At 44.3% G+C, this 71,832-nt stretch overlaps 2 protein-coding genes across 3 annotated transcripts in view; both read right to left on the reverse strand.

Moving 5' to 3' along the window:
- Positions 1-9,368: 9,368 nt before the first annotated feature.
- DGUOK (deoxyguanosine kinase) lies at positions 9,369-45,593 on the reverse strand. Of its 2 annotated transcripts, XM_036334098.1 has the most exons (7): positions 45,395-45,593; positions 33,646-33,758; positions 25,033-25,220; positions 20,694-20,841; positions 13,306-13,421; positions 10,273-10,372; positions 9,369-9,607 (listed from the first exon to the last, which is right to left on the reverse strand). In XM_036334098.1, the coding sequence occupies exons 1-7, from the start codon at positions 45,534-45,536 to the stop codon at positions 9,581-9,583; spliced, it is 834 nt and encodes a 277-aa protein (XP_036189991.1). In that variant the 5' UTR covers positions 45,537-45,593; the 3' UTR covers positions 9,369-9,580. The 2 variants fall into 2 exon arrangements, with proteins under 2 accessions (XP_036189991.1, XP_036189992.1); XM_036334099.1 differs by lacking the exon at positions 33,646-33,758 and having other exon boundaries at positions 45,395-45,526.
- A 6,505-nt stretch (positions 45,594-52,098) lies between these two features.
- ACTG2 (actin gamma 2, smooth muscle) overlaps positions 52,099-71,832 on the reverse strand; it is a 25,672-nt gene continuing 5,938 nt past the window's right edge. Inside the window, exons 2-9 of the mRNA XM_036334100.1 lie at positions 67,026-67,187; positions 65,451-65,579; positions 60,286-60,396; positions 59,942-60,026; positions 57,704-57,865; positions 56,717-56,908; positions 54,751-54,932; positions 52,099-52,318 (exon numbers count right to left, since the gene is read on the reverse strand). Of these exons, the coding sequence (XP_036189993.1) occupies positions 52,175-52,318; positions 54,751-54,932; positions 56,717-56,908; positions 57,704-57,865; positions 59,942-60,026; positions 60,286-60,396; positions 65,451-65,579; positions 67,026-67,151 (1,131 nt within the window). The 5' untranslated portion in view covers positions 67,152-67,187 and the 3' untranslated portion in view covers positions 52,099-52,174. The remainder of the gene's footprint in view (positions 52,319-54,750; positions 54,933-56,716; positions 56,909-57,703; positions 57,866-59,941; positions 60,027-60,285; positions 60,397-65,450; positions 65,580-67,025; positions 67,188-71,832) is intronic.

The following is a 71,832-nucleotide window of genomic DNA, read 5'->3' on the forward strand; positions in this document are numbered from 1 at the left end:
AGCATTAGGAAGGTTGAGAACCACTGGTCTGTGGTGTTACTCCAAAGCCACTTTCATCCCAACTTTTGCTTTGAAAATCCTATCATTTAATGCCCAGCTCAAAAGCCACCAGATCCATGGTTCCCTTAGCTGGAAGCAGTCCCTGTTGCAATCCGTCTTGTGCCACACTTAGGGACATGTTGTCTCTCCCCATTTGGGACCACATTGTACCCACTCTTCATCATGTCATGTGTATTCCTTCCTTTGCCCGTGCTGCCCACCTGTCTGGCATGCCCGACCATTCTGCCTACCAGCATGTTCCTCACCTCATCCTTCAAGTCTCCGCTCAGCTAGACTCTTGCCAATCTTTCCAACCACATAGACCTGCCAGTTCCACTTACTGAGTGGCTACTTTGTACCCAGATGTTTATCGGTAGTATTTCTAACCCCTGCAAAGTTGGTGCAAAGTTAGTTTCACTTTAAGGTTTAAAGAAAACAAGCTCAGAGAGGTTAAGTAACCTGTCCAAGTTGCACTGTAGGTTAGTGGCCCAGTCAGGATTGGAACCTAGGTGTGTCTGGTACCTTAACCTAAGCTCTCCATCTATTCCATGCTACTTTTTCATTCATAAGGTGAATATTTTGAGCATGAGACTATAAGGACCTTGAAGATCATCTTTTTTGTTTTCAAAGCAAGGAACCTAGAGAGGCCTGATGACTTGCCCAAGGAGATGCAGCTTCTCCCTACACCCTTTCCTGGTTCCTGCCATGTGCCAGCACTGGGAGCCCAGGAACCGTTCATCCACTGCAGGGGGTCCCTGGTACTAGGTAACATTCCCTGGGGCCCCCAGTTTCAAGCCATCTGACACACAGCTGCCCTGCAAACAGGGCCCCAAACTAGGCAAAAGAATGTTGCAACAAGCTCAGAGCCACCACTGTATCTCTCTATATAAAAGGCTAATATGTTGTGTCCAACCAGCCGACCAGTTGCTATGACGTGCACTGACCACCAGGGGGCAGATGCTGAATGCAGGAGCTGCCAAGCTGCAGTGACTTGGCAGTGGAGATTCTTGGGTGACATACCCTGAAACCAGAGAGGAGGGAGCCTGATTCCTCGTGGGGCCGCATGATTCCACCGTGGTTTGGCCGTGGTTTATGTTGTTGCTGGGGCACTGTCCGCCCCAAATCTGGTTCAGTGCACACTTACATTTGCATTCCACACCCTGTACAACAGCAACTTTATAGAGCGCCCTCTCGCACTCCAGGACCCCTTGGGGGATGTCAGAGAGCTGGTTTCAGTCCGATCTCTGCAGGCCAGACCGAGAGACTCCACCTGACGGAGGGACCCTGCTCACTCTGAAGACCCCTTTGAGCCACGGTGCCACCCCAGGTGCGGCAGCCGGGGAGGGACTGCGGGAGGTTGGCTCCAGGGGGTGTCCAGCTCATCTTGCCCAGTCCTGCCCCGCCAGCCACCTTCTAATTAATTTCCTTTCAATGTGCACAAATCTGTACACCGGGTCACTAGTATAAGATAAAATCCCAGACAGAGTTTATAGCTTTCTCTTATAAAAGAAGTCAGAGGCAGGCAGTCCAGGGCTGAGGTTGCCATTTTAGCAAGTCAGGGCCTGGGGCTTCTTATGACTTGGGCAATTCCCTCCTCATGAGGCACTTCATGGTCCACAGTGGCCCCCACCCCCTGGGGATGTTCTGGGAATAGACTCTACCACTGACTCTAAGGATCCTACAATCAGTCTAGTGCAGAGGCTGCTCAAAACCTAGCTGGGGGTCGACCTGCAACTCGGAAGTATGTAGCTGGAAGCATAAAGGGGAAAGGGTATGGGGGACATTTCATTGTTTAGTCCAAGAGGACCCTCTCAAGCTCAGCCTACTTCTCCTTTTCTTCTTACTTTCCATTTGCCTAATATTTATTGAGTTACTCCTACGTGTCAGACACTGGGGAGATTCAAAGAGGGCTAGACACATTCTGAGCTCTGACCAAAAAAAAAAGATCATTTTAATGCTATGTGGTGAGTGCACAATAAGACAGATGCAAAAGGCACTCCACAGGAGCACAAATTCGGGGCACCAGACCCAGCAGGGGAGGGGGCCAGCGAAGGCCTCCTGAAGTGCTTGCTGATGAGACAGATCTGAGAAATGTTAGGGGAAGTGGCGAGCCCTCGATGATTGCTTCCCCAGGGTTGCCACTTTCCATTGCTCTCCCAAAGCTGTGCCCACGGCCCGTTTCACTTTAAGGGTTTTAGCTTAAGTGAGATGAAGTCCCCATGACCCTGGCCTCACGAATCAAATACAGAAGCATAGTCTGTACCGTGCAACCTCCAAGCAACCAAGCTGGAGTTTCGCGAAGGGTCCCTAGAGGAAGCTGTGGCTCTAGAAAGTCCACCTGCAGTGAACATCTGCCACTTTGTGGTGAGCCAGCGAATGAATCCCCTGCCCGTGTTTGGGTACTTACCCACCTCTCCCACGATGAAGGTGGAAAATCAGATACTATGCTTCTCAGACTCCCTTGCAGCCACTTGGCGGGTGAGGGGCACGTGGCCCCGGCTGCAAGTCAGATATCCCCACCAGAGTCCGGGGTTCATGGGGAACTTTCTGTGACAGCAGCCATGGTGGGCACCCCAGGGCCTTGCAAATGATGGGCCCTGATGCTTAGGTTTCATCAGGTTCACAGTAACCCATGTCTGGTTTGCAATTCAGGACTGATTCCTTGGCAGTTTATCAGTCCAGCAGGGTATGTGGCTACGGCAAATGCAGGGACGAGGAGAGCACAACTTCATCAGAGGACAGCGGGTAAAACCATGTAGCTAGTGCAGAGGCCCTTTTACGGGGGGCCGGGGGGAATGAGGTTAGAGGACCCCAAAGCTCAGTGAAGGAGCCTGATCATCATCTTGTAAGAGGCACCAACGTTTTCTTAAAACGAACTTGTTTTGGAATAACTTTAGATTTACAGAAAAGTTGCAAAGATGGTACAGAGTTTCTCTGTGCCCCTCGTGCAGCTCCCACCTTATCCCATCTGGTGCATTTGTCAAAACTAAGATGTGGTCGTCAGAACACTACTATTCACTAAACTCCACACCTGAACTAGTTTTGGCACTGACGCCCTCTTTCCAGTCCAAGAATCAACCCAGGATACCACTTGGCATTTAGATGCCAATAGTAACATGAATCAGGGTGTTTTAGGAGAATTGTTTGGTAACAACGTGCAGGTTGGGCCCAGAAGTGGGGTAGGAAGGCATTCCAGAACCTTCACCAGACCTCCAAATGCACCCAACGCCCAGTACCTGAGGGGGCTCGCCACCTTGAAGGTGCAGGTGCCAGGAGAGGAAACCTGGTCCTCTGGGAGCAGCTCTGGGCCCGCTCAGGGTCCCAGTAAGACCAGGGCATCCTTAGGGTGCACCTGGGGGCCCCAAGCAGCAGTGCTGGTGAGTTCGACAGTTTTCCTGTCCAGGCAACCAAAGCGGACTAACCCACCTGGAGAGGCAGCTGGAGAAATGCACGCTTGCCTTCTTTCCTGAAAGCCTAGTCTTGTCTCCCTCAGCAGGCAGCTGGGTGCTGTGGAAAGAGAACAGGTCCTGGAGTAAGAATGCACTGGGGCCGAGCCCTGGCACCACCACTTACCCTGCGACCCTGGGAGAGTAGCTGAACTCTGAGCTTTAGTTTCCTCGCTGGTAAAAACTGGGATCTTCAACGCCCTTCGTGGGGCTATTGAGAGGATTGATTGACATTGTTACAGTGTTCAGTAGAGCATCTGGCACAACGGTTCTCAGCTTGTGGGTCGCGACCCCTTTGGGGGTCGAACGACCCTTTCACAGGGGTCGCCTAAGACCATCGGAAAACACGTATATAATTACATATTGTTTTTGTGGTTAATCACTATGCTTTAATTATGTTCAATTTGTAACAATGAAAATACATCCTGCATATCAGATATTTACATTATGATTCATGACAGTAACAAAATTACAGTTATGAAGTAGCAACAAAAATAATTTTATGGTTGGGGGTCACCACAACATGAGGAACTGTATTAAAGGGTCGCGGCATGAGGAAGGTTGAGAACCAAGGATCTAGCACACAGCAGGCATTCAGTAATCCTCAGTTCCCTTGAAGGTGGGGTCTGGGCCGGCCATTTTCTTGAATATCCTCACAGTGCTTAACACAGAAAATACTTCCTAAATTGATTGTAATATGAAGCTCACAAACCCAATGACCTCAGAAAGGGCAGATCATGCCTCCGGTTACAGCGTGCATTTATTTAACAAGTCTGTGTCAGGCACTCACTAAATAGCAACGCATAGTAAACGCCGAAGTACCTGAGGGGCTGGCCACTGTGCAGAGTTACCAAGACACGGTCTGTGTCAAGACTGGCAAAGCCTCGGAGGGGAGAGGCTCTGCAGGCAACCTCCATTCAGGTCTGACACATAGTCTGACCGAGTCTAATGAAGCAGCGTGCCCAGGAGCAGAGAGAGGAGTGGTAGGCTTGGGACTGACAGAATGAGCCGTTCTTCCAGGATAAAAGGGTGGGGCAGCCTGGCCCGTGCGGCTCAGTGGTTGAGCATCAACCTATGAACCTGGAGGTCACGGTTTGATTCCTGGTCAGGGCACATGCCCAGGTTGCAGGCTCCAACCCCAGTGAGGGTCGTGCAGGAGGCAGCCGATCAATAATTCTCTCTCATCACTGAAGTTTCTCTCTCCCTCTCTCTCTCTCTCTCTCTCTCTCTCTCTCTCTCTCTCTCTCTCTCCCCCTCTCCTTTCCTCTCTGAAATCAATAAAACTATATTTAAAAAAAGATAAGTAAAAGGGTGGGGCAAAGGTGAGATGGGGAGAGAGAAGCATCCCAGCATGTGGGAAACACAAGCTATATTCCAGAACCCTAGGGAGCCTTGTAAGTTTTCTGGAATGAGTGTTGGGAGACGAGGTTATAAAAACATGGCAGCTCTACCAGGAAGGGCTGAGGGGCAGCTATCTGGGAGCAGGGACGGGGCGGGAGGCCTCGACACTGTGCTTTTGCATAGCAACCTCAGGTCTTTTTTGTGCAGGGTTGAGTTTGGGGTGACTTGGGAAAGAGATGAGGACTGGTGGCGGTCCTGGGAGGCTGTGGGAAAGGTGGGCATTGGGCACCTTCAACTAGAGAAACGGAGATGAGGAGCGGGGATTTGAGAGACTGCAGAGATGAACAGGCAGAATTTGGTGAGAAGGGGAGTGAGAAGAGAGTTCGAGGGGCAACGATGACTCCGAGGCTTCCGATGTGAGCAAGTGGAGAAGCAGGAGAAGCAGCTTTGTTGGCTGAGGTGGAGGTGGGATGAGACTGTTCCGTACGCAGTGAGCATGAGGGATGGCCAGGTAATGACATCCACAGGTCCACATGCTCTAGCTTTAAGTCACTTTCTGTCTGGGATTTGCTTAAAGATAATCTGAGAACAGTGGGTAGGCGATAGGTGAGACAAAATCGGCTATGAGTAGATCACCAGCATGGGTGAGAAAGCAAAATTAGCTCAGACTAGGAAAAAACAGGCTGACATTCATGGGGCTGGGAGGACAGACATAGGTACAAAGTTACCATGAAACAATATTCTCCCCCAGGGCAGCTGCAGCTAACGTGTCAGAACCACCCCCTTCCCTGCGTGACTACTGCTTCCTGACTCACTGAGAAATTCTGTTCTCTAACGTGACAGACCATCAGAAACTTGGCTGTTTGAAATTTTATCAGTGAAGGTGAAACACCCCCCTGCCGCCAGGAGGATCTAAGTCACGTTGATACAGAGATGGGGTCTTGATTTGCAACCCGGGGTCAGATCCCCAGGCAGGGGCATCTGAACACAATATTCCACGTGTCGTAACTTAGCACTTTCGAAGGAGGTGACCCGGGTCTGTTCTGCAGGTCAGCCCGATGTTGTCTCCTGCTGTGTTCTGAGGCCAGGAAAACACTGCTGTGTTTCAATTTTACCTACACTCCGTCCTTCCCCCAAATCCTGTAACTTGCTCTTTGCCTGTTTGGTGAGACACCACCCTCCCCAGTCCCTTTGTGTGTGGTCTCCTTTGTTGCGATGAGTTAATAAGTCTGATTTCGTCAGACTGCAGGTTTGTTCCTCCGGTCTTAGGCTGCCTGGGCCAGGACATGGGTAATGGGGATACAGGAGGTCTCTGTACTATTCCCTCAGCTATTGCAAATGATTCATTTTCCATGACATTTCCAAGTTTTACAGAAGTCCTCGCCCCACGACAATAGCACCAGCAATGTCAGTGTTTGAGATCTGTGGAAGGCAGAACAGTGGCCCCCAAAGACATCCACCTCCTAATTCCTGGTGCCCGTGGATGTTCCTTACTAGCAAAAGGGACTTTGCAGGTGTAGGAAGGCTAAAGACCTTGAGGAGTATCGCGGATTATCCAGGTGAGTTCCGTGTCATCACGCGGACCCTTAAAAGCAGAGAACCTTTCCTGGCTGTGGTCAGAGAGGTGCGACCGTGGAAGAAGAGTCAGAGGTGCAACGTTGCTGGCTTTGAAGATGGAGGGAGGGGTCTCGAGCCAAGGCATGTGGGCAGCCTTCTGGAGATGGAAACGGTAAGGAAGCATTCCCCTCCGGAGCCTCCAGAAAGGAACGCAGCCCTGCTGATAACTGGATTTTAGCCCAGTGAGAACCAGTGAGGTGCTGACCCACGGAACTGCAAGGTGATCAGTCTGTGCTGCGTTAAGCCACGTTGGTGGCCATTTGATACGGCAGCAGCAGATGAAGTCAAGATCGCCCAGAGGAGTGAGGAAAAAATGAGTCAAGGGTGCCTGGGGGCCACTGATATTTGGAGAATGAGTCAGCAAGGAGACAGAAAGGGACATCAAGCAGCCAGACAGCTGGAGACCAACAAGGAGCGAGCTGCAAAGAGGAATGGTCCTGAGATTTAAGCCACCTCCTCTTCAAAGGGAGGGCTGAAGGAGTGAAACGGGCTTTGAAATTTAAAGCACATGTTATTTCTTGCTTCCTTTTCCCTGTGAGTCTAGTATTTGCATATGATAGCCTCTTCACCTGAAACAATCACTTTCCCCTTCATGTTGAAAGCCTAAGAGGTTGAGAACTTTCACAACCTCAGTTCATGTTACAAACCCATCAAGGTAGTAGTCTGGTTCCAGAATGGCAGGTTTTAGCACATCGTAAGCCAGAAAGAGACCGAGCTATTTTTATCTGTTAATTCAAGTTATTTGACTCTGGAGGACCGCCCCCAAGCTGGCCTGACAGTGTAGTCCTGGTCACCGTTTCAACACTCCTCCCACACCCATCCTTCCCTGAGACTCACGGTGCTCCTCACGAAAAGATTTACTCTCTTCCCAGACCATCTCAGCTACTGGTTTGGAAAATGGCAAATCGTTTCACCCAGGTGAGACTGTTGATGGCTTGGACTATCTGAGAGAACATTTATGTTCACAAATGGAAATAAACGCTGGATTTGTGTATTTTCAGGCTTGAAGACTAAGTGAAGAATGTGGAGAGGAGTATGTTCTTATTAAACTCACGAACCTCATCTGGTTCTGGCTGTCTGGGCCGAACGTCTCATTCTCACAGGAAGACTCAGGCCCGTGATTTTTTCTCTGCCTGAAGACTCTACCCCATTCATTCTTCAGAATTCAGCACCGTCATCAGGGGGCTGTCCCAGGTTCCACTGGCCCTTCCTGTTATAGGCCCCTGTACACCTGTTTTTCCTTATGAAGCACTCACCACACCTGCAATTATTTGTTCAGTGTCTATCACCTTCTCCATTAGACGACAAGTTCTGTGAGGTGAAGACAAGGTCTCCCTCTGTGGTGTCCACTGCTCTCTCCTTGGTCTCTAGCACATGAGATACCCAAACCTGTTGATGATTGAATAAATGAATGGAGGCTGAGGGCTGAGTGCTCTTCCTCTGGGTTGACAGGTGATTTCTACATTATTGGTTCCTAGAAGCATAACTAGGAATTAAACATTAAAGCCAAGGATCCTTAAAGCTAAAGGACCAAAACCAATGAGTTTCCAAAACACACGTAACACCCTGTATTAATTCCTGGTCTTGTCCAAAGCCTGAAGCAGAAAACAAACACAAGAACAAGTGGGACAGACTTCTGACACGGTGCCAAGACAACTCAATGGGAGAAAGATTAATTTTCCTAAAAATGGTGTTGGGACAACCAGACTTGCACATGCAGAAGAATGAACTTGAATTCCTTCCTTACACCAAACACAAAAATTAATACACTACAACGTGGATCAACCTTGAAAATGAAAGAAGCCGGTCACAAAAGGCCCCTATTACGTGATTCCATTGATACAAAATGTCACGAACAGGTACATCTACTGGGACAAAAAGATTGGTGGTTGCCCGGGGCAGGACTGGGCTGACTGGGAGTTGTCGGGGGTGGGAGATGGGGAGTGACTAATTGTCATGACACTTCTTTTGGGGCTGATGAAACACTTCGGAATTGATTGTGGTGATGGTTGCACAACCCTATGACTACACTAAAAACCACTGACTATTCACTTTAAATGGGTGCCTTATATATCGTATGGGAATTATATCTCAATAAAGCTGTTAACATTTTTAAGTTGAATTAAGAAATACTGTGTTGCTTTTTCAACACATCCCATTTGTTGGGACCCGCTCCCACAGCATTTCCCAAGCATGAAGGAGAACGGGTTTCTGGCTCCGGGACGGCCCGAGTCCCGATGCTCTCGTTTCCTGCGTGTGTGCCTGCACGGCTGTCAGGGGCTCGGGGCAGGAATGCTGCCCTCGGTGACTCAGGGGCCTGCAGGCTTCCTGCAATGGATCACTTCGATTTTATCGCGCCACGTACTTTTCTCTCTCAACAACAACTTGTCCTTGAAGCTGGAAGTGCAACGTAAAACATTTTCTTTCTTTCCAGCAGACGGATCCCTCCATTAGGGTCACCTGGAGTTCACTGGGTAAGGTGTTCGGAGCAGGATGACCAAACCCTCAATATCAGATGCTGAGCTTTTGGGCTCCTGATTTGTTCTCTCCCTGCCTCCCTCTTTTTCTTTCGTCATGTTCTTCAACTCCAGGACAAAGGTCTGAATCTCCACCCCATTCTCCACACCGAGTGCTGGATGGGAAGAGAGAAAGGGGCTTCCTGGAGTTCGGGCTCCACTTCCTGGCTCTGGGGCCTCACACCTGAGCCCCCACCCATTCCTGAGCCACTTACTTCCCTTCATCATGCCCATGGCAGGGCCTGGTTAGGGTCCTGGGAGCAATTCCTGCCTGGCATGTCTGGTTGGTGAAGGATTCAAGAAAAAAAGCTAAGACCTTTCCCAGGTGAAAATGGCTAGTTTGGAGGGGAGTTTAGAGCAGGCACCAATAGACACACGCTGAAATAAATGAACAATGGGATTGGCAAAATAAACAAAACTTAAAATAAACTTTATTTAGAAGACTTTGAGATACAAAAGAAGACCATGGCATAATCTTAGGTAACAGACACCACAGTGGAGTGTCAGAGCCCTAGAGCAAAAGGCCATGGGGGTGGGGATGGAAAGGTGGTTGGCTCCGTGTTTTTCTAGCTTCAGAAAGTCCTAGAAGCCCCGATCACAGCCACAACATCCTAGTATTGGTTACAAAGTATCTACGAAGGTGTTTACCTGTGGGAAAGAGGAAGCCCAAAGTTCAATTTCACATTTTCAGCAGACTATCCAATAGTCCACCCACAGGAGGACGTGGCTAAGCCCGTGAGCTTCTGTGAAGAAGGGAAGACAGGCACGGAGAGGAAATGTGACTTGCCCAAGGCCACACGGTATCGAGTGGCGGAGCCGGGAACAGAATTGAGAAGTCTCAGTTCCCTAGTTCTACAACACCCTAGAGGAGGAAGTTAGCTGGGAAGCATGTATTGCAAGTCAATTATTTAACAATTATCAGCCCAAAACACTTTAGAAAATCAGGATTATATTTGTAACTTGTATAAGGCTCCACAGACTTTGGAATGTGCAATGCAATTCGAGGCATAAAGCACAAGACCCATTATATTAAGGTCTGAAGTAGAGAGAAAAGTGCAATAAAGGGACCTGGCTGGTGTGACTCAGTGGCTGAGCATCGACCCATGCACCAAAGGTCGCTGGTTCCATTCCCAGTCAGAGCACATGCCCTGGTTGCGGGCTCGATCCCCAGTAGGGGCATGCATGAGGTAGTCAACCAATGATGTTTCTCTCTCATTGATGTTTCTATTTCTCTATCCCTCTCCCTTCCTCTCTCTCTAAAAATCAATAAACATACTAAAAAAAAGGAAAACCATTAGAAAGCAGTTCCCCACCTTTTCCATGAATTCTTCTTCTTTGGTTACATCTTCACAAAAATCATCACTGACATCCAACACCAGCACTGGAATGTTCAGCAGAGTCTCGAAGTGCAGCCTGTGCGAAGCGTGAGCATTTAGGGAACAGAAAAGAGGAAGCTGAGCCAAGCTTCACACCCTCTTAATAATTCAGAGAACAGATCCAAAGTCACATGGCTCCTCAATGAAATGGCATGTAAACAGCATTTGAAAAACAATTCACGTGGAGGCATGGAATATACCTCAATGTGGGGTTAGGGGGACAAGAAGAGATAAACCAAAGAACTTATATACCTACTAGAGGCCCGGTGCACAAGTGGGAACCCTCGGCCTGGCCGGCGATCAGGGCCATCTTGCCCAGTCCCGATCGGGGCGATTGGGGCCGGCCAGCCAGGGGAGGAACTGCGGGAGGTTGTCTGTGGGAGCAAATTGATCACCAGGGGGCAGCTCCTGCATTGAGCATTTTCCCCCTGGTGGTCAGTGCATGTCATAGCGACTGGTCAACCGGTTGAGCAGTGGACTGGTCATAACAGTCACATAGGCTTTTATATAGATAGATAGATAGATAGATAGATAGATAGATAGATAGATAGATAGATATAGATATGCATAGCCCATGGACACAGGCAATAGGGTGGTGAAGACCTGGGGGGGGGGGCTGGATAGAGGCTGGGAGGAGGGGGTTAAGGCAGGAGGGTTGGAGATATCTGTAATACTATCAACAATAAAAATATATTTTTAAAAAAACAATTCATATGGGGCTGGGTGAAATATGTGAAGGGATTAAGCAAAACAAATGAACAAACAAATAAATAGAAACCTCAGACACAGACAACAGTGTGGTGATTACCAGAGGGAAAGAGGGGTTAGGGAAGGTAGAAGAGGATATAGGCAGGATAAAAGGTGATGGAAGGAGACTTGACTTAGGGTGGTGAACACACAATATGATATACAGATGATGTATTATAGAATTGTATACCTGAAACATATATATACACACACACACACACACACACACACACACACACACACACACACACACCAGAATGCCATAATGACCAGTTGCTATGATGCCTACTGTGGCCAGCAAACCAGCCTGATTGGGTAGGGGCAGACTGGCCAACCTCCCCATGGCTCCTTCCCCCAGTTGGCCCCGCCCCCACCCCCGATGGGCCCCTACTACCCCTATCGGCCCACGGCCCCTTCCCCCAGACAGCTCTGCCCCCGATCGGCCCCCCCCCCACTCTGATCAGGGGCAGGACTGGCCAGCCAACCACCCATGGCCCCTCCCACAGGCCGCTGGCCCCTGATCAGCCCTCCCACCCCATTCAGGGGTGGGGCCGACTGCCCCACCACCCACAGCTCCTCCCCACGGCTGGCCCTGCCCCCAATCGGATCCCCACCCCAAGTGGGGGCGGGGCCCACCAGCCAATCGCCCATGGCCCCTCCCCACAGCTGGCTCAGCCCTGATCCTTTCCTCCTCCGAACAGGCCTGGCCCCAATCCACCAATTGGAGCCAGGCCAGCTGGCTGGACCCCACCCATGCATGAATTCATGTACTGGGCCTCAAGTATAATGATATTAACTAATGTCAACCCAATAAATTCAATAAAAAGTAAAATAAATAAATAAACCAATTATAATGTTTTAAATTGTTACAAAGATGCAAAGAAATTCTGTCACCTAAGGAAACATCATTTAGCCCTGGCCAGTGTGGCTCAGCTGGTTGAGCACTGTCCCATGCTCCAGAAGGTCTCTGGTACGATTCCCAGTCGGGGCACATGCCTGAATTGTGGGCTCGATCCCCAGTAGGGGACATACAGGAAGCAGCTGACTGATGTTTCTCTCACACATTGATGTCTCCCTCCCTCCCTCTCTCTCTTTCCTTCCCTCCCTCCCTCCATCCTTCCTTCCCTCCCTCCCTCCTCCCTCTATCCCTTCATCTCCCTTTTTCTCTAAAAACGTTGATAAAGCCCTAACTGGTTTGGCCCAGTGGATGGAGCGTCGGCCTGCGGACTCAAGGGTCTCAGGTTTGGTTCCGGTCAGGGGCATGTGCCTTGGTTGCAGGCACATCCCCAGTGGGGAGTGTGCAGGAGGCAGCTGATCGATGTTTCTCTCTCATTGATGTTTCTGGCTCTCTGTCCCTCTCCCTTCCTCTCTGTGGAAAATCAATAAAATATATTTAAAAATAAATAAATAAAATAAAAACGTTGATAAAAACATATATATAGATAGATATCTATCTATATCTATATCTATATCTATATCTATATCTATATCTATATCTATATCTATATCTATATCTATATCTATATATATAGATATATAAATAAATAAAATTTAGCCCTTGCCAGGTGCCTCAGTTGGTTGGAGCATCATCTCGTATACCAAAAGGTTGCTAGTTCAATTCTTGGTCAGGGCACATACCTACGTTGTGGGTTTGATCTCTGGTCAGAGTGTATAGGGAGACAACTAATCAATGTTTCTCTCTCACATTAATGTTTCTCTCCCTTCCTCACTCTCTAAAATCAATAAACATACCATTGGGTGAGGATAAAAAAGAAAAGAAATATCATTTAGTCATTAAAAAATTCAGTAAAATTAGCTGGAAAGACAAGCCTGAAATTTCTCTTTATTCTTGAGAGCCCCAAACATTTTAAGTGATAGCATACCACACTTGAAGGGAGGAAAGGCCAAAACTAGAAATGTCAACTTAATTTCTCTAAAATTTTTTAGCCCTTCACCCTGAGCCAACTATATCATCATCACCAATCACCATGTTCAGCCCAGTGGAACTTTAAAAAAACAGAAAGCTGGGACAATAGACTCTAATAAGGTCTCTTGGAATATACAGATCACACCCACTATTAATTTCTGAGTTGGATAACGCCAGACATTTCCAACCACTTCCAGCACATTCTGAACCTCCCTCTGCGGCTGCGTGTTGAACTGTACTTGAAGGGCTGGCCGTGGAGAGGCAGGCCTCTGTCTGCTGCTCTCTACTCCACTTACTTGGTGGTCTTGTGAACAAGCCAGGCCTCGTGTTGCCCATGAAGCTGCTCAAGATATTCCAGCTCAATTCCTCTCTCTTCTTCCCTGCCCCTCCGGTGTAGTCTCGTCAAACAAACCTAAAAGAGAATAATCCCGGGGCCCCGTTGAGTTCATTTGTTTTCTTGGCTGTTACAATGCAGTCTTGGGGGACTCTCAGACCCACGCAAGCTTTCTATCATGGGCACTACAAGCCAAGACTTTCCTCCTGTGGTCCTGTTTTCTCATTCAATCACAGGTTAAGGGCAAACATTATCCACCTGTGAATCTGGAATCACCTTTCTTTTTCCTCCTCCCAACCACACCCAGGAAGTCACTGCATGTTCTTTAATCTCTCTCCAGTTCATTCTCTCCTTGTCTCTCTCTTCTCTACCCCAGTCATGTCCTTATCACCTCTCACCTGAACTACAGCAAGAGCCTTCTGGCTCTCTGCCTCCTAGCGACGGTGATGTGCATGGGGAGGGCCCAGGCCTAATGTCAGAAAGTCCAGGATAAAGTTCCTGTCTCCACCATGCACTAGCAGTGCAATCTTCATGGGCTTCCATTTCCTCACCTGCACTCTCCCACAAGCTGCTGTGAGGATTCACCCAGGTAAGCATGCCACATTCCTAGTCACAGCTGTTCTTTCCTCCCAGTCTGCCGCTCAGCCCTCTCTTCCATAGGACTCCAAAACAATGGCCTTCCTCTCCTTGCCCAGAACACTTCACAGGCTCATTGCATACCGACAGCCACCACCCCTGGGCTGGAGCAGATATGAGTAGCATTATATTTACGAAAGAATAAGTAATCGGAAACATCGCTTTCAAACAGCACTCACTGCAGCAGAATGCAAAATCTGCACAGGTCAGATAAAAAGCAAAAAAAAAAAGGGGGGGGGAGCGGTTTGGGACTAACTCTCCTTCCCTCCCTCCTTCCAGAGTGTGCTATTTCCATTCTGCTCTCACATGGTAGAAAAGTTTGAAGCACAATGGCTCAGAGAATGTCACCTTTACCTGTCACAAGGCTATTCCTGGAGTCTGGGCACCTCTCCTATGTCTCCACTCTCAACTTCCTTAGCTCCTCTCCTGGACTCACTGCTTCAGCCAGAGCTGAACTCCTGCCTGCAGGCAGGCCAGCTTTCACCCCTCCACGCTTCTACTCCAAATGTCTGCTTTGCCTGACCTGCCTTCCTTCCTCTCTGCCTGGCAAACATTTCATCACTCAATGTCATCTGTCCTGGAAGGACAGGTGGATTAACCCACTGATTCAGGACTACCCTCTTCCAAACATTTAAAAAACCTATCCCCAAATGTAAACTTTATCCCCAAATACAGTGCACAATATTCCCAAAGACGTAGTCTTTGCTGTTTCCCTCTTGTCCTATCATCTCTCTAAGGCAGCGGTTCTCAACCTGTGGGTCGCGACCCCTTTGGGGGTGGAATGACCCTTTCACAGGGGTCACCTAAGACCATCGGAAAACACATATATAATTACATATTGTTTTTGTGATTAATCACTATGCTTTAATTATGTTCAATTTGTAACAATGATATTGGGGGTCACCACAACATGAGGAACTGTATTAAAGGGTCGCGACATTAGGAAGGTTGAGAACCACTGCTCTAAGGCAAACATGTCAAGCTCGTGGCCCATGGGCCACATGAGGCCCACAATGAATATTTTTGCGGTCCAGCCAATATAACGGTATGTAAGAAACGTTTTAATAACAATTTCATAACTTAATTTTTACAATATCCTGTTATACATAATCTTATGTAATAAAAGGCAAATATGCAAATAGACCGAATGGCAGAACAACTGAACAACTGGCTACTATGACATGCGCTGACCACAGGGGGTGTGTGTGGAGCATGGCAAGTGCTGGCCATGCTGGGATGGGGGAGCAGGTGAGTGGGGGCGCCAGACCAAGGCAGGGCGCCAGTCGCTGTCATCAGGGTGAGCCTCTGCTGGTTACTGAAAGCTCTTTGCTCCCACGCGCCACGGTCCTGCCAGTGCTCACACCTGCTGCCAGCGCCAGCTCTGCTCGCACCCGCAGCCGGTGCCGTAGCTGCTGCTCGTACCCACTGATGGTGCTTGGCGCCATCAGCCGATACCAGTGGAGGCTGCCAGCCCTGATTGCCCCTGAGGGCTTTTCCACCTCCCCCTGCTCCTGAGGGGCGATCGGGGCAGCAGCCACCACTTGCACCTGCTGATGGTGCTGGCCCCAATCGCTCCGTGCCGTCACTGGGTGCGAGTGGGGCCAGCGCCGTCAGCAAGTGGGAGCAGTGGCAGGAGCAGGGCAGCCAGCAGACAGGGGGCTGGGGGCCGCGGCAGGAGGGGCCGAGCGGATGGGCTGAAACCCGCCCCTGTGCCTACTGCAGCCTTGCAGCCCACAGTTCTTTTCAAGGTGCACAAATTCGTGCACTGGGCCCCTAGTTATTAATAACAAACTACAACATTCGCTAATGACTGATTACTATAATCGTGTTGCATTCATTTCCCTTACGCGCCTTATGCACAGGTGCACCATTTCTCTCCACTAATACTAGCAGCGAATATTTTAGCAGCCGAATGCCACGTCATTAGTCTTGGACTGACTGGTTTGGTGTGCGCAACAGGAAATATTTTGCTTTTGGAGAACAAGGAAAATAGGTTTACTTGTGTTACAATTATTCATTTGTGCAGTTATTCAGTGTCTGGTAAGTTAATGTTCAAGTAAAAATATTAATTTTTATTAAAATTTTCTATTATTTTATGTTAACGATTACTCATTTATTTCAGCCCTCTGTATTCAGCATGCGTCTATCGAAATAAACCTACGTTTCTATGAAAATTGAAGCTTTTGTTTTTTTGCGGCCCACATAAACTTAAACCTTGTTTATTTGGCCCGTGTTAGCCTTTGAGTTTGATGTGCTTGCTCTAAGGAGATAAAGTCACATACACAGATCTCATTCACGATCTTATGTCCAACTTTTCCAATTGATTAACAGAGACAGAACTAACATGTTAATACTCTTAGGACTTATGCCTTCTGGTCTCTCCCACTTCCTGAATCAATAATTGTCCCAAACTCAGATGAAGTCCTTGTACCAGGAATTCTATAATGTAGTTATATAATAAGGAAAACAATATGCAAAATAGGGACTCAAGTGTCAAACTGTGAGGTTAGGATTGAAGTGCAGCAGTCAGATAAGGGAGAGAGCAGTTGGGCCCCAACAGTCCGACAGGTGTTTCCTGGAAGGAGCAGGAGCTCCCCCTTTATCTCTGGTACCAGCTCACTGAGCACCACTCTGAGAGCCGGCTGCTGTGCGAGGCCCTGGGCAAACACAGTGGCATTTTGGCTGTATCGGGTGACAGAGGGAGGTCTGCACAAGGTGCTCCAACGGCACAGTGACGGGGGGGGGGGGGGGGGGGCAGGGGCAGGGCGCGGAGATGGGGAACCTAGGAGGCAGGCCAGAGTCCATCCTGTTCAGGGCTGAGCCCTGGGCCTGGCAGAGTAGGAGGTCAATAAGTATTTGCTGCAGGTATTCATTTAATGTTTTAATATCTGACGTAGTCTCCCTCCGTCCATTTACCTTTTCCTCCTACTTTTATCTTTTTCATTTCTACTTTCCTTCACTCTGAACCTGCCTCTTTTGCTTTCCTTTTACCTTTCTGCCCTTTCATCCCCACCCTACAGCCAATAGCTCAAGACATTTCCCCTTATTCTCCTCCCTCCCCAATCACACAGCTTCACACCCGACTTGCAGCTACGCAGTTCTCTACCCCACTGACAACCAACCAATGTTACTGACTTTTTTTATACTTTCAGAAATATTGTACACATATGTATTCTTACCCCCATATTTACATACACATATCTACATATATCTTTTTTAAAAAAATATATACGTAAAAAGTGTCCTACTATATATTCTGTTCACTTCGATTGTTTCCATTAACTTGCTTTTACAAACAATGCTGCCTTGAATATGAGACATTTTGCCCACGTGGGCGTACATTCATGGAGTAAGTTCCAAGGAGCATAATTAATAGGTCAAAAGGCATGTGTACTTGCTGGTATACACTGCCAAACTGACTCCTTAGAGGCGAACCACTCTAAATGCCCGCCAGCAAGGTAAGCTTCAGGATTTCTAAACATAGCAAAGCTCCCTAAGTTTCCTCTCTGAGAGAAAAATGTTATCAGAATTCATGAAAATGCATGTTTTTAAAAAATGTGGCTTTATGTTTTTAATTATACACAAGGGAAGAGCAATTTTTATAAAAGCTTTATTTACTCATTCATTGCTGGCAGGCCAACACTGATGCTAAGGTCTCTCCTATTAAAAGGCTAACATTTCCTTTTTGACTATTTATTTGCTTAACAGAGCAAACTCTATCCTGCAGAAGTCTAGGTAAACTATTCTGAGCATTTGGCATAATTCTTGCTTTACTGACACGGTTGCAAAAATTATTAAAAAGAAAACCCCGCACAAACAGTGCTTCAGTCTGGTCCCTCTTCACCTCAGTCCCATGGGGAGGACACACCTGAATGTAAATGGGAAAGATAGTGTGTATTCAAATGAGCTTGGGGTGGGACCCTTCTGCCCATCTGCCCCGTCCCCTCACCCTCCACCCTCAGGAAAAGCTGCTGCTTACACTGCTTGGAGGCAGAGGCAGACACTGATGGTGACTGCTAGTGGGCCAGCCCACTGCTTCCCAAACGCAGGTGCCCGTTCCCAGCCTTGCCACGCGGTCTCCCTGTGAACAGTGCCCGGCAGGGCCGGCTCTTTGCGGCACGCTGGCCGGCTGCACTCTTCCTGAGTCCCTGGGGTTGGGTGGGGACACTGAGGCCCAGCCATTTCTCTTCTAATGTGTGGGGTTATTTTATTTTATTTTATTATTTTATTTTATTTTATTTATTTTATTTTATTTTATTTATTTTATTTTATTTATTTTATTTTATTTTATTTATTTATTTTATTTTATTATTTTATTTTATTTTATTTTATTGTTGGCTTGCTTGCTTTTTGGCATTTAGGGGAGAAGGTGGAAAGGAGCAAAAGGCCCTACTTAGATCCATCTCCCGTGCTCTGAGCTCATGTTTACAGGGCTCTGCACTGGAACACTGATCACTGTGCAGCTCTTTACCTGGATGTTTTAGCCTCTGTTCTGCTCTTCTCTTGGATATAGTTACTTCTTAATCTCCTAGGAGAGGTCAGGGTGACTTCAGGGAAAGGCCATCAGAATTCCTGGGTCCCTGACTCCAATGCCATCAAATCAGCACCAGCCAGTCTCTAAACAAACTATTTTTCTTTTTCTAGCATTAGGTTGCAATAATCTTTCAACTCCCCTCATTCTTCCCAGCTGAAATATCTCCATTAGTCTCTCCATTAGTCACGCCACCACCATAACAGTGGTCGCCACCACCATAAGAGTGGTCACCACCACCGTCCACATCAATGCCCCTTCCCACAGTCATCGGGGTACAACAGAAGGGAGCAAGCCTCTCTTGCTTTCCCTGCTGGGTCCCAGTTCAACCTCAACTCCCGGAAACAAAGCCTCTGCAGCTAGCCACGCGCCCTGGTTCACTCTCGGAAGTGAGTCCACCCGCTTCCCTGTCATCAATACTGACTTCATGGCACTGAGCTGATTACGTGGAAGTTGTTTCTCTTGGAAAAGGTTAGGTCAGCAAATCCTGCTCATGCTCAGCCCCCCAGCCCACTGCTTCTTGTAGCCGGCCATCTCATTACTCCTACTAGAAACCCGTCACCCCTTCAAACTCCAACCACAATCCTCACTCAGTCCCAAGTCCACAGCCTCTCACTCCTCCTTGGCCCTGGCCATGAGCCCTCGTGGGACCAGGACTTTCCTGCCACTGTGAACCCATTCTCGGCTACTTGAAGCCATCCTCTTTGGCAAGGTCTCTTTCCCCTAATCACCGACACCAATGCCCCAGCCTGCCACCCAAGTGTAATCACTTTCATAACACACCTCTTCTATTAATACTCGCAGGCAATGAGGACTGAGAGAAGTCACATAATTGTGACCCGGCCAGTCAACTTGCAAGGAGTGCATCTAATTTCAGCTTGCTTCTTATCCCTGAAGGTTCTAGCTCTGTGGCCTCACTGAATCTTTAGTGCAGTTTCACTTTAAACCGTAGACCCTATTATTTCTGTGGAATCTCTTTATTTTCTTCTATGATCTAGTTTCTGCCTCACAATCTCCAGAAACTCCTGACACAAAGGCCCCAGTATCTGGTCCCATCACACTCCTAGCCTCTTTCCTGGCTGCCACTTCACAAGGTGAGTCCTTTCCTTCTTCCCAATCCTCTCCTCTCTGGCTCCGACGAGCCTGTGCAATGGGGCTCTCCCACCTGTTTTCAGACCCTACTCAGCCTGTTCTCAGGCTTCCTCCTGTCCACACGGCTCAGTCCTGTCTCTAAGAAGCAAGGCCTCCAGCCTGAAGAGAGCTTTCCCTCCTAAGACTATGTGGGCTATCTGGAACTGGACTATACATTACAAAAATGTCTCCAAGGCTGAGAGCAACACATCTCAAAAATATCTCCTGCCTCAATAACTCTCTCATCATAGGTGTTTCTTTTGCTCTTTCCCTGCCTCTCTGAAATCAATGCAAATATATTTTTAAAAAGCAAACCTCCTGTCTGATTCAGAATCCCACTCCAGAAAAGCCCTTAGAGATTGCTGGTCTGAGCCACTGGATTTAAGAGACAAGAACCTCCAGGGAAAGGTTTCCAGGGGCTGCCCAAGGTCACTGCCAGTCAGCAGAGGCCAAGATCACTGCCGTCTGCAGAGACTCTGGTGCTCCCTCTCTGATGTTACCCTGTTCTGTGCTGGGCTGGCACCATGGTCCAAGTCAGAGAGTCATGGAAAGCAACTTCTGTACTCCATCCTGCCTTACCGGCAGTATCCTCAAGGCTCAAGATGGGGCTATAGCTCAGGGCAGTACCAGGATGAGGTGAGGAAACCGTCCTCTTCCTCCCCACTACCCATTCAGAAAACCACCAAGACCAGCACAGAGGGAGGGAAAAGTGGAGGCAATTGGCTATAGGTTACCTAGTCAGAGGGTTCAACCTGTAAACCCTGAGTGATAAAGATAACACTCCCCCCGCCCCTTGCTCTATGACTACGTTGTTGTTACATCAAGAGAGACCCTTTCTATGCAATTAATTGCTTCAGCCCTCTGCTGCAGAAAACCTGCGGGAAATGGGGCGCTGAATGTTAGAATGGGAGGGGGTTTACCTACCGCTCTCCGTGCTCCAGATAATACCCACAGTCTAATTTCTCCAACCAGGAAATAATCAGGGGCTTAGGGGACGTCTCCTCTTAAGTTTCATATGGCCTTTAAGTCAAAGGCTATGGGTTCTGCATTACCTGGGGAGTAGCCTGAAGGTAGATGAAGCCGTGTAATTGGAGCCGGCTGGCAAACTCCTGCAGGAGAAAAGAATGCCAGTCCTGGTAGATATGCCACTCCATGTCATTGAGGGAGCCATTTTCAAACAGATTCTTTGCAAAGATATACCTGGTTGGAAATGTAAGCGGGGTTGTGGGAGGGGAGAAGAATGGGAAATGGAATGGGCAAAAGAGAGAAAGAAGCAGAAAAATCAATAACCAACTTGCTCCACGTCTGTTCAAACCAATGAACCCTTTTCAATTTTGAAGAAATCTGAATTTTTAACATATATCCCCCTCCTGCTCAACACTAAGATGGAAAATAGCATTTAGACTTTAGAAGCCCAAATCACAACTCTTCAGACGAATCCACGGGAGGAAAGAGGGCCCTGGAAGAGTGTATTTATCATTGGTCGCTAACCACTTTTCCTGCTGGAAACCAGTCAGAACATACAGCAAATGGTGCATGTATACTCAAACGTTTGAGACTTCCTTATTATTACTGTAGCAGCCCTCAAACAAAAGCCAACCTAGCATAAAGCACCCACCACAAGTCATTTAAAGACTGAGGGCTTCTGCGTCTCCAGGCTGCTGAGTCAGCCTGCTGTTTAGCTGAGAAATGGAGAAGGGGCTGGATCTCCATAGGTGGCATCACCCATGAAGCAGGAGATGCATTTCCTACTAACTGCGGGATTACCAAGGAAGCAGACTTTCCTTCAAAGTACACGAGCTCTTTCCTTGCTTCATTTGCTGCTGAGCCTCCTAGATATAGGAAAGCTAAAGCTAAAAATCGACTAGCTTTGCCCCTTGCTTACTTACTAAAGGAGCATCTGGTGAATAGGAAAACAGAGCCAACCAGAAACCATGGCTTCAGAAGGGTCAATTCTGCTTTCAATCTCACGCATCTTGACACAAAACACAACTTACATCCTAAACAATGAATTGCAGTTTCTAAGGCAACGCTCAGCAACTGGCCACTTGTGAGAAAATGAAATTTGGAATTCTTGTGTACGAATGGCTCAGGGAAGCATACACTGCATGGTTGTGTGTTGTGATTAAGAGAATGGGCTGCAGAATCTCATTCCTGAGTCTGATCTTAGCTCCAGATATTCATTAGCTGTGTCACTGTGGGCACATCATCAAACTCTCTCAGCCTGTTTCTTCCTTTGTTTAAAGAGAGAACTGTAGAGGCCTGGCTGGTGTAGATCAGTGGTTGAGAGTCACTCCGTGAACCAGGAGGTCACGGTTTGATTCCTGGTCAGGGTACATGACTAGGTTGTGGGCTTGATCCCCAGTAGGAGGTGTGCAGGGGACAGCTGATGGATGATTCTCTCTCATCATTGATGTTTCTCTCCCTCTCCCTTCCTCTCTCTGAAACCAAATATGATTTTTAAAATCATATTTTAAAAAGGAGAGAACAGTAGGAACTAACTCACAGAGTTGTGAGGACTGTACATAACTCACAAGTACTTAGAGGAGTGAATGGCACCTAGTATTCAAGGCGTCTTAACCGTATTGTAACTACTTCTTTGCACATTACTTCTTCTATGAAGAAACCAATTTGAGAGCTCCAGAGGTCAACTCTTTCAAGCTGGAATTTTAGATAGAGCCGAGCTAAAGGTAAAAAGAGGTGACTTCTGTAACTCAATTTCTGAAAAATCTTTTCCGCTTCTTCACAGGTAACATGGAAATTAAGATCTATATAGAGAAACTGACTTTCGGTTAATAAGCCCTATAAAAGGGCCCTCCCCATTCCTGAGGAAGAGCACTTCATTTTTCCAAAGCGAGGGGTGATGGGGGGTGAGGAGAAGGGCCTGGTGCTAAGTGCTAAGGGGGGAGAGAGTACCACAGCTGTCTCAGTGCAGGGGCTGCCAAGAATCAACTTAAGAACCTGCTCTAGCCAAAGCCGGTTTGTCTCAGCGGATAGAGCGTCGGCCTGCGGACTGAAAGGTCCCAGGTTCGATTCCGGTCAAGGGCATGTACCTGGGTTGCAGGCACTTCCCCAGTGGGGGATGTGCAGGAGGCAGCTGATCGATGTTTCTCTCTCATCGATGTTTCTAACTCTCTATCTCTCTCCCTTCCTCTCTGTAAAAAATCAATAAAATATATTTAAAAAAAAAAAAAAAAAAAAAAAGAACCTGCTCTAAAAACACATGCTATTGTTTCTCATAACTCGAACAGAAAAGATTTCAATTTCTTCCTCCCCGTCAACCACTCTCCCAAACAACCCGTGTTCCTCCTTTGAAACACACGTAACATGCGATCACACGTGCAGTCTCAGAGCTCCCTGCTGGACTAAGGTCACTGTGAAGGCAGGGAGGGGTTGTGTTTTGCTTCCTGTTGCAGCCCCCAGGCCTGGCCTGGCGTCTGCACCCAGGCAACACTTGATGTATCTGTGCTGAGTGAATGCACACATGAATGAATGTTTAAGCGTGAAAAGGCTCTAAATTACCATCAGGACTAGAATGTGTAATTAGTTATCCTTTCTGTCTCAAAAATGCTCCTTGTGAAGAAAACATCTTCTAAGATGTGGTAGCTGCCTATAGTGCAATCAATTCTCATCTCTTCCCAGTAAATGGTAAGATCTTGTAGCTTCTGAACAAAATATTTCTTTCTCTTTTTTAGGATGTTTATTTTTAAAAATCTTTATTGTTGAAAGTATTACAAGTCTCCCCCCCCCCCCCCCGGCCCCCCATCGACTACTTATTGCCCGCCCCTTCCCCCCACCCCCAGGCCTCCACCACCCTATTGTCTATGGCCATGGGTTATGCATATGTGCATACAAGTTTTTTGGTTGATCTTTTCCTACCCACCCACCCACCCACTCCTGCCTTCCCTCTGAGATTCCACGGTCTGTTCCATGCTTCTGTGTTTCTGGATCTATTTTAAACAAAGTATTTCTATTTCTGAGGGGTCTCTCACATGCCTATCTCACTAAAGGGCTAGAAATGATGGTGAGTACATTTCCAAGTAACCTAGGTGGTTCTATGCAATTCATCTTCCTAGTCCAGGAGGCATAGCTTGAGAGAGGGGAGAGGAAAACAGGAAGCAGTACACTCAACAGGTGAAAAAAACAACACAAAAATCTAGGGCCCAACCATTTGTAATTCACAAATTTAGCTTTTATGAAGAGTGGGCTCTCCCTTGCAGTACACAGCAAGGGAGTGCATAGCCCACAGGGTTTGTTTTACATATCTTGTGTGATTTTAAGTAACATTAAAACAAATCACATCATATTAACAAACATACCCTTATTTTTCCCTCCAGGAGGCTTTACGGAGCTCTAAAAAGTAGAACAAGTTTGTCTAACTTGGAATTAAAGGGTAACCAACAGTGTCTTCAGAAGTGACTGCACAATGACAATGCAGCATTTTCCATTTTGATAACTCAAAGGGGCTTAAGATAGAACATGATGCTTTAAAGTTTAAACCACCATTGCACACCGACACAGGTCATTCAGAGCCTCAGGTCAAAACAAAACAAAGCAAAACAGCAGTATCCAGATCAAGGCACCCTCGCTTGTCTCCAAATGGCTTAAGTCGCAGCCTGGCCTCGCGGCACAGCCAGGAATGCTGGAGCCTGGATGGACTGCCTCCTCTGGAACAGATGAGCTGAGTCCCCAAGTTCGCTGCTGGCCTTCATTAAAAGTGACTCCTCACCTCACTCCCTCAGGTGGTCAGGACAATGCCCTTCCCGTGACCTGACATAGGCAGTGTATGTCCACTATAGACTCGGGCCAGCACTATAAGCCCTGTCACATAACAAGGGGTCAAAGAAGGATAAATCTAAAACAGACGTCAATTTCACAGTTGTGCTATTTCTTCTTAGAAATCCTTCCTTGAAGAATAAAAAAAGGATGAATATGTCTCTGCCGTCATTTTAGAAACACACATTTTTAATTCTGCTTGCTGTCTTCTTCAAAGTAAAAACCAACCACTGATTCACTTGGTTTCCTAGAACACACACTGCTTCCTTTTTTTGTTTCTCACACTGCTTCTTAATTGTCTGTTCTGTGCCTTTTAACATGTAATGTTTTTATTAGGTATCTACCAGGTAGGCCTCTGTGCCAGAAAAAAATAGGAAAAATAATCAGTGGCAATGTGGGAAATTTAGTGCATGTAGTTTACGAAAAATATAATTTCGTCTCTTGATATATATGACAGCCCTGTGGAACTGTAAGTCTGAACAAATCTATAAAGTGTTGTCTTTAAAAAAGGCAACGATTTTTTAAAGTTTAATGTTCAATGACCACAGTGGTGCAGAGTCTGAGCAAGAAGAGAAAACATGCAGTGCTGAGCGAGGGGCGGTTTCAGGGTCTTACCTGTCACTGTACACAGACCTCTCAAAGATCTGTACCCCTTTCTTGGCCTGTAGGACTCTCTCGGGGAAGGGCTCCAGCTGTATTTTTAGGCGGCTCATAAAAGAAAATGTCTGGAATGTGTAGGACCATCGTGCTGGCTCCCGGTACATCAAATCCAGCAAGTTTCCGGGATTTAGAGTACTGAAGGCCTGGAGGGAAATTACAAAAAAAGAGAGAATTTCCTAGAAGCCATGTTTACTTCCTGGTGTTTACCTTCTCCCACCCCCGCAGCAGGTTTGATAATCAATGCGAGAAGCAATTACAAAGGTTTCCTTTAGTCAATGCTACATAATTAAAGAAGAGATTTTCCTACTTTATTAGACAAGAATCTGACAGAGGGAGATGACATGTCACGTTCAACATACTAGAGAAGAGCAGAGGAAGGACCACACATAGAATTAGAGCCGTACTTACTGATTGGTGGATTTGTGGAGTCTGTGAGTTAATAGTTAATAAGCATCTAAAACTCTACTTGGAAACAATGTTTTCTATTTTAACACTTTATTACCTCCCTTTGGAGCTCCCTTTGTCACTATTTGTTTATAAAACTTCAACCCAGAGAGGAAAGCAAGTGATGGCTTGATGTGAAAATATGACCAACCAAACAGAATCCCCCCCCCCGCCACACGGGCTACAAGTTTTTAACAAATAAAACCCTCCTTCCTCCTCCATTCTACAGACTTTATGAAGGACCCACTTACTCAGTATGTGCAGGTGGCACGTGTGGGACACTCAGGAGCCCTGGATTCTTTCCTGAGCTCTGGCATGACTCAGGGCAAAAGTGAGTTTTGCACAAAGCACTCTGGACCCAAATTCACTCAGTCACCATTAAATGAAGGCCTATGTGAATGAGGCATTACATGAGCTAGGTGCTACAAGGGATATAGAAAACATAACTAAGATTTATTTCCATGTTCACTATGCTATGTTATCTCATTTAATCTTCAGAACAGCTTCATGAGGTAGGTATACTATTAAGTCCGTTTTCCTGTGGAGAAAATCCACCTGTCCAAGGTCTCATGGTGAGTAAGTACTGAAAGAGGTAACAAACCTGGCTTCCTCTAACTTCTTCATTCTAATATTTCTCTATATAGGAGCAAGCAAGACATGATTCCCAAGTTCAAGGAGCTCAGAATGCAAAAGGAAAGAGGATGACAAGGACATAAAGAGCTAGAATATAAGGCAGAACATGTGATGAAGGGCTGCTCACTTATGGTGGAAGGAATCTGAGCAAGTTTCTGGGGGGAAAAAGTGGCATTAAGTTATGTGGAATGATATGTGAATTTTCATAGATGGAAATGGGGATTAAGAAAAGCATTTCAGGTAGAGACAATGATACAAGAGGGGAGAAAAGGCTGGATAACCACAGTGGTCTAGTTTGGCTTGTTATCATCCCTACATTCCAGAAAGGGTCCCAGACCTTCAGAAGGCTTCAGCAGGAGCAATACATGTAGGGCAGAGTGAGTCACAAAATGATCTCCCCTCTTTCCAGTCCCCCCAAACCACAACACACACCAGCCTGACAAGCAGTCCCTGGCTAAGAGCTGGAGGTAGAAGCAGGGGAACAAATCTGAATCAACTGGTGTCTGATGTCACTAGCCTGTGGTGTGGCACAGATCTGGGCCGGCATGGAAGCCCACTGAATGAGTGGGGCGCTGTGCTGACAGATGTATTAGGTTGACGGGGAGGGGGCTATTCCACCCGCGGGCTTTGGGCCACCAAAGGGAGACTGTTCCAGAACAAAAAACTGCACAGAGGCCTATATAATTTCTGAAAGAAACATTTCAGCTACAGGACAAATGCAAACATCATTTCTAACATATAAACAAATAGAGGAATAATCATTGGATATAAAAATATTCAGCAATTCAAAAGGAGAGGATCAATCAGTGTGCTCAAGACAAGCAGCCTCTTAGGAGACAGCTGTTGCCAAGAACAGGAAAAAACAGAAGAATCTCATTGAGATTCAAGAGATGGCCACATTGATAAAAACAGGCTGTCATAAAAAAGGGAGCAATGTGAAAAGAACATTCTTAGACTTAGAGGAGAAAAATACAATTTCCAAAACAAAACACCCAGTGAAGACTGCAGTAAACCTGATGACTGAATGTCATACAGAGTATCAGCTCAAGAAATTCTCCCTAAAATAAGCATGAAGGTCAGAAGGACATCTAGTGTATATTGCAAATCGTGGGAGGGTTGGTTTTTCTTGTTCTTTCTTTACTCTGAAAAGATGCATCAACATGTAATGCCACCTGTGCTTCATCTCAAGCAATTAATTAAATTGCGAATCATACAACTTTTCAAACAGGGGCTAAAATGATCTGCAAATCCACAGTACCTGTAGATCAGACAAAGCTACCCAAGCAAGGAAACAATTTTTCTTCTCATGTGACAAGGGCCCAATACAGAGAGATGAAATGCAACCCTCAATAACAACAACAAGAGAGTCACCTACAGAAAAGACCACTCCTCATGAGGCGTGTGTCTCCACATCAAACGTCACCATCACTGAGAATCACTGTCTAATAGAAACCCTTTGTATCTCTAGGTATGTAAGAACAGAAATAAAGTTTAAAATCATGGTACAACTCGGAGTTATAGTCAGAAGTAACTGATCAGATGAAAAAACCTGATCAGTTACCCTAAAAAATTTCTTTAAAAAAACTAAAGAATTGTTTAAATTCTTAAAAAAATTTTAAAGAAATTTTTTGACACAAGATTTTTCCACCAGAGAAATCCACTGAGTACCAGAAAAGATTTTACATATATGGGGTGTCCAAAGAAATTGTATATACACTTTGAATAATTAATTCCAATGGGTTAGATCTGAAAAGAGAGAAACATCAATGGAGCTATCAGCTATTAAGTGTGTACACATTTTTTGGGGGCACCTTATAAATATACTAGAGGCCCGGTGCACGGATTCAATGGCATCTTAGAATTTACAAAATATGTCACATCAAACTCCACACCTTACAGATAATACACATTCTTCTTACAAGCTCATGGCACATTTATGAAAATTGCTCACACATAAAAACTGATCATACATAAACCATAAAGAAAATCTCAGTAATTCCCTCAGTTAGAAACTATATAAGCCACATTTTCTAACCATAACAAAATTAGAATAGCAAAAGAATGCTCACACAAAATCTACTCAGAAAATGTAAAATGTTTTAAAAATAATTCTTGGACAAAAAATAAGTCAAAACTACAATTATAAACTTTAGAAATTTCAGTTTAAATCTTGTATGTCAAAATCTAGAAGATAGGGCCAAAGTTCATCCCATGAAAATATTTTCAGTTGCAACTGCTTTTATTATTAAAGCAGAAAAAAAAGGAAAAATACACAAACTAATCATTCAAATCAAAGAACTTTAAAAATGCAGGAAATTCTGAGAAAGAAACAAATAAATTGGGGTAAAAACAATACTACAAGCTCCTATAGAATTAAAAAATAAAACCATTAATTAGGTCTTTATAAAACAAGGCAAATAGACAAAATCTATCAAATCTATCCCTCCCAAAAATATTCAAATAAACATTAGACAAAAGTAATTCTAGATTCAGAAGTTTAAAGTATAAAAGAATACATGTGCTAATTTTACTGTATTAAATTTGAAAATCTCAATACAAGACAATAGCATGGTGGTTACCAGTATGTTGATTCTTCTAATCCAGGGGTGCGCAACCCCAGGCACGTGTGCCAAACATGGCACGCCAGTAACTTTTGCTGGCACGCAAAACCCTCTCTTATAATCTTCCATTTACAATTTTTTTCTTAATATCGACTTTTTTATTTTTCAGATAAATTCAGTGTAGGTGCATCTTAGATAAATAAATAACCTTACATAACAAGTTATCTTAAAGACCACAGACATGGATTGACGAGAGAGGGGAAGAGCAATTTCTATGCCTCTGCCTTAACTCTCCCTGCCTTTCTAGATCCGACCAGTGTTTTGGTTTCATCCACATACGCTTGTGAATCTTTGTTCTCAGTGATGAATTTTGTTAAGTCTCGTAATAGTAGCCTGACGGATGAAAGTAGTAGCTCGTGCATATCTCTGAAGGTCACGAAATATAAACCTGATGTAAAATCTCTGTCATCAGTGATGCAGCAGCAAAAGTCCCACTGATAATATCAAACGGAGTCATAAAGTTTTCTGTTGGACTATCAGTGTATATGTATACATTAAAAAATAAATGTATTTTTCATCATCATATACTGTGTTTTTGTTGCTCGAATGAATTTTATTATTTCTTCAAGGTTCTTCACATACGTACACCTTAAGAGATATCAAGTAGGTGTAACATGTTCTCAAAAAATTGGGGTTGGCACGCAGAAGAATTTTGAGTCAGAGATTTTGCTGGTTTTGGCACGCACTCACAAAAAGGTTGCCCACCCCTGTTCTAATAAATGAACATGGAATATCTTTCTATTTCATTGTGTCTTTTTCAATCTCTTTTAATATTGCTTAGTAGTTTTCAATATACTATAGGTCCTTCACATTTTTTTGTTAATTTTATTCCTGGGCATTTTATTCTTTTTGTTGCAATTGCAAAAGGAATTGTTGTTTTCATTTCTTTTCTGAAATTTCATTGTTAGTATATAGGAATGCAGCAGAAATAAAACCACATGTATATGGGCAAATAATTTTTGACAAAGAAGCCATTACAAAAATGTGAAGATCTTGATAAGGAAAAAAAACCCAAGAGGTTTGAATAGGGAATTCCTACAGAATACTAATAAATGGCCAATAAACATAAAAAGATGTTTAGTTTATTGGTGCAAATTGTTATAAAGGAGAAAAGAAAGCCTCGTTAATAAATGGTACTGGAAAAATGGGAAAGCCACATGCAAAAGAATGAATATAGACTACAGTTTGTCCCCATGTACAAAAATTAATTCAAAATTCATAAAAGACCTACATATAAGATCTGAAACAATAAATTACATAGAAGAAAACACAGGTACTAAACTTATGGACCTTGGTCTTAGAGGAGATTTTTTGAATTTGACCCCAAATGCAAGGGAAGTAAAGGCAAAAATAAATGAATGGGACTGTATCAAACTATTTCAAAACATTTATTTGCAAAGATATATGCACCTCATTGAAGCATTATTCATGGTGGCCAAGACATGGAAACAACCGGGTGTCCTTCAATAGATGATTGGATAAAGATATGGTGCATGTATACAATGGAATACTACTCAGCCGTAAGATGAAATACTGCCATTTTCAAAAACATGGATGGACCTTGAGAATATTATGCTAAGTGAAATAAATCAGTCAGAAAAAGCTAAGAGGCATATGATTTTATGCATATGTGGAATATAAAACTCACACAGACAATAGTATGGTGGTTACCAGAGGGAAGGGGGTGGGGGAGTAGTGGGAAGGAAGCCAAATATGTGGTGGTGAAGATTATCTTACTTTGGGTGGTGGGCACACAATGCAATACATAGATCATGTATCACAGAAATGTACACTTGAAACCTGTATGATCTTATTAACCAATGTAACCCCAATAAATTTAATTAAAATAATAAATATAAAAGCAATAGGTTAAAAAAGATGATGGGAAAACAGATCACAGTCACAATAACAACAAAATGTATAACCACGTAGGCATAAACTAAACAAGGATACTATTGGGACAAGTAAATTCCATTTGGAGAAAATTAGATTCCTATAACTTGTTTTTGTTTTTTGAAGATCTAATTGGCTTTATTAGCAATCATGAATCAGGCAGCATCCCATGTAGCAAGTAGAAGGGCACTCCCTAGATTCTTATAACTTTAAAAATAAACATAAAGAGGAAAACCAAAAAAGCAAGAGTAAGAAATATAGGTGCATTTGTTATAATATTGGTCTGTGAGAGTTCTTTCTAAACTTTAACATCAAAGGCAGCAACTATGAAGAAAAAGACAGATTTGAGTACACAAAAACTTATAAGTATTATACTGCAAAACACATCATATATAAAGATTTAAAAAATGTCAAACTAGGGAAAGTAGCAGTATATAACAATTAAGATACTTAACATATAAGTTCTTAGGAAAGCCATTACAAAACTGTAAAGATCTTGATAAGGAAAAAAAACAACCCAAAGAGGCTTGAATAGGGAATTCACTAAAGAATAGCTGATAAACATAAAAAGATATTTAGCTCATTTGTAATCAAAGAAATGTAAAATAAAACAACGCACCGTTTTATTGCCACGCTCATTAGCGAAAATGAAAAAGAATAATATCCAGTGTTGCAGAAAGCATGAGGAAATTGATACAACTTTTCTGAAGAAAAATTTTGGAAATTGTAACAAAAGTGTCAACAAGATGCATAATTTTTGTATATCAAAATGAAATTGGTACTTTTCTGACTGGAAATTATAACAAAAGTATCAACAAAACGCATAATTTTTGTATATCAAAATTCCAGTTCTAGATTATCCTAAGAAAATACAAGGAGGCACAAAATTTAGCTATTAAAAAGAATAAAGATGTAGCTACAAGGCTATTCATCTCTGTAACACTTATAATAGGGAGAAATCAGAAAACTAAATATTTAAAAAAGACCAGATAAGTAAATAATAGAATATATTATGCAGTATATGCCACCATTAAAATGACATGACCATGAAAGGAAGACCTTGTATATAGTGATGTACAGGTGACAATCACAATTTTTGTTTAAAAAGAATAAATGCATATGTTTTATATATTTATGTAAGTATATGTAAATATATGCATTTTCTCTGTAGAAAAAAAATCTAAAAGAACAAAATGTTAATTTTACCTCTGGATAATGGCATTATATGGGAGTATTAGTTATTTATTGCTGCATAACAAATTATGCCAAAATTTAGTGGTTTAAACAAAAACATTCATTATCTCAGTTTCTGTGGGCAAGGAATCTGGGACCCAGCTCAGCTGGGTAGTTCTGCCTCAGGGTTTCTCATGAGGTTTAGAATGGATGCTGGCCGAGGCTATAGTCATCTAAGACCTGACTAGGGCTGAAGGATCTACTTCCAAGAAGGTTCACTCAATAAAGCTGTTGTCAGGATTCAATTCCTTGCTTTGTGGGCCTCTTCACAAGAGGGTATGTGTCATGACATGGTAGCTGGCTGGATGCATCCCCAGAGCCAAAAGTGATTAAGAGAGAACAAGACTAAAGAGACAATGTCTCTTATGGCCTACTGCAGAAATCATACTCTGTTATTCATGCTACATTCTAGTCATTAGAAACAAGTTATTAAGTCTAGTCCACACTAAAGGAGGGAGGTAAGATTCATGTCTTGAAGGGAAGGGTATCAAACAATGTGTGGACATAGTTTTAAATCCCACAATAGGTGACCTGTGGCATACTCAGAAAAAGACACATAATTTATTTTCTAAGTGGAAGTTAATTTCACAAACACAAATACACAACACAAAAAGACAATTTAAAAAACAAATATTCTCATTAAGCACGATGTGCCTGCCAAAAAAAAAGGTAACACAATCCTTGAGTTGGAATAATGGCACCCAGAACAAGTTCTATGATATTGTAGACCATTTAGGTTATATCCAGAATATCCTGTTCAGCTCTGAGTACCACTCTTAGTAAATTCTCGGTGGAAAACTAACAAACTAGCTCATCACCTAGACAAAGTTACTTCAGAATGAGGAATAGTCTGGAAGAAAATGGTGTTTGGCTTGAAAGAGACAAGAATTGAAGGGGAGAAAGAGCAGGCAAATCATTGCCTTCAACTATATGAAGGGTTGCCACGTAGAAAAGTTAAAAGGACTTAAGAGGCAGAACTTGAACCAATGACTCAGAGTCACAGGTATGCAAAGTGGTTCATATAAGAACTTTCTAACAGTTGTTAAAAACCAGAATGAGCCACTCAGTGGATGTTCCCATTGGCTGCAGGGGTCTGTGGCAACTGAGCATGGTGCTGCCACGCCCTCGCTACCTCTAAGGTTCGTGTCCAAACGTCTATTTCCTTACTCACACTGAGTGAGGTGTGAAACCAACGTTACAGCTTTTCCGAAAGCAGTAGACCTAATACAAAGGCCTAAGCCACGAGGCATCAATGAAATGTACAGTGCTTGGCCTAACATAATGGAGCGCCTGGTACACAGTATGTGATTTATACATGTTAGTTATATCTGCATTCATTCAAAATGTGACAAGGTGCTCTCTAAGGTCCTTTCCAATTCTTAAGACTTCATAATTAAGTTAAAATCACTACAATTAACTATTAATCCTGATGGTCAGCTTCAGTAATATATTTAAGGGTAGGAATGACAAAATTAATCTTCAAAGCCAGAACAGCTGGACATGCTTTGGGAACCCACACAGAACAGAAGCAGTCACTTATGCAGACATGTAAAAACCACAAAAATCAAAGCTTAACATATTCAAACAAGTCATATCCTCTCTGGTATACATGGTCTGCTTTCTGGAAGGAAGATGTTTTAAATAGGAGACTCAAACTGGGCTACTTCACCTACACAGAGCAAATTAGATTATTACGATTAGTTACTCACCCATGCCTGCCACCTATGCACAACTGAAAACTTACTTTTTGCGGGCCAGCTGCCTGGACATTCTGCCATGATGCTACAGGTTCTGTAGCTACGTGCCACTCTGGGTACCTTTTCGTGAGTAACTTCACAAAGCTGGACTTTCCCACAGCTGCAATGCAAACAGCATGTATTGGGACACTTCCCAAACCAGGGCTGAAGGAAAAGGCGGCTATTAAATTCTGCCCAATTTAAGGGAACAATTGCCAGTTTTTCTAATTTCAAAATTCAACAGCAGCCTTACCACTGTCAGACTGACAATGGGCCAAGGCCACCCTAACCACAGTCACCACAATGTTTTGTTTTTGTTAATCCCCACCTGAGCATATTTTTCCATTGATTTTTTGGGAGAGTGGAAGAGAGAGGGAAAAACAGAGAGAAACACATCAGTTGGTTACCTCCTGCACGGGCCCTAGGCCCAGGCCAGGGAGGAGCCTGCAACCAAGGTATGTGGTACGTGCCCTTGACCGGAATCAAACCTGGGAACCTTTGGTCCATAGGCCAAGGCTCTATCCACTGAGCCAAACCGGCTAGGGCCAGAGTCACCATAATGAATGCAGGCAACAGGGAGGAAAAATACCCCTAACATTTGATTTGAAGTTTTACTGTCCCAACCTCCCAGAAACAAAGAGTATTTAATAAGAGTTAAAAATGTAATAGACTGCCCTGACTGGTTTGGCTCAGTGGATAGAGCGTCAGCCTGTGGACCGAAGGGTCCCAGGTTCGATTCCAGTCAGGGGCATGTACCTTGGTTGTAGGCACATCCCCAGTGGGAGGTGTGCAGGAGGCAGCTGATCGATGTTTCTCTCTCATCGATGTTTCTAACTCTCTATCCCTCTCCCTTCCTCTCTGTGAAAAATCAATAAAATATATTTTTTAAAAAAATGTAATAGACTGTCAAAAGCTGATGAAATCAGCTGTTGTAAAGCTTCAATCACAGTCCTATTTATTCTGTGAAAGTGTAAAAATTGCAAGTTTTCCAGAATAATTTATGGCCCTTATTCATTCAACAAATGTGACGAATGCTCAGGACTGTCTGACACTGGGGTATAATGATAAACACAGGATGGACTTTGCCCTCACAGAGCTTGTATGGAGATAGATACTAAACAAACACTCAAGGAACTAATAACGAAGTGTGTTAAGTGCTAGATAAGAAAAATGCAGGAGGCGCTAATATAGCTCAGGAGGTCAGGGAAGGCTCTGAAAGCACCTGAGGTAAAACCTGAAAGACAAGGAGTTAGCCAGAACAAGGGTAGGGGACCGGTAACCTAAGCAGAGAGAGCAGCATGGGAAAAGAGAAAGAACTGGGCGTACAGCAAGACAGAAGAGAAGTCTATGTGTGACCTTGAAGAAGCCAGAGCAGCTAGAGTGGGACGAAGTGAGGGAGAAGTGTGACTCAAGATATGTGTGTGGCCGAAACCGGTTTGGCTCAGTGGATAGAGCGTCGGCCTGTGGACTGAAAGGTCCCAGGTTCGATTCCGGTCAAGGGCATGTACCTGGGTTGCGGGCATATCCCCAGTGGGAGGTGTGCAGGAGGCAGCTGATCGATGTTTCTCTCTCATCGATGTTTCTAACTTTCTATCTCTCTCTCTTCCTCTCTGTAAAAAATCAATAAAATATATTTAAAAAAAAAAAAAGATATGTGTGTGGAGAGGCGAAAGGCAGGCTGGGGCGAGGTCATGTAGGGCCTGGGGCCATCGTAAGAAATTTGAATCTATTCTAAAGACAATGGGAAGTCAATGATGATGGGTTTTAAGCAGGGAAATGTCAAATTTCCAACTAATTTTTAAAAGATCCCTCTGCCAGCTGTGTAAGAATGGACTGATATGAAAGTAGGCAGACCAGTTAGAAGGCAACAGTAGCTGGAACCAAGGTGCTTTGAGAAATACTTCGGAGGTTAAATCAACATTCAAATCTTTTCCCATTCACACCGAGGTCTGGCCTGCACCTTCCTGAGCTCCAGACTTCACTGTCTAAGAGCCCTCCAGACATCTTTATTGGATGGCCCACAAACACCTCACAGTCAACATATTACCTAAATGACCTCATCATCTTCACCACCAAACTGACTTCTTTCCTATTCCACACCTCAAGTATGGCAGCACCATCCACTCACTGCAAGAACTTCCTCCTCTGCCCAACCTCAAGGGGCCACCTTTTAATTTCCCCCGTCTGTCCTTTTTTCTCTATTCCCATCTCCTGCTCAAGACCAGGCTCTCAGCCGAAACCGGTTTGGCTCAGTGGATAGAGCGTCGGCCTGCGGACTGAAGGGTCCCGGGTTCGATTCCGGTCAAGGGCATGTACCTGGGTTGCGGGCACTTCCCCAGTGGGGATGTGCAGGAGGCAGCTGATCGATGTTTCTCTGATCGATGTTTCTCTCATCGATGTTTCTAACTTTCTATCTCTCTCCCTTCCTCTCTGTAAAAAATCAATAAAATATATTTAAAAAAAAAAAAAAAAAAAAAGACCAGGCTCTCAACATTTCTTGCCTCTCTAACTCTGGCCTTGCCCTCTTCAGTCCATCATTTATACCGGAGCCACAGTGAACACAAATAACATTGCTTTAAACTCTCTGACAGCTCCATAGTGCCTTCATGACAAAACCCAACCCACAGCATGGCCTGGGAGACACATCATGAAATAGCCCCTGCAGACACCTCTCTGGCTTCAGCTTCCCGTTAGCCATCCTGAGCTCCCTCTGGACCAAACTCCTTACAACTCCTATCGTGCCATGTTCTCTGCAGATGTGACCATACATATGCTTCCCCATTTCCTGGTACACTTCCTCCCCTCAGCTGCCTAACTCCAACTCAATCTGCAAGAATCTGCTTAGATTTAACTCCTGTGTGAAGCCTTTCTGGCCCTGACACCCCTAAACTGAATTAGCTAATCCTCCTTTGTGCTTGCCCTGGCATGCTGGGTAAGACTCCATTACTGACATTGTAATTGCATTTCTCCAGGTAGAAGATGGGGCTCCTCCAGGGCAGGAACCAAAGCCTAACCTAATGAGCTGATTGAATGAATAAAACACTTTAAACATTATTAATTTTAGCTCCCTCTAAAACCCACATTTGTTAAAAATAAAAAAACCTTAAGAGTGCTTTTGGAACTTAATCTCCTCTACTGAAGTTGGTCTTTCTCAAGTGACTTCTACCCTTAGGAAAAATCCAAATGGAACCCAGAGAAAAGAGGAAGATGCCCTTCCAGCCAATTTTATCAGCCACTCACGGCTACTGACAGGAGCAAAGAGCTGTCTCAGCAGGAGCCCACACATCCAATGTGACATTTATTACACCCCACTCCACTCCTCTCTGAACACACAGGGCAGGAACAAACACTATGAATCTATGCATTTTGTACAGTCATGCTCCTCTCTCAGCCCCGTCACCACTTTTGCACATTTACTCAGCCTCTGCTCTTCCCACACATCAGTGAATAACCTGTCTAAATCCTCTCCCTCACCAAGTCTAAGGTCCCACCTCTTCCATAAGCTCAGGACTTCTCTAACTCACACCAAATTCCTACCACACTGGGGCAGTTGAGTCAAACAAGAAATACATAGACTCCGAAACTACATACTAAACTACTAAACACAACTTTCTGTGCTTGCCATGGAGCACCTAAGAGTGGCAGGAATTACAAATTGGTTGAGTTTAATATTATCAGATACTTGCCTGCCCCGAGTAGCCCCTATTTTAAAATATCTGGCAAAGATGATCAACATTTAGATTGCAAGTTGTTGATTAAATCTGAAACATGGTCTCTGCTATTCAGCTGAAAAGCTATTTTAATTAATATGACAGATGAAAGTACGTGTTAGCTGGGTGACACTGAGTGATTGTTAGAATTACTTAAATTTTTTTAAAGTTAAAAACAATTACGTAAGAAACTGCTGCATATGGAAAGAAAGAGCCCTATGGGTCAGGGAGTGCCAACTTTACCTCCCAGATCAGACACTATTAGTTCATTTAAAAGCAGTCAGACACAAAGAAAATAAATAAATAAATAAATAAATAAAAGCAGTCAGGACTCTCAGAAACCGACTCATGCCGTTTAAACACACAAAACCCGGAATGCCAACAAATTAGATGTAATGGGAAATACACAGTTCCAATTACTGGAACAATCACACCAGGGCAACGCCTCCACCCTGCGCTCTACTCTCCACTCCAAAGCTTCTGGAAAGCCCATCTAGTAATCAGAAGCTGGTTTCAGCAAAGAAAGACAGGTCCTAAGAGTTGTGCCATCTATGTTGCTGTAGGGCTTGGAGAACCTGGGTCATTTACCACAGGGCATTAGTCCTTAACCTGCATTATAACAGAACTCGTTGTGCTAGGCACCACCCATCGATATGGAAAAATTAATTTAAAAAAATAATTAAAGGTTATATGTTTATATTAAAACCAGACACAGCATAATTATTTTTAGTGCTGTGATACCTGACACTAATAGTTTCTTCTTCCTGCTTGGGTTTTGATTTTTTTTTTAAGACAAATGTTTTAAAGTGTTCCCAGGGGCTTCCCAGTGGTACTGGCTGGCTCTCCACGGCTACACTGCCCTGCTCCTAGTGACCAGAACACTTGTGTCTACGGAAAGCCACTCTTCTTCATGCAGCACTGGACAAACTGACAAATTCCTTTCTTTCTTTGGTCTCTATGCAGAGCATCAGCCTCTTATGATATCATTATCATAATTTAGTTATATCTCAGCTTAACTGTTACCATTCAAAATATTTTAATATGAAATTTGGGAGGTATCAGATCTCAGTATCAAACCTTTCCTGAGGGCCTTGGATATCCTTGTACTTTATTATATGTGCCATGACTTGAAAAGGGGTGGGAGCTATTTTCTTAGCGTATATTACTTCAACATGTTGATTTTTATTGGCACCAGGATTGTCATTTCACAAGCTGGACCAGGGTTCTATTGTTAATGTTCATCTTATTCCTAAGTCATGGTTATTTTCCTCCCACAAATTTTTCTATAAACTACATTGCCTTCTATAACTACATTATGCTAAAATCTAGTAGTAAGATAGTATCTGATGTAATGCCCGAAATAATGTATTTGTTTAAATTTCATACAGTTGTATTTCATGGGAGACTCTTAAGTATATCATCACCTTCAAGCATTTTCTTCTCCAAAACAAAACGAAAAACATGGTAAAAAATCCATTTTAAAACTTTCTACCAAAAAGCAAACAATGGCAGTAAATATAAAACCATCTATCTTTAAACAAAAGTTCTTCAAAGAAAATTAAAGCCTTTATTTCAGGAACTTCATTTGATGCTGCATTCATTTACTCAGTCATTCAATCAAGAGATGTAGCTACTGAGTGGTAGGTACTATAACTAAAATGATAACCTAAGCTGAGCCCCTGCTCTAAAGGAACTTTATCCACGATCACTGAATAGGTCTGAGCCTATAGGCATTCTGGGGAAACTTCCAAAAAACCACTCAGCAGGCTTAAAAGAAATTCAGTACATTTTTGCCCCGATTCCTTTTATTTTCATGGTAAACGATGTTTACCATAAAAATAAAGTTCCTCACAGCTTTCAAAGTACAACCCCAAATCTTCCATTCCGCCTGAGAACCTCACTGATCTGAAATGTCCTTCCCTCCCCCCCATTTGCCCACTAGTTGATTTGTCCTTTCACTGCCGCCTTCTCCTTGAACTTCTCCAGCTCCTTCACCTCTAGGCAGAGTTAATTACTGCCTGCTCTGGTTTACCAAGATATTACACTGTAATTATTTGTGACTCATCACTCTCTCCAACCAGCTCACTTTTTGAAGACACAGACTCACCTATTCCCTTTACATCCTGAGTATCTAGCCAGGTACAAAGAATGGAGATGGATAGATGGAATGAAGTGAATCATATAAAACAGACTCCAATTTACAATGTATGGAATAAATAGGTCTTCTTCCCCCCTAAGATTCTTTGCCCAATTGTTTATACTCAATAAAAGTTAAAGATGTGCCCTGGCTGGTTGCTCAGTGGTTAGAGCACTGGCCCACACCGAAGGGTCTTGGGTTCAATTCCCAGTCAAGGGCATGGACCTGGGTTGCAGGTTCAATCCCTGCCGGGTCAGGGTACATATGGGAGGCAATCAATCAATGTCTTTCTCACATCAATGTTTTTCTCTCTCTTCCTTTTCCTTTTTCCCTTCCACTCTCTCTAAAAATCAATGGAAAAAAAATATCCTTGGGTGAGAATTAACAGCAGCAAAAAGTTAAAGATGCATATTGGTAATCTTAACACATTTCATACCGCTCAGGAGTTTTCTCGTGTTTTGCGTGCCATCTGTTAAGGACCCCTCACGAGTGTTCTCGTTTTTCATACCCATGGAAAAAGGAGCGAATCTAGATACTTATGTAAATTTTGTTTGGTCCCTCTTCATAGGGGAAAATGTTTTACGCAGTACCATACATTAAAAAAGTACTAGGAACTTTAATTTTTTAATTGTTTTTGTAAATAAAAATGTTATAATTATTGAAAAACAACACCTAAAGTGCATTATGATGATTTAAATACCGTGCAGTTTGCCCAAAAATGTGCGGTCCCTGGCATATGTCTTAGAGATTTCTATGCGGTACACAATGTGTTAAATTACTAATCTTGAATGCCAGAGGAAACATGTTATTAGGAAAGCTTTATGTTCAAGTCTCTAGACTGCAAAAGTGTAAAACACTTCCCTCTTTTCTGGTAGGGTCTCTAAAATCAAAGTAAGAATAGTCTGAGATGACTCACAAATTTCAAATATCACTCCTTTCTTCAATTTAGGTTTATAGTCATAAAATAACTGATATATTCAATATATCACTTTAGTGATGAATATATTTAAAAAGAGAGGCTAGCCCTAGCCACTTTGGGTGGATAGAGCATCAGCCTGCAGACCAAAGAATCCCGAGTTCAACTCCAGTTAAGGGCACATACCGTGGTTGCAGGCTCTTCCCTGGTCAGGGCGCGTGAAGGAGGCAACCAATCAGTATATTTCTCTCAGATCAATATTTCTCTCTGTCTTTCCTTCTCTCTTCCACTCTCTCTAAAAGTCAATGAAAAAATATCTTCAAGTGAGGATTAATAATAATAATAATAAATTAATAAATAGGCTGGGTAGTTTATTTTTTAAGGGATTTTAAGTATCAAGCTTTTTACTTTTTCTTTTTTTTTTTAAATTCTCACCTGAGGATATGTTTTTATTGATTTTTCAGAGAGAGGAATGGAGGGAGATACAAACAGACAGATACCGGTTTGCTGTACACACCCTGAGTAGGAATCGAGCCTGCAACCTTTCAGTGTATGACACAATGACCTACCCAACTGATCCACCCAGACAGGGCCCAGGCTTTTCACTTTCAATCACACATGGCATATGGCTTCACAACTCAAACTAGATGCCATTAATTGTAACTTTACTTATCTATTTCCCCTACACATGCTGCTGTCTACACCTACAGGATCAGAATAACAAGACTTAGAGCAGCAGGCCTGTAAGAAAAGCCACTCGAAAGATATCTAACTTCATTTAAGACAGGCGTTCACCTTGCCCTGTTCAGGTTTCCTGAATGGTACTTTTTCTCTGATTTGTTTAAAGATGTCACCTGTGATAAAGAACCAAAAAATTATTTGATTTGATTATATGAGCAGTTTAAAATACTTCCTTTGTGGGTACCAATGACTAACTTCCATGTGGATATCACAGCACAGGATTCAAGCATCTGGTAAACACTGAATGAGTACAATGGATGAGGCAGGGGATTAGGTGCTCATGACACAAAGATGAATAAGACACTAAGTGCCAGCCCAGGGAAGATGTTGAATGCGAAAACAATCTCAACAGAACTCAAGTGCTACAGGGTACAAAATGTTTTGAAAGCACACAGAGGAGGCAGTGACTAATTCTGTCTGGAGAGAGTCATCAGTGTGGGGTGATGGAGAATAATGGGTGATACAACTAGGGAGAGCCGGACTAAAGAACCCTAATCACCGTCTCATTATTCACTTCCCTTGGGCAACTACATTCACTTCCAAGGCTTCAACAACTCCCCAGGTCAACAACCTCCACCTATGAAATCTCAGCTCCCATCTCTCTCTTGACTCCAGGCACATATTCTCATCTACCTCAGAACACCTATCTCTGTATGTCTCAGAGGTATCTCATATAAAAGACATCTCTCTTACCTCCCCAGACTTCTTCCTTTATTCCCATCCTCAGTTTTTAGTCAGTGGCCAAATTATAAAACCTCATTGTCATTTTCTATGCCTCCTTAGCTCTTACCTCCCAGCGGCCACCAAGCCCTATCAATCCTACTTCCAAATCTCTCTCAAATCATCACTTCTTCTCTGTCCCTCCATTCCTTCTGTGCAGGCCTACAACTTTCCTCCCTCCAACTACTATGGTAGCCACAAAATTTATCTTCTCCAAACTGTTTCCATTTATCCATTCAACTGGAAGCAAGGCATTGTGGGCACTGCAGCAAACAAGACATGCAAAGAATGTGCCTGACTTCCTATTTGCTCGTTCCAGCCAAATTTCTTTTTTAAATTAATCTGGCCTTGACACATACTAGCTTCAAGTCTTCAGTAGCCTCTCACTACCTAAAGGAGAAACTCCTAGCATGGACCACAAGGCTGTTCAAAAATCTGACAAATGCTACCCCTCCAACCTCTTGTATCCTCTCACAGGCCCTTTAAACTCCAGGCACATCCAGCTACTTCCCTGTTATTAAAACCTCATGTTTCTTCAGGCTTTGCTTTAGCAAATGTTATTTCCCACGGCTGGAACACTCTTTCCTCTTCTCCCCCTTGGGGATTCTTACCCCAGAAATTCCAAATTTCCCTGCCCAAACATGGCACTCATCACATGGTATATAAATCATGTTTAAAAGTCTGCTTCTTCCACTTGGCCGTGAGCTCCTTACAGGACAGGAGCTGTATCACACATGAGTCCACCTTCACTGTAGACATTCAGTGACCTTTGGTTGCATGAAAAAGCAAGGAAGAAGCATAGCAATCTGGAAAGGTTAAGAGGCAAAGGTCAGGAAAATTGGGAAAGACAGCTCACACCTAACCTGATGGCCTGTGCAAAGTACTTGCTTTGTGAAGTACTTTGTACCTCTCTGGGCTCTAAGGCTAGAGCTTCCTTTGGGGGCATGTTTCTCAAAGTACAAGACAAAACAGCTTTATACACCATCAGGCAGACAAGCAGGACCCTCCCTTCTCATTCCTCTCAGTGTTTCTGATTTGACCGGAGAAACACACACAGCCATGGTGACTGGCCTCACTTTAAATTCATGACAACTAAGTCCAAGTGGGTCCTTAATGCTACCCCGAAATTCTACATTTCTCCCTTTTACTCACTCAAGTCAGGACTCATTTAGTTGCCATGCTCCTCATTATTAGAAATAAACTGTGCTCCTAGTTAAGACCAAAATTTGCTCTTCTTGGTCTATAGATTCCACTCCTTCTTGCTAACTAACATCACTCCAGCAATTCTATCCTCTCTTCTATTTCACCATTTTTGTCTCTCTCTTGGAGACTATTTCTAATTTCTCTTACAAAAACCAAAAAATAAAAACTGTCTCAAACCGTCTTTCCATTTCAGTTAGCACCCAATGTCTTCCCTTTCTAGGAAAACTTTCAGACCATTGCTTACCTTGCTGTCTCCAATTCCTTACCTCCTATGCTCCTTGAACCTACGCCAATCAGACTTTCACTCTTATTGCTCCCAACAGCTGTTCAAGTTCACCAAAGAGCTCCATTAAAGAGCACTACACAGTTGATTTTTCTCTTCCCCAAAGAGGTTCTTCAGCTGGATCAGAAGATATCATTCTCTTTTGGTTTTCCAGTGGTCATTCCTTCTCAGTCTATTTTGCTAGTTCCTTTCCCATCTCCTCAATCTCTTTAACATTTGCCCCAGGGGTTAGTCCTTTCCATCAACATACATAGACGCCTGGCTTTAAATACCATCTACATTTACAACTCCAGTCCAGGGAGACTCTGCACTCTGGGCTCATACAGTCAATTGCCTATTCAACATCTCCATGTCTCCACATAGATATCTAATAACCATATAAAAACTAACATGCCTAAAAACAAAATCTTGAAACCATCCCCTGCCCCAAATATGTTCTTCCCATTCTGCCCCATTTAAGAAAATTCAGAACTCCATCTTTCAAGTTACTCAGGCCAAAATGACTGGAGTCATTACTGACCCCTCTCTTTATCTCATTCCACATCTTTTAACAAATCTAGTTAGCTCTACCTTAAAATGTAACTAAAATCCAATCACTTCCCACCCTGGTCCAACTCACAGGAACTCATCACTACAATAACTTCCTGATACATTCTACCTTCAACATAGGTGTCAAAGTGATCATTTTATAATTTAAGTCAGATCATATCACTTGACTGATCATGAAACCTTCCAATAGTTTCCCATCATGGACTACAAGGCTTATAAACAATCTGGCCATCCCTTATCTTCTAACCTTATTGCACCCCTCTCCCTCTTGCTCACTCCATTCCTGCCACAATGACTTCCCTCCTGTTCCCTGAATACATTTTCCATCTCAGGGCCTTTGCACTTGGTCTTCTCTCTGCCTGAAAAGTTCTCCCAGTTCTCCACATGGATCACTACCTCGCCTTCAGGTTTTTGCTCAAATGTCACCTTCCCAATCTTGACCGTCTTGATCACCCTATTTAATATTGCAACTTCCCTCAATCCCTCACCGCTGAATTTTCTTCATCACACTCATTACTACCTAACATATGGTTTACTTTGCTTAATTTATTTTATTGTCTATCTCTCCTGACTTGAGAGCAGAGATATTTGTTCTGCTCACTGCTGTAGCCTCAGGGCCAAGAACCGTGCTGACCTGTGGATCTGGCTCAAAAGGTTATTTGTTGAATGAATAAAATGAGAAATTCTCAGTTTACTGCTAGCATGTCCTTTGACCCTCAACATTGCTAATCCTCTTTGAGAGTTCATCACCTTATCAGGTAAAAGTATAAAGCAGAACTTAGTAACATTAAATTAAAATGTTTTGCTTGCATTCTCTTTTCAATTGCTTTTTATTTAAGACACGGGGCTTCTATTTGTTCTTGTAACAGTTTTTAATAGATGTTTTTAAGTTTAAAAAGCGAGTCTCTTCTAAGAAAAACATTAATAAATTATAGTGGGACTAGCAAAGAAACATGACAAAAATAGTGCAAGTGGTATCTGAATGCCTGAAGTTTAAAAACTCTCTTAGGGTAGAGTAGCCAGGTCAAGTACAGTTATAGATAAATAATAAATGGTATTTTTAGTGTATGCCCCAAATATTGCATGGCACCCAACGGCACTAAGAAATTACTCATCTGAAATCCTGTTTTAAATGAGCATCCTTTTTCCTCCCCCTAAATTTAGCAACTCTCTTGGGACAAAGAAACCACACCAAGCGCCTTGTCGCTTCCATTTAGATTTATCCATAACAAGCTGGTTGAACTCTTGTCCTACCAACAGACTGCGTGGCTTTTATGTCCCTGTGAGTGAGTACTGAGGAATGACGTCCTAAAAACCAGAGAGGGATGGATTCGCAGTGCATTTTGGGAGGGGAATGGTCCTCAGAACTAGCAGCCTCGCTGCACTGACCGGGAGAGAAGGGGGTAGGGAAGGGGTTCCGGGCCCAGCTCCCTTTCACAGCCCCTCAGACACCTGCTTAGCGGAGGCCAAGGCTTGGCAGCCCCTTTCCGGCCCTTACCAATGTTGCCTTCGATGGAGAGCCTTCGGGGCCCGTGCCCCGCGTGCAGGCCCTTGGAGGGGGGCACGCCCGGGAGGGGGCTCTGAGCCATGGAACTGCAGGGGGCTCGCAACAGCCTTAGAAAGCGCCTGCCTGCGGCCATCCCACCCACGATTCGCGCAACCAGCACTTCCGCCAAGAGCACTTCCGCCAAGAGCACTTCCGCTCCCAGTACTGTCGTCCGTGACAACAGCGCACCTCTGACGTCAGAGATCGCCCGGCAGGAAGTGGGCGGGGTTGAGCTGACTGAGAGGGTGGGGCCAAAGGGACCGCTCTCTTCTCGCGATGTTTGTCGAGAAGCGTTGTGAGAAAGTCAAGTTCGGTTTTGGGATGCGGGAAAGTTTGCTGATACCAAGGGCGTGATTAACCCCTTTGCATTTGCTTATTGGAAAACAACACTTTAAAAGAGACATAACAATTCCAACGCCTTTGCATTTTTGTATAACTTAAAAATAATTTTCATAACAAAAGACAAATCAGAGTAATTGTAATTTTAAACGAGGTTTCTTTTTTCCAGGTGTTTGTGGTCTGGCTTTTATTCTAAAATGGGATGAAACTGGACGGTTTTAAGTAGGAAAATGATGCAATCTAATAATTTACACAAATTAACTTTTTCCCTATTCCCTGTAACGCGGCAGCACAATGCTGGCACTTTATGGAATAAATCAACAAATGAGTTCAACTACATCCCACCTCTTAACTTTGTCTCTTGAATAAATAAACGTTTGCTCAACCGATTGGCGTAGAAGCCAAAAATCCCATTAGGATAAAGTGGGTGGAGGCTTGGAAGTGACTGGAACTGGTTTAAACTTGGTAGATTGGGTTCTGTGGGGGGGAACAATTGCGGGGGGTGGGGGGGTGGGGGTGACGTGCGGGGTGGGGATGAGGGGTGAGGGTGAATGGGATTCCGAATGGGATTTGTAAAAGGAAGAGCCGGGGACAGAGGGACTCACGCTGGTGTATGAAACGAGTCCTGCTGTCGACAGAGAACTGCTTTGCAGGGGAGCGGGGACAGTTCTGAGCTGCTGCTCTGAGTGCGGCCCTGACTGGCTTCGCCCTGCCACCCCCAAACGTCCCAACGACCTCAGATTTATGGCTCGTCAGGGGGTGCTTCCACCTTCTGCGCTTTAACCTCGAGAGTCAACAGGCAACACCGCATTCAGGCAGCACTCTTGGAGGTGGAAGCTTTTAGGCAGCAGAGACCTGCTTGCGAGGGGGTGGGGAGGGTGGATGCCTGGGACACCTGTCTTGAGGCTGTTTGCATAGCAAGCACAAGCCCTTTTCCCTCTATTGATGTTTATATAATGGTCGAAGTGACGTTTGTATATTAAACATTATTTTTAAAAAATAGATTGTACATTTATTTAGGATAACCTGGGTGGAGTACTAATGAATATTGGAACAGCTAAAGTCTGTTTCATCCCTACTCCCACAGCCACCTCTGTGTCAAAATATTACTTGCCCTGGCCAGTTTTGCTCAGTGGATAGAGTGTTGGCCTGTGGATTGAAGGACCCCAGGTTCGATTTCAGTCAAGGGCATGTACCTTGGTTGCAGGCTCAATGCAGGCTGGATCCCCTGGCCCTGGTCGGGGCATGTTCAGGAGACAACTAACTCATGTGTCTCTCACATCGATGTTTTTCTCTGTCTCTTCCCTTCCCTTCCACTCTCTAAAAATCAATAAAAAAATATCCTCGGGTGAGGATTATAAAAAAAAGTAATAAATTACATTTCTTGTCTATGTAAACTTAGATTGGGAAAACATTCATCCAAAAAAATGTTTGAGAGGTTCTCTGGGCCCTCGAGCTCTCGCTGCTTCATTGCCCGCAGGGTCTCTGTGAAGGCTAAAGGAGGAAGTTGTCAGCAGGTTTATCCGCAGACAGGCAACTAACCTGCCCCTAAAAGTTGAAGCTCCTAAAAGTTATTATTTTTACAAAACATTAGTGAATGTATGTATAGTATGTAGTGAAGAAAAAAGCATGTATTGTAAGTTTACAGTTTAATGAAAATTTTCACAAAACTGAATATATCCTTGTTACTAGATTCAGATAAAGAAAGAGCGCATTACCAGCATCCCCAGAATCCATTTCTCATGCCAGTTACTACTGCCCCAAAGGAAAACAATAGCCTGAGTTCGAACAGCAGACTTTAGTTTTGCCTGTTCTATATATAAATGAAATTATATAATAAGTACTAATTTCATTCAACATAATATCTGTGAGATTGTAGCTGTAGTCCATTCATTCTCAGTGCTGTGCAGTATTTCACTATGTCACTCTACCGCAATGTATTTTATCCATTTTATTACTGGCGGACATTTGAGAATTTCTAGATTTGGGCTATTATGAATAGCATTACTATGAATGTTCTTGAATATGTGTTTTAGTAAAGTTAATTATGCAGTTCTTTTGGGTAAATACTTATGATACCAACAGCTATGTGATAGGCTATTTGCATGTTCTGTTTTAGTAAGTATTCCTAAATAATAAATAGGTCCACAGTGTTTGATTGTACCTGTTGACACTGCCACCAGCAATAAGTGAGCACAAGCTCTGGTTGTTACACATTCTTACCAACAGTTGGTATTTTCGTGTTGTTGTTTTTTTCATTCTGCTGTATGTAATAGTGTCTTATTATAGTTTTAGTTTGCATTTTCCTGATGACTAATGAAGTAAAACACCTTTTCATATGTTTATTTTAGAAACCTCTGTTGAGAAGGGCCTGTTTAAGTCCTATGCCCATTTTTCTACTGGCTGTCTTTTACTTATTGTTATTGTTCATTATATATGTTGCATATGAGTCCTTTGTGAATATTTTCTCTCTGTTTCTTGCTCCTAAAAGCTCTCAGTTTTTTTTTTATGTATAGTGTAACGTAAGAAACAAAAATGTCTTTTGCCTAAATTGCCTGTCAGTTATCTCAATACTAATGATGACTCTTCTATCCCCTTTATTTCTTTATGCTTGCTTTATTCTGTTATACCATGCATAAAAATTCAATATCTTTCTGGTCTTAATTCCAAATTCCCAGAAGAAAGGACCTGATAGGCCCAGCTGTGCCCAAAAGATAGGGTCTCAGAGAACAAACATGAGTATTAGGTCCCCACCCTTGTGCACCAGGAAGGAGGGCTATAAAGGGATCCTTGTGAGCAAGGTCGACATCTAAAAAAGGTGGTGATCAGTTCCTCCTAGAAGTAGTAAACAGGGTGTTTTCATCCCACCTTAGGTGTTGGCCAGAGACAGAAAGTAGTGGCATTTTGGTGAGCAGAAGAATTATGTCCCAGTTGCTTGGAGGGATGAGGCCACTTTTTGCTCCTGGGTGATTGTCAGGTTATCTGCTGGAGTGTATGAGTAAGAGCTCCCTGCCCTACATAAACTCTAGCCACTCGGTATCCATTCCGTCATTCAATATTTACTGAGCATCTACTATGCACCATTCACTCTGCTTAGTCCTTGGGGTGCAGCTCTGAAGGCATTACTATTTTCAAATGCTTTTTAAGTGCTATTGTGACAAATAAAATGCGACTTATATTACAAAAATGCTTATGCAGCCATTAAAAATGGGGAGATAAATACCCACAAATGTAACCTTGACTTTCTTCTTCTGCTTGGACATCCTGTCAGTTCCATTTTTTCTACATCAAGGACATCTTGATGTGCTGGACTATGCTGACTCAAGTTGGTGAAGCTGGGAAGTACACTCCTGGAATCCCCTCCTGACGGGGCTGTGAGTTAGAGTTGGCCAAAAGAGGACCTAGTGTGAAATTTGCAAAGCAGATGGAAGCATCAGCAACTCCATAGTCAGATACTGTGACAGACAGATGTGCCCACAGATAGACACTAGCTAGTCCTCAAGGCCACAGGGATTCCTCTGCGATCATCTCACAATTCCTTCTAGACCAGCGGTTCTCAACCTGTGGGTCGCGACCCCTTTGGGGGTCGAACGACCCTTTCACAGGGGTCGCCTAAGACAGTGGTCAGCAAACTGCAGCTGGCGAGCCACATGCGGCTCTTTGGCCCCTTGAGTGTGGCTCTTCTACAAAATACCATGTGCGAGTGCGCATGTCCAGTGCAATTGAAACTTCGTGGCCCGTGCACAGAAGTCGGAATTTTGTGGAAGAGCCACACTCAAGGGGCCAAAGAGCCACATGCGGCTCGCGAGCCACAGTTTGCCGACCACTGGTCTAAGACCATCGGAAAACACATATATAATTATATATCGTTTTTGTGATTAATCACTATGCTTTAATTATGTTCAATTTGTAACAATGAAATTGGGGGTCACCACAACATGAGGAACTGTATTAAAGGGTCGCAGCATTAGGAAGGTTGAGAACCACTGTTAGACCTGCTCTTCCCCAGCTCCTCCCACCTTTGGGTCGTCTCATTCCTAATAACTTTCTTCTTCCTGCAATGTGAATGGTGGCTCTGCTCCTCCAAGTGAACTCTGACTGATACACCTCATTACAGAGGGAGGCATACAGGGGGGTCTGGATTCAGACGGCCAGGGGAGAGGATTAAGAAAGCTAATCCAGCCGTAACTGGTTTGGCTCAATGGATAGAGCGTCGGCCTGCAGACTGAAGGGTCCCGGGTTTGGTTCCGGTCAAGGGCATGTACCTTGGTTGAGGGCACATCCCCAGTTGGGGGTGTGCAGGAGGCAGCTGATTGATGTTTCTCTCTCATGGATGTTTCTCTCTATTCTTCTCTGTAAAAAATCAATAAAATATATATATATTTTTTTTTAAAAAAGAAAGCTAATCCATAGGCAGCTTTTAACACAAGGCATGTCACACAGCCACCACCCAATAGACATTATACAATAGGCAATGGCTCCTTCAGCGTGGCCCTCAGTGCCTGGGACATAACTTCTATTTATCCTTGGTTGACTTCCTGTTGGATTTCCACTCTCCTCAAGCCACTGTAACCAATCCACTGAAGAATTCTAGGACAGCACTTCTTGAAGTGGAGCAAGACTGGATGGGGAGGGAAGGGAATGACCAATTGGCCTTCCCTTCTTCCCCCATATGGAGACTCCAGCGTGCCCGTCTCTAGCAGGGAGTGTCAGTACTTCACATCTCCATGGGTCCCTGGCTGCATGCATGTGCCCTCTAACCTCCTCCCCGTGATTTCTCTCCCAACAACCAGTGCCTGTGGCTTTTCTTTGCAGGACTGCCTCAGCCTACTGGAGCCCTTTCCCTTCACAAGAGGAAAGCCTGGGACTTTAAGTCCAGGGTGCACCTACCCTGACAGGTGACTGTGAAAGCCCAGCTCATTGCCTGCAGTCAGCCTTATACTCCAGAGCTGTCTGGGGACCAGGCTGAAGCTATGCCTCAGAGGTCCCCGGCTGGGCTGCCTCCCCTTTCCTGTCCTGCCTCTTCCATCTGCTCAAGGGTTTCCCCTGCAAGCACTTCCTTAATAAATTATTTGCATGTGAGTCCTTATTTTAGGTTCTGCTTCTGGGAAACCCTAAGACATAAATCCTCTAGGGGGATTTTGAAAACAGTTCTCCACCTCACCTCCGGAGGGCAAGTGCAGAGATGGTGGAGGAGGCATGTCTGACATTGAGGTCCTTGCACTTCTAATGGGGTCCACTGTCTCCAAACAGGTATTTCTGGGAAGCTTGCAGGCCAGGTGAGGTTTGCTCAGGAGCATCAGGCGTGGGACTGGGATAGGTGGAGAGAGGGAAGGGTACACCCAGCAGAACTGAGGCTCTCGTTCTGCCATTAACTAGCTGAGTGATAGAGTTAACTAGTAAACTAGTTATAAAATGGGAATCATACTAGTACCTGCCTCATAGGGCTGTGGTGAGGGTTAAATGAGGAAATCCATGTAAAGCTAGCTCTTAAACTAGTGCCTAGCATATTGTAAATACTCAGTCTGTGTTAGCCATTATCCTTATCCCTTATTTTCTCATAGTACTTTGTGGGTGCTTCTGTTTCACCTCAAATCATTATCTTATATGTTTGTGTCTGTCTCCCACTTTCTGCAATGAAACCCTGATGGGTAGGAATCATCTTTGTGGGGTATATAAACTTCATGTGGCCTTACCCAGTAATTGTAGATTTATTTACCAAAAATTCAGTAAATACTTGTGAAATTAAATAGAATTGACCAAGGGAGTGGGGAGCAAATGAGAGAGAGAGGGCACTACTTTCTTGATTAGTAGTTTGGGGCAAAATACAACCTAACCCTCAATGGCAAAAGATCTCACAGAGATTTTAAGCCCACTATAAACTTTCTTCACTTCAATTCAAATAACATTGTGTTTTTGGTCACATTATGTCACATCCTATAAGCCTGTATTTCTCTGCTCTTGTTCTCTGTGCATCACCCTTGGGTACAAGGACGTACATTTCTGAAAGCCCTGTTTCTTACCCACCCCCAACAAGTCATCCAGCCCTCATTCTTACTCATGTTCAAGGAAAAGGAATCAAAGTGGTGTAGTAGGAGTACTAACACTAGAGTCAGCTACATTTGGATTTTAATCTTGGTTCTGATGATCTTCAACAAGTCCTGAACTTCTCTGAACCTCAGCTTCTTCATCTGTAATATGGAGGCAATAATAGTACCTATCTCACAGGGTTATGTGTGAATTAGAATAAAATGTGAAAAACCCTTGCACTGTGTGTGGGGTTGGAGGGGGCAGGGAAAGAGCTCCACACAGAGAAATAAGGCTTGCAGGTTTTAATGGTTCATGATTTGTAACAGCAGTCTCAAGGAGATCCCCAGAGAATCTGTTCTGACTTTAGAAGCATTTCCTGTGGACAATGGAGGGCCCCGCCTCATCATACTCTGGCTTGCTGATCCACATCTGCTGGAAGGTGGAGAGAGAAGCCAGGATGGAGCCTCCTATCCAGACGGAGTACTTCCGCTCCGGGGGAGCAATAATCTGCAAAGAGCAAACGTGATGAATCACGATCAGTCCCCAAGGGAATAGGAAGGTGGTCCCAGAATCATCTCATCAAACTGCCAGGCTGCCCAGAAAAGGACTGCCTCCATGGTCAAAAAAGAAACAGGGTAAACCTTGTGGTTGATTGGATTATTGCTCAAATCTTCACTCCCACCCCTCCACAGGAAGATTGTCCTCTTCCACCAGGTGACTTCATGCTCGGGTCTGTATTTGCTTTGGTCAGTGAAATGTTAGCAGACATGGATCTTGAAATGTTCTTCAGGCATGCACAGGCATACTCTCTTGTGCCTCTGCCATCTTCACGAAAAAAAACGTCCCCAAGGAGTTGCTGGCCCTTCAGCCCAAGTCCCATAGTGAGTGAGAGATATGGACCTGACCTGAGCTGGCTGGACCTACAGAGCTGCCTAGCCAAGCCTGACCTAGATCTGCTGACTCCAAACTGACCTGCAGATGCATGAGCAATAAATGCTAATGGTTATGTGCCCTGTGATTTCATAGTTGCTTGTTACTCAGCAATAGCTGACCAATACCAACATCTACAGGGGCAGTACTGTTCTGTTCTTTCCTGGAATTGAATGCATGAGCAGCTTCCTCCATTTCTGAGTATGAGCCTGTCTACTCAGACCCTTAAACTTCATCTGTCAACAGCCACTTGTACGTGAGAAGTTCTTAAATTCATACATTATTCATTCTTGTCACTGAGCTTAGCCTTTAGAAATTGGTTGTCCCGGCAAACAACTTTGAACTCCACCTCAAAGTAGATTTAGAAGGACTGTAATTCTTCAACTAATTTCTCAGAATCTGAAGGGTCTAAAAATTCAGTGCTAGAACAAACTAAAAACTAAATTGATTTTTTTTGTCTCCTTAAAACCTCTCTACAGATTTCTTACATTACAGAGATCATAGCATTGCAGAATAAGAATGGTCTTTAGAAGTTATCTTATTTAGGCAGACAAAAGTCAGCTCATCACTCCTTGAGTAGATACCTCAAGGACTGGCAGAACCACTAAGAAGGTAGCAAATTTTATTGCTGGGCAGTTCTGGTTGTGAGAAAACTCTGGGCTGTCTTGGGTTTGAAGTCCTCAATCTCAGCCCCACCCCCACCCACTCTCTTCTTCCATATCCTTGAGGCTTGCTTCATCTCCCCCAATTCCTCTATCCAAATCCTGCTGTCCAACTTGTCTGGGATGTTCACACGTGCACACACACCCCTGAGCACCTTTGCTCATCCTATTTCCCCTCCCTGGAGTGCCCTTTCCCCTCCTCTTGCCTTATTTAAGTTTCCTTTCATTGATTATGTCCACTAATTAGATCCTAGGCCCCTTGAAGGCTGGCACATATTGTTAAACTCAGGGCAGGGGCTCACAAATGGGGACATGTATCAAATCACTGGTGCTCGTTTATCACTGTAGGTGGTGGGACTACCTCAGACCTGATGAACTAGAATCTGGGGGTGAGGCTGGGTGTGGTATCCTGACACAGGGTCTTGGTAAAAAGCCCCATGTGGCAGGCCTCAGTAATGTGGCTGTTCCAGTGGCTCCAGCTGAGAAGGGACCACAGGTTCTCACCTGTTTTCTGGTGTCCTACTTTGCTTCCCTGTGCTGAACACCATCTGCTAGGCAGAAGGAAGGGCTGGGCAGCCTTCCTTTGTAAAGAAGGTTCTTAGAATACTGACATAGAGCATATACTTCCTCAGATCAGGCCTACTCCCCAGAGACCAACTTTATTGTGAGACTTGGTAACTTTCAACCTATTTGTTATCTCTATTCTATTCCCAACTCCTTCTAAACCCATTAGCATCAAAGTACCTAGAAGCCCTCAAAAAAGGACTGTATTATTGACTGCTTGGGACCAGAGTGGGGGAAAGACAAGTGGGCTCCCATCCTGCCGAGGACAAAGAAGTGCTAAGCCCTGGTAAGAAGCAGTGTGGGGAGGGTTATGGCCAAGTTGGGACAAACGGACTGTCCAGGAATCAAGGAATGTCCCCGTGAGTTCGAACCAGCAGCCTGCCCCATGGCCAAACGTTCTTTTTAAAACTTTCACCCTCCTTTGGGGTAACACCCAACTCCTTTTAAAGTTTCTTCCCTTCTATTTCCCTCCTCTTTTATTTTTTATATCCCTCCCCTTGATTTCTTCCTCAACCAGCTCAATATTCTCTTCATTCCAAATTCTTTCACCCCCTTCTCATACGACAGCATGTGATTATGTCTGAAAGCTCATGCGAAAAGTGTCTCCAACTCATCAGTGCCCAAGGAACATAATCCCCCAAGATGAAATTTGTCCCAGACCAGGATGATGCTGAACCCAGGAGGCCACTGAGCCACAGGCCTGGCATCTGGACTCTGAGCATCTCCCAGGTAGACAGGTCATTGTACAAAGAACGGGATGGAAGGAATTGGGTGAAGACCCACCTTGATCTTCATGGTACTGGGAGCCAGGGCTGTAATCTCCTTCTGCATCCTGTCAGCAATGCCGGGGTACATGGTGGTACCCCCAGAGAGGACATTGTTGGCATATAAGTCCTTGCGGATGTCGATGTCACACTTCATGATGGAATTGTAGGTTGTTTCATGAATTCCAGCAGACTCCATGCCTAGTAGAGATCACGGTCTCTAGTCAACATCCATCACACATAAACACCCTCACTTTCAGCTCCTCAAGTGACCCCCTTCTGTGGTTGCAATTAATGGTAGTTCAGGTCCTTATTTACCTCCCAAATGTATTAAGATCAGACCCTCTAACTAGCCATCACCCTGCCTTTAGTTTCCCTCTGTTTGATGGACCTTCCACATTGTTGCCTGAGATATATTTCTAAAGGAACGCTTTCATTGCATCATCTTTTTTCACAGCTTTGTTGAGATATAATTCACTTGCCATTATATTTACCCTTTTAAAGTGTACAGTTTAGTAGTTTCTAGTATAATCACAGAGTTGTGCATCTATTGCCACAATGTAATTTTAGAACATTTTTAACACCGTCCCCCCGCCGCCCCCCGCCAAAAGAAACCCCATACCCATTAGCAGACAGATACTCCCCATTTTCCCTTTACCCTTCCCCAGTTCTAGGCAGCCGCTAATTTACTCCCTGTCTCTGTAGATTTCCCATATCATATAAATGGACTCATACACTATATGACCTTTTGTGTCTGGCTTGTTTCCCTTACCATGTTTTCAAGTGCATCCATGTTACAGCTTGTGTCAGTACTTTATTCTCTTTCATATTCCATTGTGTACATATACCCATCATATCAGCTTTGATAGCCCTCCATTGCCCACAGGTTGACATTTAGCTAACTTAGCCTGGCACATGCCAAACCAGCTCACACCTACCTACCTGGCCTCCCACCTCTAGTCTTTTGTCCTTATGATATAATTTCACATAGTAGGTAGAAAAATCTTCCTAAAATACAAACCTGACCTTGCTACACTGCTGCCTAAAAACTTTCAGGAGATCTCCATTGCTGATATGATTAACCCCCACATTTTTAGTGTGGTCCAGCCATTCTCTCCATTCTCCCCTGTGTGAAAACATACAACAGGCATGCATACACACATGCGCACACGTACACGCACACGCACACAGAACTCTTCCATCGTGTCCCAAATAGAACAGGACTTTTCACATTTCCATGCCTTTGTACATACCACAATCAGTATTGTATGTCACTCCCTATTCTGCACTCCTTCCATCCTTGGATACCATGAAATGATACTCTTTCTTCAAGGTTCTGTCCAAATACTCACCTCCTTTAAGAAGTCTTCCCTCCTTTACTTTCTTCAAGGTTCTGTCCAAATACTCACCTCCTTTAAGGTTTCTTAGGCCTATAGCACTCTGTCCAGTTTGCTATCTACCACTACACTGTATATCAACATTTGCTTACAGGCCCACCTCTTTTTATACACTCCTCAGCAAAGAGTTGTCCTTGTGTTATTTTGTTATTTAATTCTTGTTACAACCCTACTTAGTAGGTACTATCATTATTTCCACTTTACAGATAAGGTTACTGAAGGTTGAAGATGGTAACATGTCCAAGGTTAAAACCAGGTCTGCCCCAAGCCCATCCTGTTTACTATTGTAAATTTCAACCTCATGACCTAAATGCTGAGCGGTCCAAGAAGTGTTTTGTTTATTAACCTCATTCTTAGTTTCATATTATATTCCCTCTCCTGCTTTGCCTTTATCTTGATTTCCTTTTATTTAAAATTAGATTTTACCTAGCTGTATTGTTTATGTATTTTGGGCACTTCCTGGAAAAATATGGGCTATGTATAAACAATAAACAAAGAGTGCGTGACTCCTGGTGTTTCTCTTTCCATCCCGCGCCCACCCCTCCACCCTGCCCTCCTGATTGGCAGGGACTGTGGGCAGAACCTCACCAATGAAGGAAGGCTGGAAGAGGGTCTCGGGGCAGCGGAAGCGCTCATTGCCAATGGTGATGACCTGCCCATCAGGCAGCTCGTAGCTCTTCTCCAGGGAGGAGGAGGAGGCGGCCGTGGCCATCTCGTTCTCAAAATCTAGGGCCACATAGCACAGCTTCTCCTTGATGTCTCTCACGATTTCTCGCTCAGCTGGAAGCAGAAATGACAGGAAGTAGGTACTCAGCTCTGTTAGTTGGGTTGTCCCATTTTGATCTCCATGAACACCTTCGTACTTCTGCTTTGGATTCAGTCTTAGGATGAAAGTTAATTTTTTTTTATTCCTCTTCCTAAAGTTGGAGTTCAAAGTCTTGATTCCCAAGCAAAATGTTGCATGGGCTTTTCACCTTGCTGTCTTCGCTCTGCCCTGACAGCGCTGCAGGCCTTCCTGAGGGCCTTGCAGGACACACTTCTGGTCTAGATGTAGGCTTATACATTGTGATCTTACAGAATCTAGGAAGGCCCCTACCTAAATACTCAGGTGGCCCCTGAGGCATGATATCTTCCCCTGAGATATTCAGACCTTATTTGTTCCAGATGAGCTATAAATGCCCCTAGTTAATGACATGCATCCCCGGATCTTACTACCATTCAGCATTACTGAAAATGAGCTGTGATCCTGGTGTGGACGTGGACAGAGGTAGCAGGTCCCTGGGAAGAAGGCACTTAAGGAGGTCTCAGGGAGTGCTGCTTAGCATAAGTAGGTCTAAGCGCTGTCCCCCTCCCCAGGGTGTACGGATTGGGAACCTTTCTCTTGAATAAGGTTGCCTTAACTATCTATCCGGTCTTGACCAGAGGCCCAGCCTCTGGCTACGTAGAGCCTCCCTATCTACCCCAAGATAGTTTGAGGACACATAGCCACAGACTTCTCACCAGGCCTGGGAACTTCTAGTCCTAGATCAGATTTGGTTTTGAGCTGAGCTCAGAATCAGGAAAGGGGCTGGATACCTGTGGTCACAAAGGAATAGCCTCTCTCTGTGAGGATCTTCATGAGGTAGTCCGTGAGGTCGCGGCCCGCCAGGTCAAGGCGCATGATGGCGTGAGGCAGTGCGTAGCCCTCATAGATGGGGACATTGTGGGTGACGCCATCCCCTGAATCCAGGACGATGCCTATAGACAGAGGGGATAGGACCTGTTAAAACTTTTCTTGTCTTTTATCTGTCTCTTTCTGGGACCATTTACCCATGATTTTCAACGACCATGTTTTTCTTTAGTAGCTGAGAAAATTCACCCACCATAAGAACAATCAATCATATTTTTGTGTGCACATCAATTTATTCTCCCAAATGAGACTATAGCCTATGAAAAGCAAGTAGAATGTCTCCTCTTCTTGCATTCCTTGAAACACTTTTATGACAATGCACACTTGTCAATTTGCATCTAGACTGCACACTCTTTAATTGAGACTGGGTAATTTGTACATCTTTCAGGCATCAAACTAACACATATGCACAAGCAATTAGCATCTTAGATCTCATAGGAACTATAAAAACCATTTGAAAAAAATAAAATTCTCTACTAATAAAATTTTTTAGCAAACCATGAAGGGAAATAAGCTTTCTCAGCATAAGTAATCTCACTTGATCCTACAGCCACATCATAATTGATGGGGCAACCTTATAATAGCATTATTTTATTATTATTTACTATTGTCCTGGGTGCTTTAGCCAATGTAATAAGACACAAAATGGAAATAAGAGGTATTATTATAAAAAAGAAACAAAACTGTCATTATTTGAAGATGATGTGGTTGTATACTTAGAAGAGAATCAACTGAAAAATGATTAGAGCAAATAAGATGGTTTAGTAAGGGCCAGAAGTAAAATAAATACCCAGGGACCAGTAGCTTACTCTTATACAAGATGTTCATCACAGCATATATTAAACAAGAAAAATTAGAGACAATGTAAAGGCCCAGCAATAGACAAATGGTAAAATAAGTAAATAAATAATGGAGTCATCATACAATGGCTTCCAGGTAGCCATTAGACATGATGCCCACAACAAAATCAAGTGCAAAGCACAGGGTACAAAACTGTATATACCCGTATTTCCCTATTACTGTCCTTATCACCTGTAGTGAAATTATGGCTTACTCCGTCTCTTCCCCACTAGACTGTTAGCTCCACAGCAGCAGGATCTGCCTTGTTTGCCAGTGGTGCAATGTTTGCACATGGTAGGCAGGATTGGAAAATATCTGATGATGCATGAATGAATGAATGAATGAACATATCCATGAACACATGAATGAATATTAGTAAGGAAAAAAACCCAACCCAGCCGAAACCGGTTTGGCTCAGTGGATAGAGCATCGGCCTGCGGACTCAAGGGTCCCGGGTTCGATTCCGGTCAAGGGCATGTGCTTGGGTTGCGGGCACATCCCTGTGGGAGATGTGCAGGAGGCAGCTGATCGATGTTTCTTTCTCATCGATGTTTCTGACTCTCTATCTCTCTCCCTTCCTCTCTGTAAAAAAATCAATAAAATATATTTAAAAAAAAAAAACCCAACCCAACCAAACAAAAGACCACAGAAAAGAATACACGAGTCAATGTGTGAATGATATTCAAGCTGTCAAGTCCCTATTAAAAACTGTTTTATTTTTAAGCCCCCTCTGTTTCCCTGAGCACCTTTCTACACCAAGGATATTTGCATATCTGCCATCTCAGTTTTTACTATTCCTGCTTCATGAGCAGAAACATCCCAGTATTGTTGGAAAGTGTGTATACGTTCCCAGACTGACTGCTCTAAGGGAACGGCCCTTGCTGGGTGTACCGGTCATGGTTGTTCATTGAACCCTTTCCATCTATACTGGGCACACTCCCCATCACATGGGCTTCCCGTCTGTTAGCCCAGTGCAAGGTTTCCCCTGGATTTTGGCTGTCGCTTTGATTCTTCTGAGCAGGAATCTCTATCCCTTCCGCCTTCTAGAGCAGTGGTTCTCAACCTTCTGGCCCTTTAAATACAGTTCCTCATGTTGTGACCCAACCAGAAAATTATTTTCGTTGCTACTTCATAACTGTAATGTTGCTACTGTTATGAATCGTAATGTAAATATCTGATATGCAGGATGGTCTTAGGCGACCCCTGTGAAAGGGTCGTTCGACCGCCAAAGGGGTCGCAACCCACAGGTTGAGAACCGCTTCTCTAAAGTCAGAAAGGGCGCCATTACAATCAGGGCGACTCACCTGTTGTGCGGCCAGAAGCATAGAGGGAGAGCACAGCTTGAATGGCGACGTACATGGCAGGGACGTTGAAGGTTTCAAACATGATCTGAAAGGACAATGCAGAATTAAAGACAGTCTGGCAGAAATCACAGCACCTCTGGGCCCAAAGAATGGTTTGGAATCTTTTTTAAGGGCAGGAAATATGCCTATTTACCCTACTCCCACCTTTAGGGCCTGGCACGGACTATGCACAGGGCAGGCTCTCAAAGAATTCTGTTGCCCTGTTGTGTGAATGGGAGAAAGGATCATGTGTAGCATCCACGTTCCATTCTTGTGCCAGTGCTCAGGTCTGGCTGGCCTCTTACCTGGGTCATCTTCTCCCTGTTGGCCTTGGGATTTAGGGGTGCCTCCGTGAGCAGGGTGGGGTGCTCTTCAGGTGCTACCCGCAGCTCATTGTAGAAGGAGTGGTGCCAGATCTGTTTGGGACAAAAGTCAGATGAGTCCAGCAGACTCCCAGTGGGCTGGAAAACTCCAACTGACATGCTGTGCTGAGGGAGTATGGCTCAGTGTTCTTGGATCTGGAGAGAACGGTCAGCCCTGGGAAGTTCTGATTGAAATGTAGAGGTTATATTGCTTCTCAACAGGACTCAGATCTGGGGCCAATATACTTAGCATGTTGATTATGTCCGTCTGAATGCCTTTCTCTCCCCTGCTTTGTGCCTTGGGGGGCCAGGCCCACCGCATCTCTGTGTTCCTTGCTTTCTGGCTTCTGCCTGTGTTTGGCTTATAGAAGATACCAGCAAGAGGCTGGAGAGGGAAGGAGTGTGTTTCTCCCGGGTACAGTGTGGCCTTTCAGAGCACAGCTCCTGTTGAGTGGCCCCTCTTTCAGGGCTCCAGCTCTCACGAAGTTTTACTGGCATTGCCCTCCCTGCGCGCCTCCTACCCCCCTCCCCCCCAGCATTAGGGGAGGAAGAGCTTCCCTCTGTTGCTAGTACTTGGGTGCCTCAACATCCCTGGCTGGTTCCCTTTCTGTGCACATCTCTGTAAGCAGCGCTTCCTTAAATTAACTCTCAAGCCCCAACTGGGAGGGTGCTGTCTCCTGCTGGGAAGCTGACAGACATGCTTGAACCTTCCTTGTATATTGTGAACCCGCCGGCGCTTTAGAGCAGGGTTTCCCAACCTCGGCGCTTTACCTTAGGTTGGACACTCCTTGTTGCAGGGGCTGACCTGTGCGTTACAGGATGTTTAGCAGCATCCCTGGCATCCACCCACCAGATGCCAGGAGCTTCTCTTTATCTTGAAACAGGCAAACATGTCTCCCGACATCGCCAAAGGCCCCCTGGGAGGCAAGTCGCTCAGCGGAGAACCCCGGTTCCAAGGGAAGCTCTTTCTCTCTGTGTCTAGGTCCCTCTTCCGTGATCCAGGCCCACAAAACAGGAGTTTTTTATTTCTTCATTTCAGAGAGATTTCATGTTTACTTTCAGAGGCATTTGGCAAAGAGAGCCAGGGGCCTAAGGCCTGGATTTTCTCAGAGATGGGGCACAGGGTCATTGGATTCCACTGTGCCCACATATTGACGAGCCACTGGCTTTGCGCCAGGACGATGCTCAAGGTAAGGAGTGCAGATATGAACCAGGCATGGCCCCTAGATTTTAGTTTCAAGAGAGGAGAAAGACAGGCAAAAATGACAAAAGACAAAGACACCCACATTTTAAGTGAAGAACGAGGCAGAGGCAGTTCAGTCGGAGGGTTTAGGTGGGCCCTGAAGGCAAAGGAAGTCTGCAGGGGCGGAGAAGGGCGCCCAAGGCAGAGGGAATGGCACAAGCAGAGGCCCAAGTCTCACAGTGACACAGAGCAGGTGGCGATCAGCCTGAATGAGGTGATGTCAGCATTTCTTCTAATGTGGTCCCCAGATCCCTTCAATCAGCATCATCTGGGATAGCTGTGACAGGTGCAGGTTCCTAGGCATATCTCAGACCCACGAGGCACAGTCTTTAAAGTACATTATTAAAAAAAATTGACTTTGCAAAACATCCTGTAATGCAAACATCTGCACTTCCTTTTATTTCTTTTTTGGGGGGAGTTTTTATAATGTACTTTAAAAACAAAAGATACCAATAATGTTAAAATTAGAAAAAAAAAATTTAAGAGGAATAAAAATCTCCCATATTTTAACAAGAAATTGACTTTTTTCTTCTTCCTAACCTTTCGCTCTTATCAATTTTCAAATTTATCACTATCACCATTTACTTATTTCATATACTTTGTTTTATTTACTATTATTTATTATTATAATACTTTCATATTCAGTTTTGTTTCTTGCCACTTTTCAGTTAATACAATATAAATAATTTTCTTTTTCATAGTAAATATTTATTTTTAATACATTGAACACTTATTTTTTAATGCTTAAACAATATTGCATCATATACCATCATATATTTAATCATATTACTATTCATATGGTATCTTGCATTTTTATCTATAAATAATCCTGTGATAGCTATGTTTGTGCATATTACATTTTCTTTTTTCTATTCAGGTTGTTTTCCAAAGAAAAGAATTCTAACTGTGGCATTAGTGGCCTAAAGAGTATGGCAATTGGAAGACTGTTTTTATTTTTACTACCAACAAAGAGGCTGAATTACAGAATAAGAAAGTGCCCATCTTACCCTAACCTGCATCCAGTGCTCTCGCTCTTAAAATAGGAAATAATTTGATAGATAAAAATAATATCTAGTTTCACTTTGAAATTTTTTATTTGTTTCAAATGAGTTTAAACTTTTTCAGATTTGCAACTTTTTATAATTTTCATTTGGGAAAGTATCTGTTCACATCCCTTGTTTATCTGCCTGGTGGACTTTGTGTCTATAATCATCAATTGGCACTACCTGTTTATATTGCACTTGTGAATGTTTTTTGCAATTAGTTGCTTACCTTTTAAATTTGGCTTTATTTTTGACATGCTAGAAGTATGAGTTTTAAGAAACCAGATTTGTCATTCTTTTTTTCTATGACTTCTTACACCAGAAATTTGATACTCACACTTATTTTATTGTATTTTTTTTAATCATTTGAGTTTTTATATTTAACTTTTATATTCAATCGATATGTGTTTGGTGAAATAGAATGAAGTAAGGGCAATAATCAAAAATACCTCACCTCTCAAATAAGTAATCAGTTGTCCCAGAATAATTTACTGAGTAAATCCTTTTCTGGTATTGCAAGTTTCATTGATCATACATTTTCTCTTTACCTTTGTGCTGGTACCAAATTGTTTTAATTTTTAGAACTCTATATTATATTTCAATATTTGGATATGGCAAGTCCCCTCTAACAGTTTTTTTTTTATTAATTTTGTTCTTACAAATTTTGCCTTATTTCTTTCTTCAAACATACTTTATGATTATCTTGCATAATTAAAAAGTGTGCTTTCTTTTTAGTCAAACTGGTAGAAGCAGAGAGTAGAATAGGGTTACTAGGAGGTTGGGGGTGGGGGGATGGGGAGATGTTGGTCAAGGGGAGCGAAGTCTCAGTTATGTAGGCTAAGTAAATTCTGGAGACTTAGTGTACAGCATGTGGACTATAGGTAACAGCACTGTATTGTACACTTAAAAGTTGCCAAGAAAGTAAGTCCAAGTGCTCTCACTGCGAGAAAAAAACACCTATGGAGGTGACAGGTATGTTAATTGACTTGAATGTGATGACTGTTATACAATGTATATCACATCGTCAAATTGTATACCTTAAATGTATACAATTTAAAAATTGTGAGATTTTTATTGGAATGGCAATGAGCCCATAAATTAATTTTAGAAGATTTGACAGCTTTACCTTCTTCTGTTTTTAAAAATGTTTTTATTGATTTGAGAGAGAGAGAAACATCCATTGGCTGCCTCCTGCACACCTCCTACTGGGGACTGAGCTTGCAACCTGGGCATGTGCTCTGACCAGGAATCAAACCAGCAACCTTTTGGTGCACAGGACGATGCCCAAGCAACTGAGCCACACAGGCTAGGCCTGTTTTTCTTCTAAGACACATGCTATATTTTTAGTAGTTTATTTAAAGAGTTCATATTGTTGCCCTGGACAGTGTGGCTCAGTGATTAGAGCATTGTCTCTGCTCCCACGCCCCGCCCTGCCCGGCACCAAATGGTAGTGGGTTTGATTCCCAATCAAGGGCATGTACCTGGCTTGTGGGTTCACTCCCTGCTCGCCAGTCAGGGCTTGTGTGGGAATCAGCCAATCGATGTGTCTCTCTCACATTGATGTTTTTTTTTCTCTCTCTCACTCCTCCTCCCTCCCACTCTCTCTGAGAAAGCAATGGGGGGAAAACATCCTCTGGTGATAATTAACAACAACAAAAAAGAGTTCATGTTGTTACTACTACGAGTAAACTGTTTTTGTCTGTTATGTTTTTGATTTATATATTGTTAGGTATATACAAAGAGTATGTGCCATTTATTGAGCATTAAGTATGTTTCCTACCTTGGGATTATACTACGTATTCCCCTAATTCAATCTCCCAAGCAGCCTAAGGAAGAAAGTATTTTTATCTCCACAAATGAGGAAACTGAGCCTCAAGGGACGGATTTGCTCCCGGATCTCTCTGTCCCTGGCTGTGTTCTTAATGGTTCCACTGTGTGAAGCAAAAGCTATTGTATTTTATCTATTTATCTCACACCCAGAGTGACTGAATCTAGGATCTGGAGAAATGTACAGTGAATTACAGATTTCAAATCAACATTCTTTATTCCCAGTGGCAGCCTGCTCAATAAGCCCTCTATTACATTTCAAAAGGCAGTCAGTGCAAAACAAGAACTCTGAGACAACTGTCAGCAGAATTTATCAAAGGAATGTTAAAAAGGTTCTATTAGCATTTTGCACACATGATTTTGTGATCACAGACTACATTTTAAGAAGTCCTCCTTCCCCGCACCTTCTTACACACAAAAAGGGCTTCTAAAGCCCCCGAGAGAATCTTACCTAAGATTTTCATTAGAGAACCATCATCATAACATAGCAGCAGTGCGCCTATCTGAGGTGATGGCAGGGACTGTTAGAAGGAGGTAGCATCAGCATTGGAAGGAAGGAGGAAGCGCTGGTGCAGAGTGAAGGCCGTGTGAGGGATGGAGCTGGGAATTCGGCAGGACCAGGCAGGTCCTCAGATGACAGACAGGAAGTTGGGGACCTTCTCTTGGTGAGTGAGGAGCTCCTAAGATTCCTGAGGAGGCGAATGCCAGGATCTGACCTGCTTTTAGAAAGAGAAGCTGTGCAGCCGTGTAGAGAATTAATTGGGTGAGTGAGACACCCAGTCAAAGGAACCAGTCAGGAAGCCATGGCAATAATTCTGTGGGAGATGTCAGCATCCCTGGTTGGGTGTGGCCATGGGGAAGGACAGGAAGGAAAGGCGGCTGTGAGAAGCATTTTAGAGGGAGAGTTGACAGGGCACAGAGGACTGTGAGATCCGAGGGTCACGGTGATGTCTTATCATTAAGATGAGCACCCTAAAGGGGGAGTTCACCAGTACCTTCTCCATGTCGTCCCAGTTGGTGATGATGCCGTGCTCGATGGGGTACTTGAGAGTCAGGATCCCTCGCTTGCTCTGAGCCTCATCCCCCACGTAGCTGTCTTTCTGGCCCATTCCCACCATTACACCCTGCAACACAAAAGAGGACGGATGTGAGCTGCCTGAGGGCTCCCCTCGGAGGGACTCAGTCATCAGAGGGTTTCTGAAGAAAGATGAAGGTAGGAAAATGTCCTTCTTCCCCAGGAAACAGAACAGCAGGCGATAAGGGTGAGGCAGACACCAGTGAATGAGGGAGACAAGGAGAGAAGGTGGAGGGTTTCTTGTGAGCTGGTCTCTCTTTTTTCTCCTAAGACAATGTCATTTTCTGAGAGAGAGCAGAGTTCCTCCACACACTTCCTCTCCTTACCTTACTTCACACACACACACACACACACACGCACACACACACGCACACACACACACACGTACTTGTCCTCCTCAAATACCCTACACTTACACTTTAAACCTCCAAATTTTTGCTTCTGGTGTGTGTTCTCTCCACGTGCTAAAATCCTCCTTAGCCTCAGTTATCCCTTTTTCTTTTATTTATTTTTTAAAATATATTTTTATTGATTTTAGAGAGGAAGGGAGAGAAAGAGAGAGATATAAACATCAATGATGAGAGAAAGCATTGATTAGCTGCCTCCTGCACTCCCCGTACTGGGGATCGAGCCTGCAACATGGGCATGTGCCTCAACCAGGAAAATGACCTCCTGGTTCATAGGTTGATGCTCAACCACTGAGCCAGCTGGCCAGGCAGTTGTCCCTTTTTGTAGAAAGTCTTCTCCTTCCCTTGTTCCTCCATTCATATTTTTAAAAATTATTAAATGGAGAGAGAGAGAGAGAGAGAGAGAGAGAGAGAGAGAGAGAGAGAAACATCAGTTTGTTGTTCCACTTATTTATGCATTTGTTGGTTGATTCCTGTATGTGCCCTGCCGGGGATCGAACCTACAACCTTGCCATGCTCAATGGGGTATTTGAGAGTCAGGATCAGACGACACTCTAACCAACAGAGCTACTGGCCAGGCCTCTATTTAGATTTCATTTCTCCCTCTCCTGATGAAATATTTTGCCTCTATTTCAGCCTGTGATCTCAAATTAGTTGTGGGTGTATATTCATGGAGTATACATTTCTTTTTTTTCAGGTGTTTTTTTTTTATTTCAAGAAAAATTATTTTAAATGACTATACATTTCTTAAAGGCAAGGGGTTTAATTGCATTTTTTAAAAGGTTTCTTCCAAACTTAGCAACCTCAAAGACTTAAGCCAGACATAATGTCATCAGTGCATGCCTGACAGATGTTTTTGGTTCTGCATATTTTTATTTACAGGGTCCTGCTCTATTAGTTAATCAGAAGAGAGAACCCCACCCCCCTCAATACACATACACATACCCTCTCACACACACACTCATCCTCACTCAGTCACACACACACACACACACACACACACACACACACACACACCTCAGCGTAGTCCCCACAATGCAGTGCTTCCTCCTAATGCCTCAAAGCCTTGTGTCCAGACGAGCACACACCTGGTGGCGAGGGCGGCCCACGATGGAAGGGAAAACGGCTCGGGGGGCGTCATCTCCTGCGAAGCCAGCCTTGCACAGGCCGGAGCCATTGTCACACACGAGGGCAGTGGTCTCCTCTTCACACATGGTGCGTGTGGTCAAGTGAACCGGGGGCTGGAGCACCTTTGGGGTTGAGGGAGAAGAGAACTAGTCAACTGAGGGTCAAAAACATTTGGAGATGGTCTTCTTGACTTTGGGGCCTGAGCCCACCGGCAGCCAGGGCCCAGTTCCAGGAGGCACCGTGTGGACCTGGCCTCCCAGTCCCTGGCAATCGGGCCCCTTCCCTCTCCCCTGCTGACATGGGCTGAGTTGTGTATCCCAAGTTCATATACTAAAGTCCTAACCTCCAGGCAGAGTGTGAGTGTGTTTGGGGATAGGGCCTTTAAAGAGGTAAGTAAGGTAAAATGAGGTCATGAATCCAATATGATGGTGTCCAATATAACTAACCCAATAGGATGGGTGTGTTTATAAGAAGAGGACATTGGGACAGAGACATGCAGAGGGGAGACTGTGAAGAGGCCCGAGAGGGCAGCCATCTCCAAGCCAAGGAAAGAGGCCTCAAAAGAAACCAATCCCGCCAACACCTCGATCTCGGACTTCAAACCTTGAGAACTGTGAAAAAATAAATTTCTGTGGTGTAAGCCACCCAGTCAGTGATAGTTTGTTATGGCAATTCTAGCAAACTCACCTACCTGCCTCTTAAAAACCCCAAATGGCTACAAAGCTATAATCCATTGGAGAGAATCTTAAAAGACTTAAAGGTTAGGAAAGGAATTGAAAAAATGTGCAGCACATATAACAGCGGAGATATATATATATATATATATATATATATATATATATATATAATACAAATCAGTAAGAAAGATGTAAACAGCTCAAAAGAAAAACAAAGATGATGAAAGGATAATTGACAGAAAAGGTGATGCAAACACCCAACAACTGCATGAAAAGACGCACAGCCTCACTCGTTACCAGGGAAGCGCAAATGCATAAGAGGCAGCAGAGTGTGAAGATTCAAAGTTTTATAATAGATGTTGGCCAAGGTGTGGAAAAGCTGGCGTCATTAACTGGAGAGGCACACGACTTGGAACTACCCCAAAAGTCCAGGGTATGGGATCCTGTCCTGAGATTAAAAGAAGATCCGGGCCGCTCTCCATGGGCCCATGTGGCTGGATTTCTAAACCATTCCACTGACTGAACAAAGCAAGTTGCAGAATAGACTGAATAGCATGAAACCATTTGTGCAAGTTATTTTTTAAAACAAACCATAAAAACAATATGGTGCATTTTCCATAATTTTCTATTTGTGGATATAAACACAGCAAAAAGTTGAGGGGGAAAAAAAAGTCTAAGACTGATCATAGTGATTGCCTCTGGAGGTGGGAAGGGGCTGGGAGAGGTGCCAGCTGTAATGTTTTACATTTTTACAAGGAGACTGTACTCATGAATAGCTTATAATTAAAATCAACATAACATATCGTTAAGGGAGAAAGATGCAGGAGGTACAGGGGAAACGCACAATCCTCAGGGTAGAAGCACCTGACGGGGAGGGACAGCCTGAGAGGAGAGGAAAGCAAGAGGTTCCTGATGAGACTCACTGCCCCCTGCTGTTTCGGACGGAGAAAACAGAGAAGTCCTCCTACCATGCGGATACCTAGGTTGGGACGGCTGCAAATTGGGGAGGGAATTCATTTTTCCAACATCTGTGGCAGGTTTTCTTTTGTCGGGGGAGGTTGAAAGACAACATCTGGTCCATTCTTGGCACTCCGTGGTGAAAGAGAAGCAACAGACACTCAGGAGGCAGTGAACCATGGCCCTCGAGCCTGGGAAGCCCTGGGTGGGACAGCGTGGCTGGTAGTGGGAAGGCCCTCGCTGAGGGGTTAGGAGGTCAGCTTTCAGGAGTCCAGAGAAAAGAGGCTCGAGGCGTGGAAAGAGGAGGTGGCGGTGGAAGAAGCCCCAACTGCGCTGCATTCAGGATGTGGGACCACAGGAGGGGAAGAAGATGGGTGCTACGGGAGCCTTGATCCTGGCCCGTCGATGGCCTTATGCGGAAGAGGGACAGAGTAGTCGATGACCAAAGCAAAGAGGAGACAGAGCCACAGGCCTGTGAACGCGAGGTCAGAAAGGCCAAGTGGAGACTGAGCAGAAGCTTGTTAACAGAATGTTAAGGCTGAAAGGAAGCCCCTTCCCGTTATGTTTGAAGCACGGAGCGCACTAGGAGAGCGGCCCCTGTGGCTTGCTGAGTCCAGCTCTGCTTCTGTCGCGTTGATCCTCGTGACCTCTCATGGCCAAGGAGATCAAGTCCCAGCTCCCCAACTTGTCCCACCGGGCCCATCGGGGTCTGGCCCCTGCCTGCATCTCCAGGCTCATCTTGCCTCCTGCCCCCTCTCGGCCTCCTCCTCACTTGGGCCATGTGGAGTTTCTTTCCATTCTCCGAGCTGTGTCACTTCCTCTCTCTTCTGACCCTTTAGGATCTGGAAGGGCCTTCTCCCCACCCCTGTCACCTGTCAGCCCTCTGTGTTGACACGGCATTTTCAGGAGTCCTCTCTGGCCACTGGTCTTGGTGAGTGGCCCCTCTTTGCCCCACAGCACCTAGAACCCGCCCGAGCAGTGATCAACTCTGCATATGCTGGCTCGCGGGAGCTCGGTGAAGGCAGCAGCCAGGTCTGCCTTATTCCCCGTGATTCTTCAGTGTGTCCGACATAAGGCGGCCCCAGAGTGGGCTCCTAAATGTTTGTTATCCAAATGAATGAGCGAATGAGCCAACGACTGTCAAGGAGAAAGGTTTTCAGAACCACAAAGTAGGACAAACATGGGTAAGAGGAACTTGAGGTCTGAGGTGAAGTGGAGGTTAGCACCTCGCTGCTCAGAGCAGTGTTGTCTCTGGAGCTGAGCCGTTCTGGGCTGCAGAGAAGACCTGCCAGCCTCCTGCCATGTTGGAAGAATGGAGAAGTGAAGGGATGTTAGACTGGAGATGGGCACATAAATGTTCCATGATCAAAAGGAAAAGAAGGCAGAGCTCTAAAACCTTAGATACTCTTGATACGTGGGTCAGGTTTCCAGAGGCACTGTCCCAGAAAGCATTATTGTTGTTGTTGTTAATCCTCACCCAAGGAAATTTTCCCATTGATTTTTAGAGAGAGTGGGAGGGAAGAAAGGAGGGAGGGAGGGAGGGGGAGAGAGAGAAACATTGATGTGAGAGAGACCCATCGATTGGTTGCCTCCCACACGTGCCAAGATGAGAGCCAGGGATCGACCCTGCAACCCAGGTACATGCCCTTGACCAGGAATTGAACCGGAAATGCTTTTGTGCACTGGCCGACGCACTAACCATTGAGAACACTGGCCAGGGCAAGAGAGCATTTTTAAGGAAGCTGTGATTTCTTATATTTGTCATCATTTACCAAGAGCAAATGTCAGTGTGACAGCCCTCCCTTTTCCCCAGGACTGCGGTGCAGGAGAAGGTGGGAGACATTGAGCTTAATTAACTTGATCTTGGCATCTGACAAGGTCTCCTGTGAGATCCCTGTTCTTAAAGCCGAGTGGGCTGAACAATAAATCCAGGGGCATATGTGTAGTTGCCGGTAGCTACTGAAAAGTGTTCACTGATGGATCAGCTCAACTTGGAGACAGTGGTTGGCCTCAGGCTCTATTCTTTCCTTTTTTTCTTTAATCCTCACCTGAAAGGGGAAAGGAGAGAGAGAGAGAGAGAGAGAGAGAGAGAGAGAGAGAGAGAGAGAGAGAGAGAGAGAGAAAGGAACATTGGTGTGAGAGAATATTAATCAGTTGCCTCCTGAATGGGCCCCATCCAGGAATTGAACCCACAACCTAGGTACGTGCCCTGACCGGAAATCGAACCCGCAACCTTTCCGTATACAGGATGATGCTCCACCCACCTGAGCCTCAGGTCTACTCTTGTCCTTTTTCCCACGTGCCATTTTAATTAATGAGTTGGATAAAAATATAGAGCACATGCTGATCAAACTTCCAGATAAAACAGGCTGGGGGGAAGTGGTTTTAAATATGCTGGACGGAAGAACCAACCCCAAAGCAGGTCTCAGAAGGCAGAGAAGACACGCTGACCCCAATCAGATCCAAGTTAATAGGATAAACATGGGGTTCTGCCTGTGGGTCTAAGTAACCAAACTGTGGAAGCTCTTGCTCAGCATCTGTGAGCGGGGCCCGGGGTCTCGCGACGGCCAGCAGTGCGCTGCGGCCGGAATAGAAGCTGACCCACCTCTGGCTGGGGTGCTGTGGCCGGCGCTGGGGTCACCCTTATTGGACCAAGTGTGGGGAGGTGCGCTTGCATTCACTGCTGACGTGTCAAACTGCACTACTTTTTGGAAGGTGATTTGAAAACTACTATTTAAAAGCCTTAAAATGAATATATATCTTTTGTGTATAATGTCCAGGGTGGACAAAAGTAGGTTTAGAGTTGTGAGTATATGAGACAGTGTATTCTTGCGTTATTTTTTTAAATATATATTTCATTGTTTTTTTTTACAGAGAGGAAGGGAGAGGGATAGAGAGTTAGAAACATCGATGAGAGAGAAGCATCGATCAGCTGCCTCCTGCACACCTCCCACTGGGGATGTGCCCACAACCAAGGTACATGCCCTTGACTGGAATCGAACCTGGGACCCTTTGGTCCGCAGGCTGACGCTCTATCCGCTGAGCCAAACCAGTCAGGGCTATTCTTGCATTATTATTCATTAGTTATTGTAATACTTTCCATGTGAACTACTGTATATATCTCTTGACATAA

This window comes from Myotis myotis, unplaced genomic scaffold (assembly GCF_014108235.1).
Source record: "Myotis myotis isolate mMyoMyo1 unplaced genomic scaffold, mMyoMyo1.p scaffold_m19_p_14, whole genome shotgun sequence".
Classification (NCBI taxonomy): Eukaryota; Metazoa; Chordata; class Mammalia; order Chiroptera; family Vespertilionidae; genus Myotis; species Myotis myotis.

Bases quoted from the DNA above. Each gene is read 5' to 3' on its own strand.
- DGUOK (XM_036334098.1), bottom strand. From the start codon at position 45,536: ATGGCCGCAGGCAGGCGCTTTCTAAGGCTGTTGCGAGCCCCCTGCAGT. The intron at 25,221-33,645 runs GTAAGTTTTCAG...ATTTCCCTCCAG, and splicing joins AGGCAGCTGGCCCGCAAAAA to GCCTTCAGTACTCTAAATCC. The intron at 10,373-13,305 runs GTAAGTGGAGTA...CGCTTCGCACAG, and splicing joins CTTGTTCACAAGACCACCAA to GCTGCACTTCGAGACTCTGC.